We start from the raw sequence: 72,089 nt of genomic DNA, 5'->3' as shown, positions 1-72,089 counted from the left end.
ATTGGACATTGCCATTTGAACTAATGTGTGATGCCAGTGACCATGCCATTGGTGCAGTGTTGGGACAGAGGCATAACAAGCTTCTGCATCATTTACTATGCCAGCCGTGTTCTAAATGACGCACAGAAGAAATACACAACCACAGAAAAAGAGTACTTGCAGTGGTCTATGCCATTGACAAGTTTAGATCTTACCTAGTAGGATCCAAAGTGATTGTGTACACTGACCATGTGCTTAAATACTTACACAAAGCAGGATTCAAAACCCAAGCTTATAAGATGGGTGTTGCTTCTGCAAGAGTTTGATATAGAAATAAGAGACAGAAAAGGGACAGAGAACCAAGTAGCTGATCATCTGTCCCGAATAGAACCAGTAGCTGGGGCGTCCTCCCTTCTACTGAGTCTCTGAGACTTTCCCAGATGAGCAACTTTGCCATCAGGAAGCTCCATGGTTTGCAGATATGGCAAACTATAAAGCTGTGAGGTTCATACCCAAGGAGTACAGCAATTTGCAAAGAAAGAAATTAATTTCAGATGCCAATACTACCTCTGGGATGAACCATATCTAAGAGATGTGCTGACGGAGTGATCCGCAGATGTGTACCCAGAGAAGAAGCACAAAGGATCCTATGGCACTGCCATGGATCACAGTATGGAGGACATTTTGGAAGTGAGCGAACAGCCACTAAAGTCCTCCAGTGTGGCTTTATGGCCTACTCTATAAAGATTCCCGAGAGTTGTGCGTAACTGTGACAGTTCCAAAGAGCTGGTACTGCCTCGGATATGCCATGCCTCAAAGGATATTAGAGATAGAATTGTTTGATGTATGGGGAATTGACTTCATAGGTCCATTCCCACCATCATACTCAAACACTTACATTTGGTGGCGGTATGTATCTAAGTGGGTAGAAGCAATTGCTACCCCACTAATGATACCAAGACCGTGCTAAAATTCCTCCAGAAAACATCTTCAGCAGATTTGGTGTTCCCAGAGTACTAATCAGTGATGGGGGCTCTCATTTCTGCAACAAACAGTGCTATGGTTAGATATGGAATCAGCCATAAAGTGGCACTCCGTATCATCCACAGACAAATGGGCAAGCTGAAGTCTCTAACAGAGAGCTAAAAAGAATCAGAACGGACTGTGATAGCCCGGAGAAAGGATTGGGCAAAGAGCTTGGATGATGCTCTGTGGGCATCAGAACACAAGACTCCTATAGAACCTCTCCATACCAACTGGTGTATGGAAAGGCCTGTCATTTGCCTGTGGAACTGGAACATAAAGCCTACTGGCAACCAGATTCCTAAACATGGATGCCGTTAGCTGGTGAAAAAAGATTGCTCCAGTTAAATGAGCTAGAGGAGTTCAGACTCAATGCCTTTGAAAATACAAAATTATAAGGAAAAGGCAAGAGTGGCATGACAAGAAGTTGTCAACCAGAGTCTTTGAGCCAGGACAAAAAGTTCTGCTCTTCAACTCCAGGCTCAAATTGTTTCCAGGAAAACTCAAATCCCGGTGGAGCCAGGAAAACTCAAATCCCGGTGGAGGTGTCCGTATGTGATTACAGGAGTCTCACCATATGGGTATGTTGAGCTTCAGGATATTGATTCTGACAAAAAGTTCATTGTTAATGGACAGAGAATCAAGCATTATCTTGAAGGAAATTTTGAGCAGGAATGCTCAAAACTGAGACTTGAGTGATTCTCAGTGAAGGTCCAGCTAAAGACAGTAAAGAAGCGCTTGCTGGGAGGCAACCCAGTCATTAGGAGGTTATGAATTGTTCCTACAGAGGCAAGTATCAAAATGAAGGAATTCACAGAGTTACAGAAGGATTCAGCTCAAAAAGCAGAGAAAATGAGCTTACTGGCAAAAAAACGCCAGTAAAGGGCATTTTGGGCGTTAAACGCCAGAATGGGTACCATTCTGGGCGTTTAACGCCAGGAATGGTGCCATTTTGGCGTTAAACGCCAGAATGGGCACCATTCTGGGCGTTTAACGCCAGGTGTGCAGCATCCTGGGCGTTTTGGAAAAACGCCCAGTGATAAAGGATTTCTGGCATTTAACGCCAGCCAGGGCACCTGGCTGGGCGTTAAACGCCCAAAAGGGGCACCAAGTGGGCGTTAAACGCCAGAATGGGTGCCATTCTGGGCGTTTAACGCCAGAAAGGTGGGGGGACCACAATTTTGTTTTCAAACCAAATTTTTTCAAACTTTCCTTTTCTTACCCATACTTTTCTACAAAATCACACTTCAACCATTCATCATTCACTTTCAAATCTTCAAAAATCAAAACCATTCTTCAAATCTATTTCAAATCAATTCCAAATTATTCAAAAACTCACCCTTTTCTCAATTTCTTTCCATATCTTCTCAAATCTCCTTTCAAACCTCTCTTTTTTTTTCGAAAACTCCCCTCCCCACCTAATAAATTCACGTTTGTCCCCATCATTTCACCACACCATTCGAATTTCCTCTTCCCCTCTCTCTCTTCTTTCCTTTCTTTTGCTTGAGGACAAGCAAACCTCTAAGTTTGGTGTGCTTTTCCGTGATCACTAAGCCAGATTCATCAATCATGGCTCCTAAGGGAAAACAAACCAATTTAAGAGGCAAGAAAGAGAATAATCCAAAGAATCTTTGGAATCAAGAGAAGTTCTTAACCAAAGAACATGAAGACCATTATCACAAGATAATGAGTCTGAGGTCAGTGATCCCGGAAGTTAAATTTGATCTGAAAGAAGATGAATATCCGGGATCCAAGAGCAAATTCGAAACAGAGGATGGGAAGTTCTAACCAATCCTGAGACAAGGTTGGAAGGAACATGGTTCAGGAATTCTACTCAAATCTGTGGCTGACAGATAAACAGAGAATGACTGGAACCGCTTACCATACCTATAGAACCATGGTCAGAGGGAAAGTTATGTACTTCCATCTGGACAAAATAAGAGAAATCTTCAAATTACCTCAACTGCAAGATGATCCTGACTCCTTTAATAGGAGGATGGTGAGAGTAGATAAAGGGTTGGATCAAGTTCTAGAGGACATATGCCTCCCTGGAACTAAGTGGATAACCAATTCTAAGGGTGTCCCAAACCAACTCAAGAGGGAGACCTCAAACCAATTGCAAGAGGTTGGCTAGACTTTATTGGGCATTCCATACTACCCACTAGCAACCGTTCTGAGGTCACCATCAAGAGAGCAGTGATGATTCATTGCATTATGCTTGGAAAAGAAGTGGAGGTTCATCATGTGATTGCTTGTGAGATCTACACAATTGCAAATAAAAATTCCACTGAAGCCAACTGGCTTACCTAAGCTTGATCTCCTTGCTCTGTAAAGAGGCTGGGGTGAAGATGGGAGTAGATGATTCATACCCATTGAACATCCATCACCAAGAAGTCAATGGAAGGACAAGTGCAAGACAACTCTATCAAAAGGAGGGCGCAAGAGTTCTTCCCTGAATTTCCTAAAATTGGCTACTGGGCCAGCCTAGAAGCATCTATCACCAAGTTGCAAGAGACTATGGAGCAACTTAAGGAAGAACAGAATCAGAACTGCATGCTCTGCAAATTGCTGAAGGAACAAGAGAAGCAAGGGCGTGAACTCCAAGAGATGAAACGCCAAAAGCTCTCCTCTCAAGCTGAGGGAGCATCCACTTCTCAAAATCAAGGTTGTTGAGTCCTAACTCTGTGAAAATCTCTATCATTAAGAGCCTATTCTATTTCTAGTTTCATCTTATATTTATTTTCTGAGTCTTGTTCTTAATTTCATAATTATAAAATTTAAAGTTTATGCCTTAAAGCTATGAATGTCCTATGAATCCATCACCTCTCTTAAATGAAAAATGCTTTAATCACAAAAGAACAAGAAGTACAGGATTTCGAAATTTATCCTTGAAACTAGTTGAATTATTTTGATGTGGTGACAATACTTTTTGTTTTCTGAATGAATGCTTGAACAGTGCATATGTCTTTTGAATTTATTGTTTTGAGAATGTTAAAATTGTTGGCTCTTGAAAGAATGATGGAAAAAGAGAACTGTTATTGAGGATCTGAAAAATCATCAAAGTGATTCTTGAAGCAAGAAAAAGCAGTGAAAAAAAAAATTCGAAAAAAAAAGAAAAAAAGGGGAGAAAAGAAGAAAAAGAAAAGAAAGAAACAAAGTTGTGAACCAAGGCAAAAAGAGTGTGCTTAAGAACCTTGGACACCTCTAATTGGGACTCTAGCAAAGCTGAGTCACAATCTAAAAGGTTCACCCAATTATGTGTCTGTGGCATGTAGTATCCGGTGGTAATACTGGAAGACAGAGTGCTTTGGGCCACAGCCAAGACTCATACACTAGCTATGTTCAAGAATCATTATACTTAACTAGGAGATCAATAACACTATCTGAGTTCTGAGTTCTCATAGATGCCAATCATTCTGAACTTCAAAGGATAGAGAGATGCCAAAACTGTTTGGAGGCAAAAAGTTACTAGTCCCGCTCATCTAATTTGAAACTATGTTTCTTTGATATTTTGGAGTCTATAGTATATTCTCTTCTTTTTATCCTATTTTGATTTTCAGTTGCTTGGGGACAAGCAACAATTTAAGTTTGGTGTTGTGATGAGCGGATAATTTATACACTTTTTGGCATTGTTTTTAGTATGTTTTTAGTAGATTTTGTTAGTTTTTAGTATATTTTATTAGTTTTTAGTTAAAATTCACTTTTCTGGACTTTACTATGAGTTTGTGTGTTTTTCTGTGATTTCAGGTATTTCTGGCTGAAATTGAGGGTCCTGAGCAAAATCTGATTCAGAGACCAAAAAGGACTGCAGATGCTGTGGATTCTGACCTCCCTGCACTCGAAGTGGATTTTCTGGAGCTACAGAAGCCCAATTGGCGCGCTCTCAACGGCATTGGAAAGTAGACATCCTGGGCTTTCCAGCAATATATGATAGTCCATACTTTGCCCAAGATTTGATGGCCCAAACCGGCGTAGCAATTCGGCCTCAGAAATTCCAGCGTTAAACGCCGGAACTGGCATAAAACTTGGAGTTAAACGCCCAAACTGGCATGAAAGCTGGCGTTTAACTCCAGAAAAGGTCTCTACACGAAAATGCTTCATTGCTCAGCCCAAGCACACACCAAGTGGACCCAGAAGTGGATTTTTACGTCATTTACTCATTTCTGTACACCCTAGGTTACTAGTTTACTATTAATAGGATCTTTTGACATGGTACCTGTACCTCATGACACTTTACACGTTTTCTTTGTGTACCTTCCACAGCATGAGTCTCTAAACCCCATGGTTGGGGGTGAGGAGCTTTGCTGTGTCTTGATGGATTAATGCAATTACTACTGTTTCTCATTCAATCATGCTTGCTTCCATTCTAAGATAATACTTGTTCTTAATCCGGATGAATGTGATGATCCGTGACAATCATCATCATTCTCACCATGAACGTGTGCCTGACAACCACCTCCGTTCTACCTTAGATTGAGTAGTTATCTCTTGGATTCATTAATCGGAATCTTCGTATAAGCTAGAACTGATGGCGGCATTCAAGAGAATCCGGAAGGTCTAAACCTTGTCTGTGGTATTCTGAGTAGGATTCAATGACTGAATGACTGTGACATGCTTCAAACTCCTAGCAGGCGGGGCGTTAGTGACAGACGCAAAAGTATCGATGGATATTATTCCGGCCTGACGAGAACCAGCTGAATTCCGCTATGCTGTGACAGAGCATATGCAATCGCTTCACTGAGAGGATGGGAGGTAGCCACTGACAACGGTGAAACCCTACATACAGCTTGCCATAGAAGGAGCTTGCGTGTTTGATGAAGAAGACAGTAGGAAAGCGAGATTCAGAAGATGGAGCATCTCCAAAACCCAACCTATTCTCCATTACTGCAATACAAGTAACTATTTCATGTTCTTTTGCTATTTACAATCAATCCTGATAATTTCTGATATCCTGACTAAGATTTACAAGATAACCATAGCTTGCTTCAAGCCGACAATCTCCGTGGGATCGACCCTTGCTCACGCAAGGTATTACTTGGACGACCCAGTGCACTTGCTGGTTAGTTGTGCGGGATTGCAAAAGTGTGATTGCAATTTCGTGCACCAAGTTTTTGGCGCCGTTGCCGGGGATTGTTCGAGTTTGGACAACTGATGGCTTATCTTGTTGCTTAGATTAGGACTGTTTATTTTTGTTGGTTTAGAGTCTTTTAGTTGAGTCTAGTTTCATATTTTAAGTTTGGTGTCAATTGCATGCTTTTGTTTTTCTTTTAATTTTCGATTTTGCATGTTCTTAGTCCCTTTTGATTCATAAAAATTCTAAGTTTGGTGTCCTCTTTGTGTTTTTCTTTTAAAATTTTCGAAAATTAGTGTTTGATTTTCTAAAAATTTTAAGTTTGGTGTCTTTTGTTGTTTTTCTCTTCCTCTTTTCAAAAATCAAATCTTTTTCAAAAAAAATTTTCAATCATATCTTTTAATTGCTGTTTTGAAATCTTTTCAATTAACTAATTGATTCAGTTCTCAATTTGCTTTGATCTTATTTATTTTTAATTTTCGAATTTTATTTTAGTATTCTTTAGTTTTATTTTATTTTATTTTATTTTGGTTAATTCAAAAAAAAAAACAAGATTATCTCTTTGCAATCATTATCATTTCCCTCTTGTCCATTATGGACATAAGTGGGATTGATCAGTCCAAAAGGACTCTGGGGTCATATGCTAACCCATTACAGCTGCATATGGGAGTAGCATCTGTACACCTCCCATCAAAGCAAGCAGCTTTGAGCTAAACCCTCAACTCATTATCATAGTGCAGCAAAATTGCCAGTATTCCGGTCTTCCACAGGAAGAACCTACTGAGTTTCTGGCACAGTTCTTACAAATTGCTGACACAGTACATGATAAAGAGGTGGATCAGGATGTCTACAGACTATTACTGTTTCCATTTGCTGTAAAAGATCAAGCTAAAAGGTGGTTAAATAACCAACCTACAGCAAGCATAAAGACATGGAAACAGTTGTCAGACAAATTCCTGAATCATTTTTACCCTCCAAAGAGGATGACACAGCTAAGGCTGGACATCCAAGGCTTTAAACAAGAGGATAATGAATCCCTTTACAATGCCTGGGAGAGGTATAGAGGTATGCTAAGGAAATGTCCCTCTGAAATGTTTTCAGAGTGGGTACAGTTGGACATCTTCTACTATGGGCTTACAGAAAAAGCTCAGATGTCTTTAGACCATTCAGCTGGTGGATCCATACACATGAGGAAGACAATTGAAGAAGCTCAAGAGCTTATAGACACTGTTGCTAGAAACCAATATTATATTCTAGCAATGAGTTCGTTCCAAAGGAGGAAGTCATGGCATTAGTCACTGATCCTAATCCTCAAGAACAGATAATTGAGCTTAATCAACAATTGCTCCTGATGACAGAACAGTTAGCAGAATTTAAAGAAATGCTCCATGAAACTAAAGTTGCTAACAAGAGCATAGAACTACAGTTGAATCAGGCAAAATAACAAATATCTAAACAGATAACAGAGGAGTGTCAAGCAGTTCAACTAAGGAGTGGGAAGACACTGAATACCACTGCTCAAAAGAATAAAAAGCCAAACAGGGAACAATTGACAGAGGATAACCAAACCACTGTTCAAAATCCCTCTGAGGACAGTAAGAGCCCAGAGAGGAATGTTATTGGCGTTCAAACGCCAGAAAGGGAAGGAAAGTTGGCGTTAAACGCCCATTCCTTGCCCAGTTCTGGCGTTCAAACGCCAGAAAAGGGAGAGAAGTTGGCGTTTAACGCCCAAACTTCACCCATTCCTGGCGTTCAAACGCCAAGGGAAGACCAGACACCTGAGAGTGCTGACAGTAATCCCTCTAAACAGGCTTCTTCAACCACTTCTGTAAGGAATAAACCTGCAGCATCTAAGGTAGAAGAATATCAAGCCAAGATGCCTTATCCTCAGAAACTCCGCAAAGCGGAACAGGATAAGCAATTTGCCCGCTTTGCAGACTATTTAAGGACTCTTGAAATAAAGATTCCGTTTGCAGAGGCACTTGAGCAAATACCTTCTTATGCTAAGTTCATGAAAGAGATCTTAAGTCATAAGAAAGATTGGAGAGAAACTGAGAAAGTGTTTCTCACTGAAAAATGCAGTGCAGTCATTCTGAAAAGCTTACCAGAGAAGCTTCAAGATCCTGGAAGCTTTCTGATACCATGCACATTAGAAGGCGCTTGCACCAAGACAGCCCTATGTGATCTTGGAGCAAGCATCAATTTAATACCTGCATCCACTATCAAAAAGCTTGGGTTGACTGGAGAAGTCAAACCAACCAGGATATGCCTCCAACTTGCTGATGGCTCCATTAAACATCCATCAGGCATAATAGAGGACATGATTGTCAAGGTTGGGCCATTTGCCTTTCCAACTGACTTTGTGGTGCTGGAAATGAAGGAGCACAAGAATGCAACTCTCATTCTAGGAAGACCTTTCCTAGCAACTGGACGAACTCTCATTGATGTACAAAGAGGGGAAGTAACCATGAGAGTCAATGAGGATGAGTTCAAGTTGAATGCTGTAAAAGCTATGCAGCATCCAGACACAACAGAAGACTGCATGGGCGCTGACATTATTGACTCTCTGGTAGAAGAGATCAATATGGCTGAAAGCCTAGAATCAGAGCTTGAGGACATCTTCAAAGATGCTCAACCTGATCAAGAAGAACTAGAGGAAGCAAAGGAATTTTCGAAAATTCCTCAGGAGGAGGACAAACCTCCCAAACCTGAACTCAAACCTCTACCACCATCCCTGAAGTACGCATTTCTGGGAGAGGGTGACACTTTTCCAGTGATTATAAGCTCTGCTTTAAATTCACAGGAAGAGGAAGCACTGATTCAAGTGCTAAGGACACACAAGACAGCTCTTGGGTGGTCCATAAGTGATCTTAAGGGCATTAGCCCAGCTAGATGCATGCACAAGATCCTATTGGAGGATAATGCCAAACCAGTGGTCCAACCACAGAGGAGGCTAAATCCTGCCATGAAGGAGGTGGTGCAGAAAGAGGTCACTAAATTACTAGAGGCTGGGATTATTTATCCTATTTCTGATAACCCCTGGGTGAGCCCTGTCCAAGTTGTTCCCAAAAAGGGAGGCATGACAGTGGTTCATAATGAAAAAAATGAACTGGTTCCTACAAGGACAGTCACAGGGTGGCGCATGTGTATTGACTACAGAAGGCTCAACACAGCCACCAGAAAGGATCATTTTTCTTTACCATTCATAGACCAAATGCTAGAAAGACTAGCTGGCCATGATTATTACTGCTTTTTGGATGGCTATTCAGGCTACAACCAAATTGTAGTAGATCCTCAGGACCAAGAGAAAACAGCATTCACCTGCCCTTCTGGCGTGTTTGCCTACAGGAGGATGCCTTTTGGTCTGTGCAATGCACCTGCAACCTTTCAAAGGTGCATGCTCTCTATCTTCTCAGATATGGTAGAGAAATTTCTGGAAGTCTTCATGGATGACTTTTCAGTATATGGAGACTCATTTAGCTCCTGTCTTAATCACCTAGCACTTGTCTTGAAAAGGTGCCAAGAGACTAACCTGGTTTTAAACTGGGAGAAATGTCACTTTATGGTGACTGAAGGAATTGTCCTTGGGCACAAAATTTCAAGCAGGGGAATAGAGGTGGATAAGGCAAAGGTGGAGGTGATTGAAAAATTACCACCACCTGCCAATGTTAAGGCAATCAGAAGCTTTCTGGGGCATGCAGGATTCTACAGAAGGTTTATAAAGGATTTTTCGAAAATTGCAAAACCTTTGAGTAACCTGTTAGCTGCTGACACACCATTTGTGTTTGACACACAGTGTCTGCAGGCATTTGAGACCCTGAAAGCTAAGCTGGTCACAGCACCAGTTATCTCTGCACCAGATTGGACATTGCCATTTGAACTAATGTGTGATGCCAGTGACCATGCCATTGGTGCAGTGTTGGGACAGAGGCATAACAAGCTTCTGCACGTCATTTACTATGCCATCCGTGTTCTAAATGACGCACAGAAGAACTACACAACCACAGAAAAAGAGTTACTTGCAGTGGTCTATGCCATTGACAAGTTTAGATCTTACCTAGTAGGATCCAAAGTGATTGTGTACACTGACCATGCTGCTCTTAAATACTTACTCACAAAGCAGGATTCAAAACCCAAGCTTATAAGATGGGTGTTGCTTCTGCAAGAGTTTGATATAGAAATAAGAGACAGAAAAGGGACAGAGAACCAAGTAGCTGATCATCTGTCCCAAATAGAACTAGTAGCTGGGGCGTCCCTCCCTTCTACTGAGATCTCTGAGACTTTCCCAGATGAGCAACTCTTTGCCATTCAGGAAGCTCCATGGTTTGCAGATATGGCAAACTATAAAGCTGTGAGGTTCATACCCAAGGAGTACAGCAATGTGCAAAGAAAGAAATTAATTTCAGATGCCAAATACTACCTCTGGGATGAACCATATCTCTTTAAGAGATGTGCTGACGGAGTGATCCGCAGATGTGTACCCAGAGAAGAAGCACAAAGGATCCTATGGCACTGCCATGGATCACAGTATGGAGGACATTTTGGAAGTGAACGAACAGCCACTAAAGTCCTCCAGTGTGGCTTCTACTGGCCTACTCTCTATAAAGATTCCCGAGAGTTTGTGCGTAACTGTGACAGTTGCCAAAGAGCTGGTAACCTGCCTCACGGATATGCCATGCCTCAACAAGGGATATTAGAGATAGAATTGTTTGATGTATGGGGAATTGACTTCATAGGTCCATTCCCGCCATCATACTCAAACACTTACATTCTGGTGGCGGTGGACTATGTATCTAAGTGGGTAGAAGCAATTGCTACACCCACTAATGATACCAAGACCGTGCTAAAATTCCTCCAGAAACACATCTTCAGCAGATTTGGTGTTCCCAGAGTACTAATCAGTGATGGGGGCTCTCATTTCTGCAACAAACAGCTATACTCTGCTATGGTTAGATATGGAATCAGCCATAAAGTGGCAACTCCGTATCATCCACAGACAAATGGGCAAGCTGAAGTCTCTAACAGAGAGCTAAAAAGAATCCTAGAACGGACTGTGATAGCCCGGAGAAAGGATTGGGCAAAGAGCTTGGATGATGCTCTGTGGGCATACAGAACAGCATTCAAGACTCCTATAGGAACCTCTCCATACCAACTGGTGTATGGAAAGGCCTGTCATTTGCCTGTGGAACTGGAACATAAAGCCTACTGGGCAACCAGATTCCTAAACATGGATGCTCAGTTAGCTGGTGAAAAAAGATTGCTCCAGTTAAATGAGCTAGAGGAGTTCAGACTCAATGCCTTTGAAAATGCAAAAATTTATAAGGAAAAGGCAAAGAAGTGGCATGACAAGAAGTTGTCAACCAGAGTCTTTGAGCCAGGACAAAAAGTTCTGCTCTTCAACTCCAGGCTCAAATTGTTTCCAGGAAAACTCAAATCCCGGTGGAGGGGTCCGTATGTGATTACAGGAGTCTCACCATATGGGTATGTTGAGCTTCAGGATATTGATTCTGACAAAAAGTTCATTGTTAATGGACAGAGAATCAAGCATTATCTTGAAGGAAATTTTGAGCAGGAATGCTCAAAACTGAGACTTGAGTGATTCTCAGTGAAGGTCCAGCTAAAGACAGTAAAGAAGCGCTTGCTGGGAGGCAACCCAGTCATTAGGAGGTTGTATGAATTGTTCCTACAGAGGCAAGTATCAAAAATGAAGGAATTCACAGAGTTACAGAAGGATTCAGCTCAAAAAGCAGAGAAAATGAGCTTACTGGCGAAAAAATGCCAGTAAAGGGCATTTTGGGCGTTAAACGCCAGAATGGGTACCATTCTGGGCGTTTAACGCCAGGAATGGTGCCATTTTGGGCGTTAAACGCCAGAATGGGCACCATTCTGGGCGTTTAACGCCAGGTGTGCAGCATCCTGGGCGTTTTGGAAAAACGCCCAGTGATAAAGGATTTCTGGCATTTAACGCCAGCCAGGGCACCTGGCTGGGCGTTAAACGCCCAAAAGGGGCACCAAGTGGGCGTTAAACGCCAGAATGAGTGCCATTCTGGGCGTTTAACGCCAGAAAGGTGGGGGGACCACAATTTTGTTTTCAAACCAAATTTTTTCAAACTTTCCTTTTCTTACCCATACTTTTCTACAAAATCACACTTCAACCATTCATCATTCACTTTCAAATCTTCAAAAATCAAAACCATTCTTCAAATCTATTTCAAATCAATTCCAAATATTATTCAAAAAACTCACCCTTTTCTCAATTTCTTTCCATATCTTCTCAAATCTCCTTTCAAACCTCTCTTTTTTTTTCGAAAACTCCCCTCCCCACCTAATAAATTCACGTTTGTCCCCATCATTTCACCACACCATTCGAATTTCCTCTTCCCCTCTCTCTCTTCTTTCCTTTCTTTTGCTTGAGGACAAGCAAACCTCTAAGTTTGGTGTGCTTTTCCGTGATCACTAAGCCAAGATTCATCAATATCATGGCTCCTAAGGGAAAACAAACCAATTTAAGAGGCAAGAAAGAGAATAATCCAAAGAATCTTTGGAATCAAGAGAAGTTCTTAACCAAAGAACATGAAGACCATTATCATAAGATAATGAGTCTGAGGTCAGTGATCCCGGAAGTTAAATTTGATCTGAAAGAAGATGAATATCCGGGGATCCAAGAGCAAATTCGAAACAGAGGATGGGAAGTTCTAACCAATCCTGAGACAAAGGTTGGAAGGAACATGGTTCAGGAATTCTATTCAAATCTGTGGCTGACAGATAAACAGAGAATGACTGGAACCGCTTACCATACCTATAGAACCATGGTCAGAGGGAAAGTTATGTACTTCCATCTGGACAAAATAAGAGAAATCTTCAAATTACCTCAACTGCAAGATGATCCTGACTCCTTTAATAGGAGGATGGTGAGAGTAGATAAAGGGTTGGATCAAGTTCTAGAGGACATATGCCTCCCTGGAACTAAGTGGATAACCAATTCTAAGGGTGTCCCAAACCAACTCAAGAGGGGAGACCTCAAACCAATTGCAAGAGGTTGGCTAGACTTTATTGGGCATTCCATACTACCCACTAGCAACCGTTCTGAGGTCACCATCAAGAGAGCAGTGATGATTCATTGCATTATGCTTGGAAAAGAAGTGGAGGTTCATCATGTGATTGCTTGTGAGATCTACACAATTGCAAATAAAAATTCCACTGAAGCCAAACTGGCTTACCCAAGCTTGATCTCCTTGCTCTGTAAAGAGGCTGGGGTGAAGATGGGAGTAGATGAATTCATACCCATTGAACATCCAATCACCAAGAAGTCAATGGAAGGACAAGTGCAAGACAACTCTATCAAAAGGAGGGCGCAAGAGTTCTTCCCTGAATTTCCTGAAATTGGCTACTGGGCCAGCCTAGAAGCATCTATCACCAAGTTGCAAGAGACTATGGAGCAACTTAAGGAAGAACAGCAGAATCAGAACTGCATGCTCTGCAAATTGCTGAAGGAACAAGAGAAGCAAGGGCGTGAACTCCAAGAGATGAAACGCCAAAAGCTCTCCTCTCAAGCTGAGGGAGCATCCACTTCTCAAAATCAAGGTTGTTGAGTCCTAACTCTGTGAAAATCTCTATCATTAAGAGCCTATTTCTATTTCTAGTTTCATCTTATATTTATTTTCTGAGTCTTGTTCTTAATTCATAATTAATAAAATTTAAAGTTTATGCCTTAAAGCTATGAATGTCCTATGAATCCATCACCTCTCTTAAATGAAAAATGCTTTAATCACAAAAGAACAAGAAGTACAGGATTTTGAAATTTATCCTTGAAACTAGTTGAATTATTTTGATGTGGTGACAATACTTTTTGTTTTCTGAATGAATGCTTGAACAGTGCATATGTCTTTTGAATTTATTGTTTTGAGAATGTTAAAATTGTTGGCTCTTGAAAGAATGATGGAAAAAGAGAACTGTTATTGAGGATCTGAAAAATCATCAAAGTGATTCTTGAAGCAAGAAAAAGCAGTGAAAAAAAAAATTCGAAAAAAAAAAAGAAAAAAAAGGGGAGAAAAGAGAAGAAAAAGAAAAAGAAAGAAACAAAGTTGTGAACCAAGGCAAAAAGAGTGTGCTTAAGAACCTTGGACACCTCTAATTGGGGACTCTAGCAAAGCTGAGTCACAATCTAAAAAGGTTCACCCAATTATGTGTCTGTGGCATGTATGTATCCGGTGGTAATACTGGAAGACAGCGTGCTTTGGGCCACAGCCAAGACTCATACACTAGCTATGTTCAAGAATCATTATACTTAACTAGGAGAATCAATAACACTATCTGAGTTCTGAATTCTCATAGATGCCAATCATTCTGAACTTCAAAGGATAGAGTGAGATGCCAAAACTGTTTGGAGGCAAAAAGTTACTAGTCCCGCTCATCTAATTTGAAACTATGTTTCTTTGATATTTTGGAGTCTATAGTATATTCTCTTCTTTTTATCCTATTTTGATTTTCAGTTGCTTGGGGACAAGCAACAATTTAAGTTTGGTGTTGTGATGAGCGGATAATTTATACACTTTTTGGCATTGTTTTTAGTATGTTTTTAGTATGATTTAGTTAGTTTTTAGTATATTTTTATTAGTTTTTAGTTAAAATTCACTTTTCTGGACTTTACTATGAGTTTGTGTGTTTTTTTGTGATTTCAGGTATTTTCTGGCTGAAATTGAGGGTCCTGAGCAAAAATCTGATTCAGAGACCAAAAAGGACTGCAGATGCTGTTGGATTCTGACCTCCCTGCACTCGAAGTGGATTTTCTGGAGCTACAGAAGCCCAATTGGCGCGCTCTCAACGGCATTGGAAAGTAGACATCCTGGGCTTTCCAGCAATATATGATAGTCCATACTTTGCCCAAGATTTGATGGCCCAAACCGGCGTAGCAATTCGGCCTCAGAAATTCCAGCGTTAAACGCCGGAACTGGCATAAAACTTGGAGTTAAACGCCCAAACTGGCATGAAAGCTGGCGTTAACTCCAGAAAAGGTCTCTACACGAAAATGCTTCATTGCTCAGCCCAAGCACACACCAAGTGGACCCAGAAGTGGATTTTTACGTCATTTACTCATTTCTGTACACCCTAGGTTACTAGTTTACTATTAATAGGATCTTTTGACATGGTACCTGTACCTCATGACACTTTACACGTTTTCTTTGTGTACCTTCCACAGCATGAGTCTCTAAACCCCATGGTTGGGGGTGAGGAGCTCTGCTGTGTCTTGATAGATTAATGCAATTACTACTGTTTCTCATTCAATCATGCTTGCTTCCATTCTAAGATAATACTTGTTCTTAATCCGGATGAATGTGATGATCCGTGACAATCATCATCATTCTCAACCATGAACGTGTGCCTGACAACCACCTCCGTTCTACCTTAGATTGAGTAGTTATCTCTTGGATTCATTAATCGGAATCTTCGTGGTATAAGCTAGAACTGATGGCGGCATTCAAGAGAATCTGGAAGGTCTAAACCTTGTCTGTGGTATTCTGAGTAGGATTCAATGACTGAATGACTGTGACGTGCTTCAAACTCCTAGCAGGCGGGGCGTTAGTGACAGACGCAAAAGTATCGATGGATATTATTCCGGCCTGACCGAGAACCGACAGCTGAATTCCGCTATGCTGTGACAGAGCATATGCAATCGCTTTCACTGAGAGGATGGGAGGTAGCCACTGACAACGGTGAAACCCTACATACAGCTTGCCATGGAAGGAGCCTTGCGTGTTTGATGAAGAAGACAGTAGGAAAGCAGAGATTCAGAAGATGGAGCATCTCCAAAACCCCAACCTATTCTCCATTACTGCAATACAAGTAACTATTTCATGTTCTTTTGCTTTTTACAATCAATCCTGATAATTTCTGATATCCTGACTAAGATTTACAAGATAACCATAGCTTGCTTCAAGCCGACAATCTCCGTGGGATCGACCCTTGCTCACGCAAGGTATTACTTGGACGACCCAGTGCACTTGCTGGTTAGTTGTGCGGGATTGCAAAAGTGTGATTGCAATTTCGTGCACCAAAGGGGTACCACCGATACTACCTTATTCATTAAAGCATCTAATGATGATATTCTTCTTGTTCAAGTTTATGTGGATGATATAGTGTTTGGATCGGCCAATGAATCCTTGTGTGAAGAGTTTGGAAAACTCATGACTAGTGAGTTTGAAATGAGTCTAATGGGAGAGCTAACATTCTTTCTTGGCCTCCAAATTAACAAACTCCTAGTGGAACTTTTATTCACCAAGGAAAGTATGCAAAAGAATTAATAAAGAAATTTGGCCTAGAAAATTCCAAACCAATGGGAACTCCAATGCATCCAAACACTAAACTTGAAAAGGATGATGATGGCAAAGATGTGGATGAAATACGGTATAGAGGAATGATAGGTTCACTAATGTATCTTACCTCCTTTAGACTGGATATTGTGCAAAGTGTGGGTGTATGCTCAAGATTCCAATCTCACCCAAAAGAATCCCATCTTTCGGCCGTTAAACACATCATTAGATACATTAAGGGAACTAGTAATTATGGCTTATGGTATCCAAAATCTGATGATTTTTGTGCAGTAGATTTTGTGATGCAGATTATACGGGAACATGTGTTGCTTTTCTTTCTACTCTCTTTTCTCTCCTCAAACTCTGTCAATTCAATCAGAAGTATGGTGTGGCTGAGATCCTTCCACTAATGGTAAGAAGTGGTGAGGAAATTTCAAGCTTTCCATACCCGAAAATGGAAGAAGATCCATTCGGTCAGAGGAAGAAGATTCTTGGAGGCATGGCTTGTCTCTACTTTTGATCAACCACCACAGGAGGTAGCTACTGTAGCTACGTGGAGGAAGAGGCAGAAGTTAGAGCAGATAGATCTGTCATCATCAAGAACTTATCAAGGGCTAGAAATCCTTATTGGAGTGCAAGTCCAGATGGAAGGCCCGGATTGATGAAGAATGGTGACAAGGGAATACTCAGAGGTAATTGCATGTTGGGTTTTACATTCGGTTATCTCTCCTCTCTTTCTGGCCAAACCGGTTTTTACATGAAGAAGAAGAAGTTTAGCTTGGTTCAAGAGTTTCAACCTTGGAGGCTTCCCCTTCTATAAATAAGGGAGAACAGCCAGTGCTTGAGGCAAGGAAAAAAGAAAAAGAGTGAAAGCACAGTGTTCTCATAGCTACCTAAGCTAACAGAAGTTCTTCTCTTTCAAAGTTCTTCATTTTGTATTTTTCTGTTTAGTTTTGTCTGTCTTGAGTCTCATGGAAAAAAGGCAAACAGTGAAGTTTGTACGAAAAAGACATAGAGCAGAAAAAGGCAGAGTATACAAAATTAAAAGAAAAAGTCATAGATGTCCTTAGAGGTCCTTTGTACATCTGTGTTGTGTTTCATGATTCTGTGGAAATCTCCTTACAAGTTGGGTTAGCACTTAGCAGTTGAAAGCTTGGTAGGTGACCAAGTCAAGTTCAGGATTAGGTTAGATTCTGGACTTGTCCCAGATAGGAAGGGTAGTTCTTAGGGAGAATTGGTGTTTGTAATCAAGATGATTATAGTAAAATTTCATCATTGTTGTGATGGAGACTGGATGTAGGCTGCATGGCACTTGGCAGCTGAACCAGGATACTTCTTGGTGTGATTCTTTCTCTCTCTTCTACTCCATTTCTGTTTCTGCTGCATAGGAGATAAAACTGAAAAATATCTCTTTCCGGGTTACGAGACAAAAAGAAAAAATCTCGTGGCTAGGTACGAGACAAAAAGCAAAAAGTCTCCTGAAGTTATTTCAAAGGTCAGCAAGAGTTGTTAAGCAAAAAAGGGGGCTAAGATTCAACTCCCTCTTCTCTTAGCCACTGATAACCATCAACCCAGAATACCAAATTCAACAAAATCTCATTATAAAGACTCAAATTTTGAAAATCAAAAGGGGGTAGAGAATCTAAGGTGAGATTGTGGCTTACCTACAAAAATTGATCCAATAGAAACGTAGAGCTCGACGCGCTGGACGCGTGGCCGCAAACGATGCGGTGATCGGAGCTCGAACGAAGAAGTTATGGTGGATTAAGGTGGTGGTGAGGGTTAGGAAGCTCTCCTCTCCCCTCGGCTATTCAGCGTGTTTCTTTGCTGAATGCGGAAGGAAATGGGCTTCTGTCCATTTAAGTGATGGGTCCGGTTGGATTCACGGGTTCGGTTTGAGCCTGGTTCAACCGATTTGGTCTGTTCAGCCAAATCTTAGTCCAAATTTTTTGAAATTAGTGTCAAAATTCTTGTTTTGAAGAGATCTATCCTATTTTAATATTAGATTTACATTTTTAATTTTCTTAATTAGAATTCGATTTATTGACTAATTATTTACTAATTTTAGCGGAGTTTACAATTATAATAAACAAGTTATAATCCAGTTGTCATTAAATAAGTATATAAAATTATAGTTTCTTATAATAAAAATTTTTTAATTTTATTTTTATATTAAAATAACCATTTTTATTTTAATAACTAACTAATTATTTTATATTTATTATATTGTTATATACTATATATATTTATTGAAAAATAATATTAGTAAATATCATATAATCATAAAAATAAATGTATTATAATTAATAAAAATATTTAAATTTTTATTTAAACATATTTAATAATATTTATATTAATAATTATAAATAATAAAATATAATTACTTTAAATATAAGTGAATATAAAATTAAAATAATATCTAACAAAATTGTTATACATTTTTACTATATAATTAATATTATATTAATAATATAGTAAAAACATGCAGACTAATAATATATTTTATGTTACCAAAAACATAATTTATTCTACGCATGTATTGCAACAATAAATCTATAAAGTACCATAACTATAATTATATGGTTGTTTATTTAAAAGAAGAAAACGACAACTAATCTGAAAGTCGATTATTTTTGCGATGTGCTAAGTCGCATTCAAGCGGTTGATGTCATCGTCTCGTGCATCTGCGCGCACCATAATATCTAAGTATCTCAAGAATATCAAAAAAACGTTTGATATGTAAACAAAATAACAATGACTGTATACAAGATAAACTCTGTATATACAAAAGTTATACATGTAATGCATGGTGTGTCTTATCTCGTTTATACTTATATTGTAAATGAGATAAAACCATTGTTATTTTGTTTATACTGAGATATGTAAAACAATATAAATCGATAAAAACGCTACAAATCACCTATTTTTATAAATAAAATATTTATTTTATTTATTTAAAAAAAGATCCCTCTTTCTTGTGTTCTTTTGCACTTTTTTTGTAATCTTCCCTTCTGCTCCTTTTAGCATCATTTTCTCCGTTTTCTTCTCATTCTTTAGTTTTTAAGAGTACCTTGTCCTCTTTTATTTAAAATCTAAGCATAGTTAAGGTGAAACCAAATTATGTGAAACAAACACAAAAATTCTGTAAAATAAATGTAAAAATTTCTTGAAACCAATAAATATTTTTTGGAAAATAACACTGAAATACGCAAAGAAATAAAAAAAAAAGAAAAAAAAAACTGCACATAAAAAAAAAAGATAAAATGAAAGAAGAAAATAACGAAAACAAGAGGAGGTAAAAATAAAAATAAAAAAAGCAAGAGCAACATTTAAAAGAAAAGAAGATTCTTCCTTCGCGACAATTGATTATCATAATAGTTAAAAATGAGTGAAAAATATAATTTAAAAACGCATAAATAATTATAATTAAATATAGAATAAGAATGATGTAATCTATGAAAGATGATAGGCGCTCAAAATAACTATGATGTACTGGAGTGGCTAACTAACCCACATGAAAATTTTGAATGACAAGTTGACAACCAGTAAAATTGTCCTTTGACTCTCTTTCCACGGTCCAATAGATTATTCTTTATTGACGGTTAGTTTTAACTTGTTTTCCCTTTTTGGTGCATTTTTTTCCTTTTTTTATTTTTTGTATTTTTTTTTAGCTCTTGGAACCTGGAGGGTGCAATAGCTAAACCATAAACTATTTGAATTTCGAAATTCGAACATGTAATCTCCTTAAATTGGAATGAATTAGAACTTAGAAGCAATATATTCCAAGACGGTTTGGTTTCATTCCCATTTTAAATTGCATAGTGCCTCAACAGCACATCCAATGCTGAAATAAATTATTACTTGGAATGAACCATAAGCAACATTTGGGAATGAAAAAATAATTAAAAAAAATGTACTCTACTATCCAATGGCCACATGGACGATGCGTTTAGTATATTTAATCTAATGTACTCTACTATCCAAATGTATTTCAATACAATCTAATCTAGACCAAAATGAGGATTCTAACCCTTAAATTTGTCACTCATATCACAACTCAACGTCTTAAATTTGACATATATATGTATGTGACAAGGTAGATCCAATACTGAAATGCTAATCCAGGTTTGAAAGAAAATGTATTTACTTCAGAAGTTTCACTAGGACTCTTCCTTGATAAAGTAACTGGAAGGTAAGGAGAAATCTTCTTCATGATTAAGCAAGTCGATCTCTTCATCATCTGTTTTCTGATGAAAAATTAAAAAATAAAACAAATAAAACTTCTCTTTATTAGTTCAAATCTAAAATTAACATTGTTATTTGAGTATGTGGTAACCGAGAATAATCACAAACTGTCTGCATACTTACCAGCATTTCTAAGTTGTAGAACCGATCCAACAGTTGAAGGACCTCTTCAGCAGAGAAGTGTCTGTCAAAACTGAATGAAGCATATACAATTCTAAAGATATCTAACAGAAAATATAGATGGAAGACATTACGCTTGATAATCAAACAATCAAGACGAAAGGGGAAAATATCGGACTAACCTCCTCTTTAGAAATTCCATCAGACCATAAATGACAAAATGGCGATGTATTCCTTCAAGAGATGATAATCATCGTAAGCATAACCAAAACTGATGAATCGTTATCCAAAATAATAATAACAATAATAAAAAAATCTTGATCCCTGACAACTAGTGTCAACTACTAATGCTACTCACTCTGTTCCCTTTCATGTACTGTATCTAAATACATTGCTCTACAAATGTATTAGAAGATGACAATGATAAATAAAAAAGAATTGGGAGGAGTACATAGTGTAGAAATGCTTTCAAAGGATGATGTCAACATCCATCCAAACACAATTAATCCTTGATAAATAAAAAGCATCAGATAAGGAAAAGCAGCACTGTCACACGACAATTCAAAATGTTCATACATGAACATCAAAACTACTTTCTTGTAGTCGACAGAAATGCTTAATTGCTTGTTGTCTAGTTGACAGGTTCATACCCTTGCTTGATGTTAGCTTAATGGAAAAATAATTTAGGATAGTGTAATCAGAAACTATTTAGTAGTTATCTAGTGCCTCGCTAACCAAATAAAAGTTTACTTCAGCATTTTTTCTATCATAAATCCTGAAAGTAAATTATAACACATGCAAGAAAATGTAGTATGCATCACCCTTACCGTTCAAGATGGCAAATGCCATAATAAGGAAAACAAGCTCAGGTAGTTGCTCTCATTGTGTAATTTGAAATCCAGTATCATTTTATCCTAAATTCCTTCCATATTAATTGTAATTAATGAAATGAATCAATAGCTCTACCTAACAAATTTGGCGAATTTAATTGTATTTACATGATTCTTCTATCCTCGTATGAATTTTCTTTTAACACTAAAGAAATCCCTACAGTGCAGTATCAAAATCAAATGGAAATATTAAAAAACAAAAACCTTGTAATTTAATTGGAGGATAAATTTCGAGAGCTTCCAACACCCTGAGCTCCAATTCAACCTGCGCTGCTTGCTCCTATCACAAATTCGATCATTTTCCAAATCCAAAATTCAAAAACCAAAGAGAGTGAAGGAGGAATGAGGTACCTTGGGGAGAGAGGAAGCAGAGGAAGGAGGGGGTTTGCACGGAGAGTGTACGGACATACCGTCATGTTCCTCTTCTTTGGGTTTTCCACTACTCATTTATTCACTGATCACTATCACAAATAAAATTTCCTTCGCAGAAGAACTCAAGAAAGTGCAACTTTTTTTCGTTTATTATGCGTGTTCATTCCTGATTCTTGGATTGCTTAGGGTTTTGGATTTTGTTCCCTTGGTAGTGGTGCTGTACCAATGTGAGGTTTGCAGCTTGTGGGAATAGTTGAGCCAACAGTTATTATGTGAGCCCACTTGAGCCCATTTTAAATGTAATGTTTTTCTTAATATTATCTAAATCTTTTATACATGCTTCTTTTTTTTTTTGTTGACTTGAAATCTTTTATACACGCTTTAAACAAAAACAATAAACAACAAAACCTTTTAGGTATGTCTAAAACGAGCTCAACCATTATGTACTTATTGAATGAGGCATATTTATATAAGTCATTAGATTTTATTAGATAAAAATCAAAGGCTAATATAAAACAAGAGTATTGATGGACTCTAATAAATATAGAATATCCTAATACATAAATAAATACTTTAAATGGTAATACTTTAATACACAATACTTAAACGGCAACAAAATCTTTTATTCTTAAATAATTAAATATAAAATATATGAGTATTTTTTATTAAAATTAATTATTGAAAAAATTTTATAATATTAAAAAATTATATTAAAATAATATTTAAACTATAACTAACATAAAATATAAAATAATTAAAATTTTATTTTATATTACTTGGCAAATAATTAGATATTATATTTAAAATTTATTAACTAACTAAGTTTATTAAATATATTATTATATAATATAATTTTTATAAAAATATTTTAAAAATATAATTTATTTAAAATTTATATAATACATGAAAATATTAATTTTTTATTTTTTTCAATTTTTTTAGAAAAACATAATAAATAATATAATTTTAAATACATATCTAAATAAAAAAGTTAATATTTTCATGTATTTTATATAACTTTTTAAATAAATTTTACTTTTACAAATATTTTGATAAAAAATTATATGATATAATAATATATTTAATAAAATAATTAATTAATAAATTTTAAATATAATAATCTAATTATTTGTCAAGTAATATAAAATAAATTTTAATTATTTTATATTTTTATATTATAGCTTAAAATATCATTTTAATATTATAAAAAAAATTTTGCATAATAATTAATCTTAATGAATAAAAAAATTTATATTTTTTAGAACAAAAAGTTTCTACCTTTATTTATATAGTAAAATATGTGATAATCTTCTTAATATATATTAGGGGTGGTAAAACGGGTCGAATCCGTCGGGCCGACCCGCCAAACTCGCTAAAAAAAGTGGGTCGGACTAGGATTTGAAACCGGTCAAATTAAAAGAATTTGCCAAACCCACAAAATTTGTATGCAAATTCTTTTTTATAATATTAAAAGATTATATAAAAATGATATTTTAAATAGTTATACTGTAATAGATTTAATATGTTTTCTGATTTCAATGTTATTATATGATTATAATTATTTAATATATAAAAAATTACTAAATAGTATATATATAGGGGTAGCAAACGGGCCTAAATTGGCCGGGTCGGCCCGCGTAACCTGCCAAAAAAGGCGGGCTGGGTTGAAAAATTGGGACCGCCAAATAGCAAAAGCCCGCCTAACCCGCATCGCTTAAACCACGGGCTTTGGCGGGGCGGGGCGGGTTTCCCCGCCAGGCTTATTATTTTTAGCAAGGTGTATTTTTACAATTTTTTTTGCCAAAATCCAACTTCCCCCAATTTAACTTACAAGAGAATGAAGATGAAAATTGAGTGTTTTAGATTATATTTATTTTGTTTTAGAGACAATATTTATAATTATGTTTTAGATTATGCTTATTTTGCTTTGGGAACAATATTTATAATTATGTTTTGGATGAAAACTTGGTTTACATTTTATATTTATTAGATATTTATAATTACAAAGACTTTAATGTTTGTGAATATAAAAATTATAATTTGTTTATACTTTTAGAAATTATAATAGTTAAAAGTAAAAAATAGGAGAAATTTTTTTATGCATTTATATATATTATTTAATAGTTAAAAATAAAAAAAATAAAATATTTGACGGGCTATGCCCGCCGTTAGACGGAGAGGGCTAGAAATTTGGGACCGCCTCACTAGGCGAGGCGGGGCAGGTTTCCCCGCTTGCCACCCCTATATATATATATACTAGGGGTGGCAATGCGGGCCGGCTCGCCCCAACCCGCCCCGCCTCACCTAGGCCCGCACCTTAAGCAGGACGGGCCAACCCGTCCTGCCAACTAAAGTGGGTACAAAATGCTAGTCGTTTGACTTTGTTTTTTTTTTTTTGAAAAATAAAATTAATTAAAATTAACTAAAAAATAATAATTAAACAATTAATTACAAATAAAAAATAGTCAAATTATAATATAACTTTTTATTATTATTTTTAAAATTTTTTTTATCTTCAATAAATTTGTTTAAAATAATATTTATCAATAGAACCATCTTTATTTTAAAAAATAAGTAACATAATTTGAACATATATACGAAATTATAAAATAAAATAAATAAAGTCACATAATTAGAAGTTAGAACATATATACATAATTTAGTGAATTTTTTTAATTTGACAGGTTTCAAATTCTAACCCAACCCACATTTTTTAGCGAGTTCGGCGGGTCGGCCCGACGAATTCGACGCGTTTTACCACCCCTAATATATATAAGAAGATTATCACATATTTTATTATATAAAGATAAAAAAAATTTATTTGAAAAAATATAAAATATAAATATAAAAAATATAAGTTTTTTTATTCATTAAGATTAATTATTATATATAATTTTTTATAATATTAAAATGATGTTTTAAACTACAACATAAAAATATAAATAAATAAAGTTTATTTTATTACTTGACAAATAATTAGTTTATTATATTTAAAATTTATTAACTAATTACTTTGTTAAATATATTATTATATAATATAATTTTTATCAAAATATTTGTAAAAGTAAAATTTATTTAAAATGTTGTATATAATACATGAAAATATTAACTTTTTTATTTAGGTATGTATTTAGAATTATATTATTTATTTTATTTTTTTAATTAAAAAAAATAATATTTCTATGTATTATATATATATTTTAAATAAATTTTTTAAAATATTATAAAAAAATATTATATAATAATATCTTTAATAAAAGTAGTTAGTTAATAAATTTTGAATATAATAATCTAATTATTTATCAAGTAATATAAAATAAATTTTAATGATTTTATCGTTTTATGTTACTATTTAAAATATTATTTTAATATAATTTTTCAATATTATAAAAAAGTTTTGCATAATAATTAATTTTATTAAATAAAAAATATTCATATATTTTATATTTAGTTATTTAAGAATAAAAGATTTTGTTGCCGTTTAATGTATTGTGTATTAAAGTATTGCCATTTAAAGCATTTATTTATGTATTATGATATTCTATATTTATTAGAGTCCATCAATGCTCTTGTTTTATATTAGCCTTTGATTTTCATCTAATAAAATCACCTATATAAATGTGGCTCATTCAATAAGCACATAATGGTTAAACTCCTTTTAGACATACCCAACCTTTTAGACCATTTACAAAAAAAAATTTGTTGCTACGTGTCATCAAGCAGAATTGGCTTTTTTATATAAATGAAAAAAAATATTTATTCCCTAAATATGCAGGGATAAAAAAGTATTCTAAAAATAAGCATAACCATTTCAAGGAAGCCGCCCCTAAAATCAGTTTTGCCTCCAAATCAATAATGGCACTCATGAAATGGTGCTGACATGACAAAGTCATTTCTTTTTTGGCGAACACAAAATGGGTCCATGGAGCTAAGACGCTACTGGTGCCTACGAAATAGGCAATTAAAGGGGACATGCACAAAATGGGCACCAAATCATGCGAAATGAGTACCAAATTTCGCTATATAATTAGTTGTGGCTAGTGGCTATCAATATGCTAACATAGAGGTGGAAGAGAGACCGTGGAGGTGGAATAAACTTAATTTTATAAAACAAAAATTAACATCGTTAAACTTATAATTTTTATAAAACATATATTTTATTATTTTATTTTTAAAAATTAATTTTTTATTTTATTATTTTATCAATTTATTCAACTTAAAATATTTTAATCCAAGATTAAGTATTAAAATAAAATAAGAAAAAATATAGGTAGACAATGAAAATACTAAATAATGTGAACAATAGATATGTCAGATGTTTAATTTATTAGGTGTGCGGATGATTATCCTAATGTTAATGTTTAAGAGGTAAGTTAGGGGTGAAATGCTTTTTTACTTTATTGGACCAATTTTAGGAGTCTCTCCTTAATAAGCTCAACTCTTTTGAGTTTTTTAAATATGCACAATATATAATTTATGAATATGGCATATACGGGGGTGTAATAATAATTATCATTTTTTTATATTTACCACATATATTTTTAAGTTTCATGATGGAGAACCCTAATTTTTGTAACTTCTAACCTTCTCCCTATCCAATCACCACAAAGGCACAACCTACTCCACACTTATTTGCTTTCTGCCGTCACCGTGCATCAAGCATTCGTTGTTGGTCTCAGACACTCTCTTGGCGTCGTTCTCATCCTTTCTCTCTCTTCTCAGACCAGCACCTCATTGTCTTATTCATTCTCAATATCTCTCTTCTCTCTTCACGTCGTTCGTCTTCAGCCTCAGAGCGGTAGTGTGGGTCTCAGAGAGTTAACATTGTCGTCTGCGTCGTGGTGCTCCGTCTCCCCCTTCATTGCTCCACTTCCAGTGTTCCAATGGAGTCTCAGCCTCAAGTATGAATTTGTTTCATTGAGCTTTTATTTTTTATCCTTTTATTTTTTGCTATATGAATTTGTTTCGTTGATGTTATTCGATTATTTTTTTTTTGTTCTACTTATTTTTTTTAAGGTTTTTGTATGAATTTATTCCATGCATTTCATTCAATTAGTTGTTCTGTTCTGTTTATTTGGTTGTTTGAAAATTTTTGGGTTATATTTATATTATTCTTAAGAAATTAATTTTATATTTTTATTTTTAAAATTTTAAATCTAATAAAATTATTTAAATATTAAAAATAAAAAATTTTAAAACAAAAATATTTTTTAAAATTATTTAAATTTTAGAATATATAAAATTTATAAATTTAAATTAAATAAAAAATTAAAAGATTTTATTATATTATTATTATGTGTAAAAAAATCAAAATAAAGATTAAAAAATATTATTTACAAATGGATTATTTATAAATGTTATTAGGTTTATTTATTTATTTTTAATAGTATTTAATTTGAATTAGAGATAAAAAATTATATTTAAAGTATTCTTTATTTTTATGCATAATTCTAATTAATAAAAAATATTTTTTTAATTTATTATTCAATTTTTAAAATTATCTTTAATTTTATTATTTTTTTAAAATTATTAATTTATATTTTTATGATTGTCTCAAAGCCACTGTACATTATATGGTTCTCCTTTTTTGTCTTTTTTCTTCTTCTATTTTCTCTTCACTCTATGGTTATTAATTATCACCAAGTATCATTATCATGATTTTTTATTTTGTATGTCACTTTACTTTGTAACAAACTATTCTGTTAACTTTTTTGAATTGTTTTTTTGTCTTTTGAATATCTAAATATATAAAAATTATAATTTTTTTTATGTGCGTGTTAGTTGTCTTATTTTGTTCGATTAAGAATAAATTTAAGAAAAAAACATTCAAAATTTTTGCTATATTAGCAAAATTTGATATCGATAATTCTAAAAAACAATATGAAAATATATTATTTTTAACTAAATAATAAAAAAATAAAAATACATCATTGTAAGTTTTTTAATTAATAATTATAAATTGAAGTCGCAATTTAATATAGTACCTTGGACAAAAAGTAATCATTGTTATCGTATTTGACTACTACTATATAAGTTTTATGTTTATTTTATTATATGCATTAATTAAATATACTTTATTATTTTATTTGCATGTTTTCAATAATGTCATCGTATTATAAAGGTGAGAGAATTTATATTTGAATTATCGCTAAAAAATAGTTACTTAAAGTGAAACGATATATAAAGAGAAATAGAAAAACTTTGTAATTAGTTAGAAAATTTCATATCTCTCTTTCTCCAAACACAATTTTGTTATTAAATTTTTTGTAGGTAAAAATATTTTTAACTTTCTATATAATAAGTATCATTTAAATTATCTAATACATAAAATGTCACATCTTTTTATTTATCTTCAAAATTAAAGTTAATTTTTGTTATTTTTTTACTCTTTTTTTTATTTTCTAAATTAGCCTATATATTATCAACTTATTTCTGTTATTTATGCAATAATTTTTTTCTTCTAGTAGTTATTCATTAATAAATGTTAAATTACCCAAATTTAAATCTATTCTCTTAAACCACTTTTTATTCATATGGTTTAAATCGTTTGAACATGAGTTCTTTAGACTCTAAAATTTTTAAAGTAAAAAAATAGAATAAAATAAAATAATCCAAAAAATAAAAGATATATAAAAAACTAATAAATTAAAGCTTACATGCCCCATGAGATAAAAAAAGAAAATAATAATGAAGATTAAATTAATAAAAAATATATATTCAAATATTTATTGAATTGTCAAATTATTTAAAAAATCAAAATTAATTAACAAAGTTCTTATCTTATCCCATTTTAATGTTATATGGAGTTTGTTCACTTTATCATTGATATATGTATATTTTTTGTGTCCTCTGTATGACAAATACAATACTTTACATAATTAAATATCAATCCAGTACTCTAACTAATTAATTATTAGAAAATTATATACTAATATTTTAAGAAATATTTGATAGGTGTGATTTCTTGCATGCAAGTATTGTATATTAAAGTATTGTCATTTAAAGAATTTATTTATGTACTATGATATTCTGTATTTATTAGAATCCATTAATACTCTTCTTTTATATTAGCCTTTGATTTTAATTTAATAAAATCTAATGGTCTATATAAATGTGGTATATTCAATAAGCACATAAGTGTTGAGCTCATTTTAGACATACCCGTGGGAGGTGTGGTGTGAGAAAAAAATAAATGAATAAAAAAATTAAGGTCATAACTCATGACTCTAACAATAAAATTAGGACAATTTACATAGATAAAATAAATGGAAGAAAATGTTATGTAAATATAATATTCTGAAAAACTAGATACAAATACAACAAATTTAATTATATGTAATACGCGACATTCTAACATAGAATCTGAATACATCTAATTCGCTAAACCCTGTCGCGGATTACATTTAGAAGCTACAAACACATAAACCGCTACACCCTGTAGCGGTTTATGAACAGATGGGCCGAAAGTATATTCCGCGAGGCCCTATAGCGAATTATAAAGAGAGTGGCTCACTATAAAAACCACGTGAGGGTGTAGCGAATTTCATTTCATGAATGTTGATAGGGACTTAGAGAGAGAAAGTAGAGAGAAGGCAAAGGAAAAAGGATGGGTTAAGGGTGAGTTTCTTAGAGCAGTTCCATTAAGCGGAACCATGAAAGATGAAAGGCGGTTGTATCGGCTCAACGGCGTTGCTCACGTAGCAGAGGATGCTGTACTCAGAGGGTCGTCGCAGGCACCCATTAGAGTTCCATCATTGGATATGCCCGATAACAGACGTGTGGAGAGGAGACGATGCATTGGTACACGTGCCACTGATCGGGAGTGGCGTTGGCTTGACGACATGATGCATGAGGAGCAACTTGGTGGTGGTGATGACGGAGGCTAGGCAGATCATCGCCTGCGTCGATCTAGTGCTAGACGACGGACTACTTGTGCTGGACGAGCACCTCCTGTCCACCATGATGACGAGGCTGGATCGTCCCGTGGTTACCCTGCTGACACTTAGGTTGGTGGCACTGTGGAGGCTAGTATGGGTGGTACACCTTTTACTCACGTATCTAATTCCCAGGTATTGTATAACGAGAGCATGCAGATGTTTACTGATCTTGCTACCACTACTTTGACCATGGATTTTGACGATCAGCTGGTTGGGCCACAGTTCTATGCGGACTTTGCTAAGATCATATAGGGCGACGACGTTCAGCAGTACCAGAGTCCAATCCTAGGGGGTCCATCCGAGCCTCCGGAGTACAGGCCACAACCAACAGATGTGCCGTCCCAGGTTCCTGACTCCCAGCTGCCGGTCGACCTTAATGAGCCCGCAGGTAGTCCGTACGACACTTGGTTTGGCATGGGGGGATGCCGCCATCTGCATTTGGAGTGGGTCTACAGGATGCTCCACCCGGAGATCAGCGAGCGACTAGAGTTGGGCGTCCGACTCAATATGGCACAGGCTCGCAGCTACTTGGTCCATTTGGGGACGACCATGATGATGATGGTGACGAACAATAGCGCCCCTTGTGTTAGTTCCGACTGTTATATTTGTATGAATTATGACTTATTTATTTTTTGTTAGTGTTAATGACTTGTGACTATTATATTTGTATGACTTATGTAGTAATTTATTTTGTGGTAGTGTTAATGCCTGGTGGCTGTTATGTTTTCTAAAGCTTCATATATTTGTACGACTTATTGCTTATGACGAGTATATTTGTATGACTTCGTACATTTTGCATCATAGGTTGTTACTATTATACTGGTATTCATGAATTTGTTCTAAAGTTCCACTCTCTTCATAATCCGCTACAAGGTTTCGCGTAATACACTTTAGGCCCATTTGTTCATAAACCGCTACAGGGTGTAGCGGTTTATAATCCGCTACAAGGTCTCACGTAATACACTTTAGGCCCATTTGTTCATAAACCGCTACAGGGTGTAGCGGTTTATGTGTTTACAGCTTCTGAACGTAATCTGCGACAGGGTCTAGCAGATTATGTGTATTCAGATTCCGTGTTAGGATGTTACGGATCACATATAATTATGTTTCTTGCATTTGCGTTTGGTTTTTCAAAATGTTGTATTTACGTAACATTTTCTCCCATTTATTTTATTTATGTAAATTGCTCATAAAATTAATTGAATTTTATCTAATTAATTATTAATTGATTAATAGTATTTAAAAGATTTTATCATTGACAAAAAATATTTTTGAAAAATATATTATTGTCAAAACTGTCCTTGAATAATTTAAAAATACAAAAAAATAATAAATAATATATTTTTTGTAAGTAAAATTTTTTTTATATTTAACAAATGACTTAATTGTTTGATCTAAATTATTGTGACAATATTTAAATAAATATTTAAAAAATGCATAAAAATATTTAAAATAAAATTTAATCTCTATTTTTTTATTTTTTAAAAAATATAATCATTCACATAATTTTTTTAAAATTTACTTGACAAAAAATTACTAAATTTTAAAAATAAAAATATTTTATTTTTTAAATAATAATTATAAAAATTTATATCAAAATTTAATATTTAAAATTTTTTAAAATATATATTTAATATTTAATTTTTTGTCGTATTTTTTAAATATTATTTTAGCAGTTTACTTTTAATTTAGTTTATTATTTTTCTTTTTCAGAATGGGAATTGAATTCCAGGGTTTTCAAACACACTGGTTTGGGTTTGTTGTTCTTTTACACCATATGAAAGAAAGTTGAACAACACAGATGCATCGGGGAGATTTATATACCGGCCGCAAATTATAGTGGGTAAATTAAATCAGAAGAGCAATGAGCAGAATAAAAGTATCAAAATCACCATCTTCACCAGAAAAAATCGAAGAGAACGAGGATTTGTTGACTGAAATCCTCCTGCACCTTGGCGCCAAAACGTTAATCAGATTCAAATGCGTCTCCAAACGATGGTCCACAATCATCTCCTCCACTTATTTCTGCCACCGCCATGTCTTCCGCCACGCCAACATCACCAAGGTCTCTAGCATTTTCTTGGAATCCGGAGAAGATGATGATAACAAAAACCGTTACTTCAATAACCATAACGATATCAAGCCGTTATCCTTAGAGAACGGAAGTCACGGCTCATCATCTCCCTTCGACTCCATCGAAATCCACCCGAAGGACCTTGCCTACATTGTGCAATCATGCAATGGCCTCTTGCTTTGCAGAATATTACACCACCACAAAAATCGAGCATTCTTACCAATAGAATCGTTCTTTGTCTGTAACCCAACCACTGAATGCTTCAACTTCCTCCCCGATCCCTACAAGGCTCTTGACACCGATAGCCACGAATCATCGCCATGGTTGTATATGAACTTCGCTTTTGATCCCTCAACTTCGTCGTCTGCGTACGTTGCTATCTGCGTATGGAAATTTAAAGCAGTTAAAAATTCAAGCCGCTCGCGCTTTGAAACAATGGTATACTCTTCGACTGATGAAGCCGAGCCTGGTTCTTGGAGGCCGTGTGGGTCCCTCTCATGGCTCCAGCCAAGTTCGAAATTCATAACGGAGTTTACTTCAACGGTTCAGTGCACTGGATGGCTTCGTTGATCCGGCAAGCCGCTCGCGCTTTGAAAACAATGGTATACTCTTCGACTGATGAAGCCGAGCCTGGTTCTTGGAGGCCGTGTGGGTCCCCTCTCATGGCTCCAGCCAAGTTCGAACTTCATAACGGAGTTTACTTCAACGGTTCAGTGCACTGGATTGGCTTCGTTGATCCGGATTCGTATGCGAAGATGTCTGTGAGTTTGCGTTTTGACTTTAAAGAACTGCGGTTGAGGGATGACAACATGCCTCCCTTGCCGGATCTTGATTACTTTTACATTCCTGCAGCTGCATGTGGCCACTTGAATTTGGTTGGATTTAGTTCTCCTGAGAGAAGCAACATGATAAGAGTGTATCAGATGGCTATGGACTATTCTAGGTGGGTTCTTCTGCACACACTTGATCTTTCTCCAATGTATTGGCCGAATGATTTCATTGCCAGCGTCAAAGTGCTTCACCTTATTCAAGATAGTGAAGATGATTGCAGCGGCATGTCTTTGGTGTTGGTTGTAAACTATAATGTTGTTGTTTTCCGGTTAAAAGACTACACCTTTAAACGGATTTATTCTCGCTACGTGCCCTGGAACGAATCAGCTGAAAGTCCTCCTATATCATTTGAGCATATTGAGAGCTTGGTACAACTTTAGATTTAAAGTTCAAAGTACTAATTAGTGATAGGATTATTACTTATTTTAGGGATTACAAGACATGTAAATTTTCATTATAATAATTACATTATTGTTATTATTATTGCTACCTAATTTTGGATTTGATGGCATGCAAGATTGAAGAAGGCACCTCTCTTGTGCCTAAGTTGAGCATAGGTTCCTTGCTCAAGAACCTTACCCTCTGAGACATATGCAATCGAGTCAAGTTCTTTGATGGTGTTGAGCCTATGTGCTACAACAATGGTGGTTCTTCCCACCATGATCCTGTCTAATGCTTCTTGCACAACTTGTTCTGATTGAACATCAAGTGCACTTGTTGCTTCGTCAAGCAGCAATATTGTTGGGTTCCTTATTATGGCCCTTGCTATTGCTATTCTCTGCTTTTGCCCTCCAGATAGTTGCACTCCCCTTTCTCCACATTCTGTTTCATATCCATCTTTCAATGATCTGCATTGCAAATAGAATGCAATTCTACTATAAGTACTTGGTAACTTGGTATAGCTAACATTAATTATAAGCTTATAGGTAAAATGAGAACTTACGATATGAACTCATGAGCATTTGCGGCTTTTGCAGCCTCAACAACTTCATTCTCAGTTGCATCTTGCTTCCCAAACAAGATGTTATCCCTTACAGTGCCAGAATATATGACAGGTTCTTGGCTAACAAGTGCAGTGTGCTGCCTATACCATTGAATATCTAGTTCCCTTATGTCCACATTGTCCATTTTCACAAACCCTCTCTCAACATCATAGAATCTTTGGATCAATGCAATCACTGTTGATTTTCCACAACCACTCTTCCCAACTAACCCAATACTCTTCCCTGCCTTCACCTCCAAGCAAAACTTGCGCAATATCGGTGTCCCTGCCCTACTTGGGTAGGCGAAATCAACGTTCTTTAGTTCTATCTTCCCACTCATATTTTCCAACTTTCTTCCATTGTTGCAATCACCAGCCTATTCAAAATAATAAAACCAAAGTTAGTTGATAACTAGAGTTAAGAATTTAGACTCAGTAACATGCACTGCTGCATATACCTTGGGAATAAGTGATTTCCTGTCAAGAATCTCAAAAACAGATTTGACAGCAGTTGAGGACTTTGCAAGATCAGAAGTCATGCTTCCAGCTTCAGCAATGACCTTCCCAGTGCTAACCAAAACAAAGAATGTCTTAAACACATCCCCTGCAGAAATATCCTTCTTCTCCACCAATGTCCCTCCATACCAGAAATCCAAAGCCCATGTCATGAATGTTAGGCATTGAGCAGACCCCATTCCAATCCCTGCCAGCCACGACTTCTTCCTCGCCTCCTTCCTTGGCGCCTCCTGCGCTTCATCGAATAATGTCAAAACCTTTTGTATGCTTCCAAATGAAGTCACAATTCTGTGGTTGTACACTGCTTCAACTGCAATCTGTGTGCTATGATTCTGTGCCTTGATGAATTTTGATGAGAGTGTAGAGAGAAGAACTTTTCTTGTGTAGAAGCAGAGGATTGTGAGTGGCTGCACTGCTATCATCACAAGAGCGAGCTTCCACGCCACGGCGAGTCCTATGATCATTGCAATGCTGACAGCAGAAGCTGTTTGAACCAGCAATGAAACGCGATCCGCGACAAGGGACTTAACCATGGAAGCCTCATTGCTTAGCCTCGAGCACAATGCTCCACTGGAATTATTTTCTTCATCAAACCAAGCCGTTTCGAATGTTAAGATATTCTCAAGCATTCTCTGCCGTATCCTTTTTGTTAATCTTGCTCCCATGTATGCGAAATTGTAGTGCTGCAAGAGGTTGAGTGTGATGGAAGCAAGAGAAAGAGAAGTGAAAATCAAAGAGTAAGTCCTGATTCTGTGAATCATTTCACTATGGCTTTCGGCGAAAAATGCAGAAATCATGCCACCAATTGTTAAGGCATATATGGGCTGCACTGAGCCGAAAGCTATTGCGGAAAAAGTACCAATTAAACATTGTTTCCATTCAGGTGCATTCAGAGATAGAAGCCTTGGAAAAGAAGGTGAAGGGTGAGAAACAAGAGATGATTCCGGGTTTATGGTGTTATCATCAATAGGGATTGGTGATTTTTGGAAAATTGCAGGGCTTGTTGATCTTGCTGTGCTGGTTCTACCATCACTGCTTCTTGCTGCAGAAGAAAGAGCATTGGATATTTCTTGTTGATCTCAAGCTGAGTTGTTTGGAGTTTGCTAGCTTTGCATATTGGCCGTTTGGATGGGTTATGAGCTCGTTGTGCGTGCCGATTTCGATGATGGAACCGGCGTTGACAACGGCTATGACATCGCATTTCGGACAGTTGATAGCTTGTGTGCAACAACCTGATCAAAGTGAGTTGTTGTCAACCAAAGGTTAGTCACTTAACATTCTGTTATCAACAAGGCTAAGATATCAAACATTAAAAGCATGTATAATGTCTAATGCCTTATGTTATGCCAAACAAAATTGATGTGTGAACTAATCAACTAGTTTCAGCATAGTTTTGATGAGTGTTAATAATTGTGTCTTTTGACTAAGTATTAAATGGATTATTGAACTTACCATGTAGTCCTGCCCAATGAGGCATGATCAAGGGCATTTTGGACAAGTAATTCAGATTCAGAGTCAAGAGCACTGGTTGCTTCATCAAGAAGAAGAATCACTGGATTCTTATGATGGCTCTTGCAATTGCTATTCGCTGCTTTTGTCCTCCTGAAAGAAGTGCTCCCCTTTCTCCAATCTACTTTGCCATCATCAATTAGGTTAGTATCTGCATGTTACTCAATGATACAGATCAACAATAAATTGTGTATAGCTAAAGCATCCAAGTGAGCTAGTTTGAACCATTGAGTAATGCACACGAATTTATTTCTCTTCAAGGATTGCACTATTTGGGAGCATTAATTCTTTGATAAAATAGAGAAATATATCTGTTTAATTTTGTTGCCTAGAAATTTAGGCCTTTAGAATATAGAAAAATACTAAATGTTGCTAGGCCTTTTTTTTTTTAATTCTTGTGTCCCTAAAATCAAAAGTTAAGTACCTAAACTATAAATAATTTTTAAAAAGTTGATCATGAGAATAAAATGAGTGATATTCATGTCTCAGTTTTTTTCTGAACCAAAAATAGATAGAAATTTTTTGTTAAATTATAAGATCTCTATTCCTTTAGTAGTTTTAAGTTAAACAAAAGTTGTGCTAAAGTGACAATCACAGTTTTTAAAATCACATTAGTCTATTACTGATAAATTAAAGATTCTAAACACAATAACCTTAAACAAATTCAAAATGTTTTGTCTTAAGCCACAATTGTTAATTGTTCTGTTAAATGCAAGTTAAATATCAATATAAAACATCTTTTTTATTTTACCTTGGTTTCATAACCCTGAGGGAGCTGCCTAACAAAGTTATGAGCATTAGCAGCAGTAGCAGCAGCAACAACCTCATCCATGGTAGCATCAAGCTTTCCAAACATAATATTCTCCTTAATAGATGTCCCAAACAATGCATGTTCTTGACTCACAAGCCCCATTTTACCCCTATTGCCGTTGACTTTCCACTCCCACTTGCACCAACAAGTGCAACCGTTTTGCCTGATTCAACCCTCAGATTGAAGTCATTGAGTACGAGGTTGTCTGGTCTTGAACGGTATGTGAATTTCACATGTTCAAAGTCTAGGTTCCCGTTAATTTGGTCTAGCACTATTCCCTTTGTTGTGTCTTCACCATCAATTACTGCTTTTCTGTCAATCATGTTAAAGATTCTTGTGGATGCTACTGATGCTTCTGTCAAGTACTTCAAATCTGGAAGTACCACTCCAAGGGATCTACATTGTATTGTTTTTGTCACAATAATAATTAGCATTAATTCATGTGTTTTCTAGAATTAGTCAACAAAATTGCGAGAAAAAATGTGGTACAAAATTATCCATTAAAATTATTAGAGATATAACTATTCATATATTATTTTATATTGGCTTAAATTTTTTAAAAATTGATTTCATGATATGATAATAAAACTTCTATAATCGAAAAATTTATAATTCAATATTTTTATGAAACCTAATATTCATATGCCATCACAGTAGTTTCGTGATAAAAATAACTTCATTCAATCATAAATTCTTATTTTTCATCAAATACTTCATTGTAGATTTTCCATTACAAACCCTTGCAACAAAATATGGCTCTTGCTAGATTCATATCAACGTTAATTCGTCATTTGAAGTTACTGATGAAAAATAAGTTGAAGAGATTATTAGATGAAACAATATGAATATTTAATTAATTAATATATATTAGTATTATTCGCAGATAAAATCAATTAGTTTCGCGTGAAGTTTTTATAGTATACAGTGACAATTTTATCAATAATTCATAATAAAGCACTTTAATTTGAAGCTATGGTTGCGCTTAGTAGAAAGTTTACTAAGCCGAAAGAGATTAAACTAAGACATCTAATCTAAATTATAACTCTAGAACAGAAAAACCACTATGCACTAATTAATTAAAATGATATTTTTTTTTTTAGAAAAAAAAAAGAAAATCTAGTGCACTAAAGTAACCTTTCCTTTTAAATACGTACTCTTGCTTTTAATCATAATGCTTTAAGAGATCACTTTTTTGAAAGGAGCATTATTAGAACACCGCACATTTCACTATTTCAACTACTCTTCTTTTAATTGAGACAATGCAATAATACTAAACCTTTTTCCTCAAATGCAATTGTAAACGAGTAAAATAATTGACACACTGGTGAAAGATGTTATACATCAACACTACTTTCCTAGAATGACATGATTAGTGGTCAATCTTATCATCCGATTCAAATTAATCATGCAACTAAACTAGTAACTTTAATACCATCATTTCTCTAATAAAGGAAAATTGCATTGCTTCAGTGTGTATAAAACTGTGACAAGCTGGCAACTACATGTTAGATTCTTTACACCATTAGCTAGATTTCATGAACTTTTAGCTGTCCCATTATTTGATAATTATTTGATTATTAAGATTCATTGATATGATACCAATTTGCATCTATCTTCACTAAATCTACTAATATTATGTTTGAATCAAACATATTATTGGAAGTTTGAAAATAAATATATTATCATTTTTGGTAAGTACTTGACCAGCAATAATTTGTACCCATATTTACAGATATTTTACATATAAAAATATATAATTTATACTTATATTTACCAAAATTTTGCATATATGAATTAATGTAATTTATACTCATATTTTTTTTAAAATTTATACACATAAATTAGTAAAATTTATTTGTTAATAATAATTTATTAAAAATTTCTGGGCGCAAGAGTTTCTCATCTCTTTAAATCAAAATAATAAATAAAAAATTATTTTATGTATCAAAATATCCTTAAATTACCAGAAAATATACTTAGAAGACATATTAATTAGGTATCAGTATTGAATAGTAGCTGCGTATTAGCTAAGTTAATATTGCACATGACATACACTTAATTACATGATTATTACATGTAATTCGCACTTATATATAATTTATCAATTACTATTCATAATTAGTATATATTTTTAAGAATTTAATTTTAATATATTGTTAAAATAGTTTTACACGTACATTTAATTATGTATGGTCACATAAATAAAAATAACTATTTTTTATATTAACCGTATAGATAGTTATTTAAAAAATAAATGTAATTATACCAGTGTGCTTTATATTGTCTCAGTTCATCAAAATTAAACTCGTATTTTCAAAAGTAATTTCTTATATGTAAGAAAAGTATACGTACTGTCCACTCATAATGAAGCAAATTCCAGCTGCATAGATCCTTCCACCACTTTCAGCTTTGTACATAACCAAATGGCTTCCATACCAAGCAAGAAAAGCCCAAATTGCAAAGCATAAACCTGTGCTTCCAACAGCTAAACCCTTTGCTATCCCTTGCTTGATTCCAAGCCTTGAGGTTCTCTCTAAGATCTCTGAATACCTCACAAGGATTCTCCTCTCCGCCGTGAACGAATAAATGGTTTTGATGGAGCTTAACGCCTGCTCCACGATGGCGTTTGCCTTCCCGTACTCCTTGGCAGATGACTTTGACAGATAGATTAGGTATTTGCCATAGATCATGCCAGGGATTATGAGAAGTACAAGTGTTGGGAATGCTACTAAGGCCAGCCTCCATGAGAAGTAGGTGGCAAAAGCAATCCCAGAGATGAATGATGATGAGTGCATTAAGAATAGTGGCACCTGAAAAACCAAACTCATCGTCATCATATCTATCAAATTACAAGCATACATAGTTTTAAATGTTAATAGTAAAAATTGACTAGTGTTCTTAAAATAAAGATAAATGTTGCTCAATTAATATTTCCATTTTGAATTGCAGTTATGGTTGCAATTTCAATTCCAAATTGTGATGATAGCTTGTAAAAGTATATTATTTTTTTATATTCATGCATTAATAATTATCTCAATTTATTGTCAATTTAGTAAATTATTTGATCTATTTCATTAAACTTTATTTATGAAAGAAATAAAGAAATAATCATGGTAGGTGTATATAAAAAATTAGTTATAACTAAATTAATTATTTGTATAAAATTATATTAAAATATAAAATATATATTAAAAATTAGTTAAATAACCTATGCATTTATTATCAATACATGGTGATTAAGTTTAATTTTTTGTGTACTTAGTACTTTTGATAAAGAAGAGTGTTAAAATGAAATTGAACCTTTTCACTTAGGACTTCTTGGACGAGAGAAGTGTCTTTTGATATGGAATTGATGATTTCAGAAGTAGTTGCTTCTTGTGATTCAAAAAACCCCACTTCTTGTCTTAGAACAGCTTCCAAATACTTGTACCGAATTCTCAACACCTGCCTCTCACTTGTTTTACTCCAACAGTACCCTTCTGCAAATTAAATGCATAATCAATTCTTCACTTAGCTTCCTTAATAGTATATATATATTTTTATTTGTTCTTAATATATAAAGATTTACATAATAAGGTTATTATCAATAAAAATTTTAAATTTTTTTAATAAATGCATAATAAATATATTATTAAAGATTTAAACTTTGTATATATTTAAAAAAAAAAGCATATATATTAGCTAACCTTTATGTCTAAAAGTCTAGATTTTAGGGTTTCAATAACTCATGTTTCATATGTACTAAAAAAAATAATGATGATGAAATTAGTTAAACATATATATGCCCTTCAAACATGTGGAAGTTCATGAGGGTAATTAATGGACAATGAATAAAACGGGTGTTGACTATGCCTTGACCCCAAAAAGTAATTAAAGCAAGCATGGAATTTGGCAATGAATGTTACCCATGAAGGCCAACACCATCACTGCTAGTCCCAAGTACACAAAATACAAGCTGCACTGTAAACCATAAAAAAGAAATGGAATGAAGTTGGTTAATTAGAACATGTGGTGTATTAGAGAAAGTGAACAAATGAAATTAAGAAACAAATTAAAAATATAGTAGTACCTTTTCAACCTGGGACATGTAATTGTTGGCAGTGCCACTACTTTGTTGTTGTTGTTGTTGGTTGCCATATCCTAAGCTGTTCATGATGCGGCTAGCGAAGATGAGAAGAATGTTTGTGGACATGCCATCTCCAACTGCTCCAACAGCACCCATTAACATAAGCAAAACATCAACACAATCTGCATATCTCAAGATTATAGTTATGGAACCTCTCTCTATTTTCCTCTCTCCCTTATTCTTTGGGGGTGAACCCATTTTTGTGTATTAATTAAGGACCTTTCTTATAACAAGAGATCAGAGAAAAATTATAGATGAATTATGAAGTAGATTTGTTCCTAAACTACTTAATACTACTTATATATATATAATACATATTTGTGTGTGAGGTGTGAAGTGTGAAGTGTGAACATGTTGATGCATCTCCTTGTCACCAAGGACACAAAAAGAGTGAGTAGTGGCATATTCTATATGTGAGGAGAAGCACATCATGAAATACCATAAGCTCTAATAATATTATTCTTGTGGGTTGTTAAAGATGTGTTTTGTGTTTTGTTTTTTTTTTTTAATTAAAAAGAGTTTAATTTTAATATATAGCCAGCGTAAAACGTTTAATCATATTCGTTCTTTTGGATTATCATTAACGTGGTTAATATAAAAAGTAGTAATTTTTGCGTAACATTACGTAATTAAATATACGTATAAAATTATTTTATACTGACTATACATCAAAATTAAATTCATTAAAATATTGTATCTGAACCCGAAATATGAGATCTGAGATAACCCTTTTGTCCAGTTTGGGAAAGAAAGAAGATTATTACCAATAGGTCCAATTTATTTAGCCATGATATGTCACTATTCATTCCTTTTCTATTAGTTTAGTGCTCTAATTTGATGTCACTAGGCCATTATGTTTCCTTCCTTTATTATTTTATAAATTAAGTATCTATCACCCCAAGTTTGAATGCTGCTTTTCTCTCAATATAGATTAATATATAATATATATTACTACGGGGTTTACAACCGGAATATAATGGATATCAACATTTTTGTTTCTTGGATTTATATATCTAAAGTTAATACTAACTTATGAAGTTAATTAAAAAGAAAATTTTGAAAAACAAAAAAATCCGTTCTATTCGATCATTTCACAATATTCTTTCAAGTGAAAAAACTTCAGCTTTGGTATGGAAAAGAAATTTTAAATAAAAAAAATGTAAAATAATAAAATAAAATTAATATAATTGAATTTATAATTTTTATCATGTATACACTGTGTACACTAAAAACAAGCGTAATAGTTAAAACCGTCGGATTTTATCTATCGATAATGCTCAACCAAAAAGGTTATGATTTTTGAGGCCGGCTATAAATACAAGTCTTTTTGACTTACAAGTCTTACAAGTTACTTCATATACGGGCCTTTTAATGCGTTATTCAGTTTCTAAAACGCTACACTCACCATGTATAATGAACGACTCTTCTTCTTCTTCTTCTTCTTCCTTTTTCTTCCTCTTCCTCTTCTTCCTCTTCTTCTTCTTCCTCTTTCTCCATGTATTTCTTCGTTATTCTCTTCGCCTTTTCATTAGTTGTTTTACTTGCATTTATCACTGGTATTCTTGCTTCGTTTTTTTTTCGATTTTCATGGTTTCTGAAATCAAGCTTTGAAATCGTTTTGAAGATAATGGAATTTCAGAAATACACCCAAACGATTACAGAAATACACCCAAACGATTGCAGAAATACGCCTAAAAGATTGCAGAAATATACCCAAACGGTTACAGGAATTCACCCAAACGATTATAGAAATACACCCAAAAAATTACAGAAATACACCCAAAGGATTACAAAACTACACCCAAAGGATTTAAGAAATACACCTAAAATTCGTTGAAGTACACCTTATGCATAATTCAGAACTCTTTCTCTTTCTCCTCCTCATCTTCTACTGCTTCTTCTTCTTCAAAAACGATTTTAGAGTTTGATATCAAAAAACAATGGAAATCGAGAAAAGAAAACAGAGAGAAAAGCACGTAAATAAAGAAGGAGAAAGAGAAGGCAAAAAATGAAAAAAAAAAGAAGAAGAAGAAGAGGAAGAGGAAGAGGAAGAAGAACGTGCAGCAAGAAGAAGAAGAATAAGGTGCAATGAAATTGTGCAGTAACGGTTGAAGAAGGAGAAAAAGAAGGGAAGAAACGAAAGAGAAAAAGAAGAAGAGAAAGAAGAAGAAGAACGTGCAGTAACGGTTTAAGCGCGTTAATATAATGATTTGTAAAAACTTGTATAAAAAAATGCTTGTATGTGGAGAATTTCTCAAGATTTTTATTGTTGGATAAAAATTTCCGACACATAATCCAACACTAAATTTCGCATGAAAACTATTTAAAATGATGAGTATTTTTGTCAGATTTATTGTTGAAAAATTCAACGAAAATCTGAGAACAATAAATATTTAATTCGAAAGTGATTAAATTTTGACTCTCTCACTTTATTAACTTTTTTATTTTAAATAGCTTGATTCTTTGATTAGAATATGTATATATTAGTAAAGTGTTGAGTGTTAGAGGACAACAAATTTTATAACTTATAATTATTAATTAGTCATTAATAATATTTTTAATGGTGTAAAATTTTATTTAATAATAAAAAATTATTTATTTTTTTTATTAATTAAATAATGACCAAATTTTGATAAAACTACTATCCTCTAAACTTTTTCATTATATCGTATTATATTCTATAGGAATATATACTAGGTACGTAGCATGATAAAATATGATATGCTTATTCAGTTTTTAATTGTTTTTAGAAGGCAATTAACATATTTTCATGAAATTTATCAACATTGCCAAATAGAGTCCTAGGAGAAATAAATGCATTCTTACAACAACAACAACAACAATAATAATAATAATAATAATAATAATAATAATAATAATAGGGATAAATTTGGAAATTTAATTAAGGTGGTGTTTGTGGACTTGTGGTACTCCGATCATTTACTTGGACTAACTTACTAGAGAGAATTATATCCAGCCCACAAATCTGATAGCAATAGGAATATAATTTGATTTTTATGTAAGGTGAGTGTAAAATAATTTTATGTATCTTCAATTACATTTTATTATTAATAAAAATAATTATATTTTATAGTAATTACTTGAATTATTAATTAAAAAATAAATATAATTAGATAATTAAATAAAATATTTTATATTATTCAGTGCATAAAAAATAAGCCGATAAGTATAAATTTTTTATAATATACTAAAGTGTACCTTAGATGGGTTTTAAACATTGGCCGGCTAAAAGTTAAATTAGTCTCCACTAATGAAAAGAAACTAGCTAAGGAAGAAAACTAACTAACCCAAAACAAATTTATATATTGTAAAAAATAATAGTAATAAACTAATAATTTCATTTGCAACAACTGTACTGAATCAATTATAAAGGTGCTAATATATATGAGACAAGCAACTTTGTCAGATAAACATTTCACGGGTTAAGAAAGTCTGAAAAGGATCCAAATGAAGATGAAATAAGATGCGTTTTGTTAATAATAGTTTTTGTAAGGAAGTAAATCAAGTAATTAATCTTTTAAAATTTTCAATGTATTCAATATATCTAAATTTTGCAAATTTATCATTTTTATAACCTTAATAATAAATATATTCCATTTAAAAAAAAATAATACAATGAACCAAGAAAATTGAAATCCCAAAAGCCTACGTCAGGGGTATCTTTTCTTGGTGATAAGTAATGAATCTGCGAGGCTAAACTTGCATGCATGAACCAATTAATTTAAAAATAATATTCTGTTTCTTAAAATAAAATAAAATAAAATAAATTCATAGCTGTTATGTTTTGGATTTCTCTCTTTGGTACACTCACATACAACCTCTCCCTCCCCCTCCTCCTCCACCTAAAAAAAAAATCTTACTGAATTGGTATGATATGATTCATTATCATACATTATCTTCTAATATAAGGGATATTCATATTATTATTGCATACTCTTTTTATTAGAAAACTGAACCTTACTACATTTGTCATCAAAGCTCTAGATGTGTCTGTCTATATTTAGAATCTGGAGAGATTATTATTTTTGTGATGAGTTGTGATTTTTTTAGTGACAATTTATTTTACATTTAAAAAAAGAAAAATAATCATTAGTATATTTATTAATAATTAAATATTTTGTCATTTTAGTGACAATATAATAATCGCCGATAAAAAATATTAATGATAAAAAATATATAATTTATTATTATAACATATAATAATAACATCAAATTAAATATATAGTTATAAAAAAAAACTTAAAACAAAGTAATCATAATGCTATTTTTATTAAATATTTGTTACTAAAACTAATTTTCTTGTAATGTCTCGAATGTATTTCTCAGCTTAATTTATGTTAATTATTATGATTCTCCATACTTATATTTTCTTTTTTTTTACTAAATTATATATTACTATTCTTTTTATTTTTCCAAATCAAATCTCATTCATCTCTTCTGATGCTTAATGACCAGTAAATATCGCGGGCCTCTTTTTTTTCTTCTTTTATTGAATTTTACTGATACGGTTCTTGTTTTTTTTTTTTTCAAAGGTAATATGATATTTATTTATTAAAATAAAATAAATAAATGATGTGGGTTCACCTTGGACAACCATACAGCAATGTAATAGAGGAAATTTCAAGCAATTAACATTTCTTTAACTAAAGCATTACTAAACACAACTAAGACCACATATTATGATTCATATTATGACACATATTAATTATGACTCATTTGTCTTCTGCACCTCCTCCATGGCTTCATGCGCTTAAGTGATAATTGAATCTGGTGAAGTACTTTTATTTTCAAAGACAAAAAGGTTTTTCGCGATCCAAATCTTCCATAGAATAACAGCTGTCAGTACTGAGCTCTTCCTCCAATGATGTCTTCGTCTTGCTCCTTCCATGAACTGGCTCCATCGCTCCCAAAATTCTTCTGAACTGTTTTGCATCAGGTAAGCTCCTAAATCTGACTTCTGCCAAACTTCTTGTGACTTTGGACAATCAATTAAGCAGTGATTTACATTTTTCCCCAAATTGTTGCATCTAGGACAGATTTCTGAGACTGTTGGTATCCTTTTGTGAAGTCGAGTACGAACTGGAATGCCGTCATGCAGGACTTTCCACAGGAATACCTTAATCTTCGGCGGACATTGAAGTTCCCACAACGAATTCCAGAGTCTCTTTTTCCTGCACAAATCAGGTAATTGGCTGATTGGAGAATGCACCATTTGAAAAGCTGTATTATAGCATGAAGCCACGGTGAACTTGTCGTCCCTCTCATTTTTCCAGGCAATCCGATCTTCTCCAACTTCCATAATAGAAGTTTGTAAGATTTCTGATGCAATTTTTGGATTGAAATTATTTCTAATTAAATCCTCCTTCCATTGTCTATTATGAATGAGTTGATTAACCCAAATTAAATTAGGGTCTGTAACTGTTTGCTGTTGTTCGAATATTGACTTTACATTTTTAAGCCACCAATCTTCCATAATTTTAATCTGACTGTCTCGTCCCACTTGCCAACGAGTCCCTTGTTTGATAATTTTCCTTCCTTCTAGTAAGCTTCTCCAGGCCCAAGAAGGATTTCGCCCTGTATCCGCCCGTAGGAAAGAAGAAAATTTAAAATATTTGCTTTTGTAATTCTGCTGATTAGAGAATTAGGTTTTGTGATGATTCTCTAGTCTTGTTTAGCCAACATGGCTAGATTAAATGCTTTCAGGTCTTTAAAGCCTAATCCTCCATATTTCTTTTCTCTGCAAATTATATCCCACCTGATCCATTGTAATCTTCTTTCTGATCCCCTTTGCCCCCACCAAAAATTTATCATCTTTCTCTGAATCTCATCCAATAATGTGTCCGGGAGCTTGAAACAGCTCAAAGTATAGATCGGAACAGCCGTAGCTACTGCTTTAATTAAAATCTCTCTCCCACTGACCGACAATAATGATCGCTTCCAAGCTTGTAGTTTCTTATCAACTTTCTCCTTAATAAAGTTAAAGGTCTAAGTTTTTGATTTATTAATCACTGCCGGCAGTCCCAAATACTTATTTTGTCTGCCTACGTGTGGAATCTGAAGTAGTTGAGATAAGAGTTCTCTGTTCGGACTAGGGGTGTGCTTGCTATAGAAAATAGATGACTTAGAGAAATTAATTGTCTGTCCACTAATATCACCATAGCACTCTAGTATCTCCATCAGTTTGTTGCATTCTACCTCGTTTGCCATGCAAAAGAGAATGGAATCATCTGCAAAGAATAGGTGGCTGATTATAGGGCATCTACCATTGAGTCTTAAACCTGAGATTTCTCTCATCTGTTCTCCTCTGTGGAGCAGATGGGAAAGTCCTTATGCACAAAGTAGAAAAAGGTAGGGAGAGAGGGGATCACCTTATCGCAATCCCCTACATGGTTTAAAAAAACCATGTGGTCGTCCATCCACAGTAACAGAGTAGGAAACTGTGGTAACACACTCCTTAATCCAGTCCACCCATTTATTGCAAAAACTAAACTTCTTCATAATCTCCCAAACAAAAGACCATTCAACTCTGTCGTAAGCCTTACACATATCGAGTTTTACTACCATCTCATTGATAAACCCCATTTGTAGGGTTTATCTTGTATTGATTTTAAGAGATTTTAATACCTTTTACCCACATTTATTCAATGAAATAGCATGGTTTTAGTTATTCTCCTTTAATTGTGCTTGAATGTGAAAACATGCTTTTTAGGACTTAAAATAGCTAAATCTAATTCTCCTTGATTCCATTAGATGCCTTGATATGTTTGCTAAGTGATTTCAGATTTAGGAGGCAAGGATTGGACCAAGGGAATGAAGGAAAAGCATGTAGAAATGGAGAACTCATGGAGAAATAAAGGAAACGCAAAAGCTGTCAAGCCGACCTCTTCGCACTTAATCGACCATAACTTGAGCTACAGAGGTCCAAATGATGCGGTTCTAGTTGGGTTGGAAAGCTAACATCCGGGGCTTCGAAACAATATAAGATTTGCTATGGTTGAACCGCGCATGGTGATGCGTACGCGCATAGTACGCGCATGCGCTGTTGCTGCCACCTGGTTCACTTAAAGCAAAACGTGGCCAGCGAATTCTAAAGCCTTGTGGGCCCAATCCAACTCATTTTTAATGCTATTTAACCCAAGGACTGAAGGGGAAACACAAGTATTGAATAAGTTAGTTACCATTAGTTTAGTTTAGCTTAGTTTAGTAGTTAGAGTTAGTTTCTAGAGAGAGAAGCTCTCACTTCTCTCTAGGATTAGGATTAGGATTAGTTCTTAGATCTAGGTTTTAATCTTTGCTTTCTTCTACTTCTACTCTTCAATTCCTTGTAGTTACATTCATCTTTCTCTATTCTTTTGTTGTAATTTCCTTTATGTTGTTCTTATACTTTGTTGTAGATCTACTATTGTTCCTTCCATTTTCTCTCCATTCAATTCAAGGTAATTCATAATAAATGTGTTTCTTTCAATTGTTGTTGTTAATTCTTTTCAATAATTGTTGTTAGATTTCATTCTTGTTGTCAATTTACTATGCTTTTCTTTTGTGCCTTCCAAGTGTTTGATGAAATGCTTGGTTGGATTTTAGTGTAGGTTTTGTTCCTCTTGGCCTAGGTAGAGTAATTAGTGACTCTTGAGTTATCTAATTTCTTTGTTGATTGATAATTAGAAGTTGCTAATTGATTTGAATGCCTCTAAAGCTAGTCTTTCCTTTAGGAGTTGATTAGGAAGGAATCAAATTGATTTATCCACTTGACTTTCCTCCATGGTTAGATGTTAACTAAGTGGGACCAATGGACAATTTGTTATCACAATTGAGGAGGATAACTAGGATAGGACTTCTAGTTCTCATATCTTGCCAAGAGCTTTGTTAGTTGTTAGTTTATTTTCTTTGCCATTTATATTTCTTGTCTAAAATCTCAAAAACCCCAAAATAACTCACAATCAATAACAAGACACTTTATTGTAATTCCTAGGGAGAACGACCCGAGGTTCAATACTTCGGTTTATAAATTTAGGGGTTTGTTTTAGTGACAAACAACTTTTTGTATGAAAGGATTATTGATTGGTTTAGAAACTATACTTGCAACGAGAATTCAATTGTAAATTTTAAACCATCGAAAATCCAATCATCACTCATAGTCTCCATAATTTTTATTTTTCAGAAAATGTATAAATTCATGTGCAATTAAGATGTTATCACTAATCATGCGCCCTTTAATAAAGGCACTCTGATTATTACTAATAATTTTATCCAACATACCCTGCATTCTATGAACAAGAATCTTGGAGATAATCTTGTAGAAGACACTGCTAAGGCTAATCGGACGAACCTGGGTCATGGATTCTGTATTTGGCACCTTTGGGATTAGACATATATGAGTATGATTCATTGCTCGCAGCATCCTTCCCCCTGCAAAGAAACTCCTTATGGCAGCATTTAGATCCTCTTTAATTATCTCCCAGAAGTGTTGGTAGAATTTAACAGTGAATCCATCATCACCTGGGGCGGAGAATGCATTGATAGAAAATGTTACTTTTTTTATTTCTTCTTCTGTTACTCGTCTAGTAAGTCTTCGATTTGTTTCTTCATCCACCTTAGCCTCCAAGTCCTCTAGTTCACCCGTGGCTGGTCTGGGGTTTGAAGATGTGAACAATTTTTGGAAATACTCAGTAGCAATTTGAGCTATACCCACCGTGTCTGATATGAAATTTCCATTACCGTCTTGCAGCCTATAAATTTTATTTTTCCGGTTCCGAGTTTGAGCCTTGGCATGAAAAAATTTGGTATTTTGATCACCCCATTTCAACCATTGAATTCTGGATTTTTTTCTCCAATATCTCTCCTCTTTTAAATAGGCCTCGGATAACTCTCCTCTAATTGAAGAATCTTTATTCTGTCTGCTTCTGTGCCTTTGAGTTTTTCTTGTTCTATTTTGATTCTTAATTCTGAAATTTCCTTTTGAGAGTTGTTTGAACTTGATTTTTGCCATTCTACTAGTCCATGTCTACAATTCTTCAGTTTGGAAAATAACTTGAACATTGGAGAGCCTTCAAATTGTGAGTGCCAAGCTTCTTCCACAATATGCCGAACCTCATCACTATCACACCACCTTTCTTGGAACCAAAACCTTCTCTGAGTTTTATGTACCTCTCTATCTGTCATTAATAAAAGCGGACGGTGGTCAGAACCCAAGTCTTCTAAGTGAAGAATTGCTGCTCTCGAATAATCTGTTCGAATCTGGAGAGAAGAAAGGCATCTGTCTATCCTTTCCTGGATAAGATTTTTTCCGTATTGTCGATTACTCCAGGTGAACTTCCTTCCTTCATATCCCAAATCCACTAACTCTCCATCATTAATAAAATTATTAAACACCTCAATTGATGCAGCTGATTTCCTGCGTCCCCCTTCCTTTTCATGAGAAGCGGATATGACATTAAAATCTCCTATCACAAGAAAGTAGGGACTTGCTGACCTCTTAATATCCAGGATTCGTTGATACTGGGCTGAACGAATGCTCTCATCACAATGTAAATGAACTGCCATTACTTCCCATCGTTTTTGATTGGCAATGTCTATCCATTCGGAGTGGATGAAAAAGTCATCATTGGATCGTACTGAAATTCTACTATCCTCCTTTCAAGCTAGTGCCAAACCTCCAGAACCCCCTCTTGGATCGATACAATAAACCTGCTGATATCCAACTTTGTTGCAGTGGCTATTTACATTTAAGGTAATATTTTTTGTTTCGCATAAAAACATTACCTCGGGGGAATGGGATCTACAGATTCCTTGTATGTTGTGAACTGTCAGGGGATTCCCCATACCCCGACAGTTCCACATCATCATCTTCATGGATCCTTGGGTGCCAAATGTGGGGTGGCACCCTCTCCCTCTTCAGCAATGCTAGCTTCATCCTCTCTGCTGAGCATATCTTCTTTTTTCTGGCAGTCATGCTTTCTCCCTGGGGCCCTCTTTTGCTTCCGGTCACCTTCAAAAATTTTCTTCGAGCTAGTTGTTTCAGGTTTTGTCCCTTCTCCCCATTCATGGTGCTTCCGAACACAAATCCTTCCTCTTCTCTCCCCATTCCCAAGTCTCCACTTTCTTCTCCGTAATTTTCCAACATTTGTTTTTCTTTCGTTGCCTGCATCCTTTGAAATAGTTGGAGTTCTGGTAAGTGTTCATTCTGTAATGTTCGGTCTTTACTCATTACTTCTTCTCTTTCGTTTTCTTTCTGCTGTTGCTGTGACTGCATTGACAAACTAGCCAAACTCCTTATCAGATTTACTGGAATAGGCTTTGTAATCTTGTTCTGTCTGCTCTTCTCATTTATCGGCACCTTAGAATCAAAATTGTCTTCTGTGTGATTCTCTCTTTTACCGGATTAAACCATTTTATATTCTTATTATTTTTATGAATAAGTTATCATTTTTATTTAAGATTCTAAAAATTGGAGTCGTCATTGAACTACTCAAATTATTGATTTATTAATTTAATCGATTTAATTATGGTTGAATCGAAATAATCGTATAATAAAATAATAAATAAAATATAAATAGACATATTAAAACATAATTATAGTTTAATATAAATTTTAAAATATTATTTAAATTTAAAATACTATATAAAATATTATCAACCAAAATCTTAACTTCTTCTATTATAAATTTAAAACAAGGCCTATTGTTACTTTAGGTAAGAACACTCTACATCAAACAAAAAATAAAGTGTTAACTTCTTCAATTATAAGTTTAAGTGCTTTGTAATATAATAAGAATATTAACCACCAACTTATAACAATATGTACTATCAAATAATACATACACTCATGTTTTGTGTGTTTGTTGCCACTTTATGTGGCTAATTAAATTTAGTTTTAAAGTATAAAATCCCAAAGATTTTAGACGGTAATTTCTTAACCAATAAAGTAAAATTAACAATATTCAAATTTGACACACAATTGCTTTTAAATTTCAAGTTGACATAATAGTAATTATTTACATATTATTTTAGTACTTTTCTGTATATATTCAACAGTATTAATACAGACAAAAATAATAATTACTTAATTTTTGATAGCTAAAACAATAAAATATAGTTGCTAAAATATTATTAAAATCAGATGATAATTATTCGAATTCATTTTAATACACAATTTATTATATTTTGTGATTAAATTACAAATATTTTTTTTAGGAGATATAGATATATAATGAAGGGCAAAAAACAGAAATAAGTCAAGGAAAGCCATAATTTACGTGAATCAGCCAAGTTAAAAATTGCTTCATCAATCAACCAAAGCACATCTCTATGCAATTCAAACCAGTTTAGTTCGAATTACATTTGTATATAATTCGAACCTATTCAACTCGAATTGTTTCAGAGTGAAATGCACACTAATTCGAACCAACCTGGTTCGAATTACATAGGCGCAAGCTTCCCAAATTAATTCGAACCAAGCTGGTTCGAATTACACAAATCGTATTTCGTACTAGGCTGATTCAAATTAGTGATGATCAGACCTGTATATATATGGTGTAAACGTGAGTTGCTCTCATTAGAGGGGGTAAGATGGCTAGTGAGGAGAGTTTTGTAGTGTTGGTTCACCGCAGAGGATCGATTAAGAGGAAAACTCGTTCCGGTGTGAAGTTCACTGATAAGAATCCTCTCTGTATTATCGTGAGGCCTACAACGAGCTATGATGACCTTGTTAGCTCTGTACTGCTGAAACTTGGTCTGGAAGGTGTGAAGCGGGTTAAGAAGTTTTTCTATCGCATTCCAATCACGATGCTCCAGGAAACCGTGAAGTATGATTGTTTCACGATCGGGAGTGATGAGGACTTGTAGGTCATGTTTCATTGTCGCCGGCAGTTTCCAGAAGTGAGGACAACATAACTGTTGGCAAAGTTGGTTGATGTGGTATCTAGCTCGGGGGGTTCGAATCGGAATACCACCACTTTAGCCACGGTAGCCAGTTCTAGCTCCAGACCTGCCGTTGCTTCTTCCTCCGTCCCTGCGTACGAGCCACCCGTCCAACCTGTCGCCTCCCCTTCGTTCGCTGTTGATCTCAACGGCAGTGTAGGCGACGAGGTCAGAACAGGGGAATTTCTGCCGACCTCTTTACAATGTGCTGCACCGCCTGGAGTTAGAGAGGGATTGTTAGATGATCCAGATGACGATGATGTCGAGCCGGATATGATTGCTGATGACAGTGGCGATGATATTGGAGCGAGTGAGCCTGCCGGGGCGGGAGGTGGTTCTACCTCTGGCACACAGCAGTACCCACCACATTTTTTCTCTTTGGACTTGGATGCCATGGGGCAGGAGGGAGTTCCTGGGCAGCCTGCTGGATTTGGAGCTAGACGTGCGAAAGGGACTGCTGGTCTGACAGAGTTCCAGGTTGGTCAGCAATTTCAGGATAAAGATGAGGCCCTGTTAAGTGTGAAGACTTATAGCATCCACCGAGGGGTATAGTACAAGGTAGTGGAGTCTGACTATCGCCGGTATGTGGGCAAGTGTTCTGAGTTCGGGAATGGGTGCACATGGTTGATTCGGCTGAGTTTCCGGCAGCGCAAGGACATTTGGGAGGTCAAACGGTACAATGGACCTCATACCTGTCTCGCCACCACCATCTCCAGTGACTACAGGAGTTTGGATTATCATGTGATATCGGCATTCATTATGTCAATGGTTAGGGCTGATGCATCCGTCAGCATCAAGGTGCTCCTAAATGCCATGGCCGTACACTTTGGGTTTAGGCCGACGTACAGGAGGGTCTGGTTGGCGAAGCAGAAGGCTGTTGCCCTCATCTACGGTGACTGGGATGAGTCGTACAACGAGCTCCCTAGGTGGGTGCTGGGAGTCCAGCTGACGATGCCTGGCACACACTGGCATGCTGTGTCTATTCACGGCTTACCTGGCACCCTTACGTCCACCAGGTGTATCGTCTTAGTTCGGTGTTCAGTGTGTATCGGATGGGATTCACACCTCCCATTCCGGAGGGTTTCTGGCCACCATATGACGGGCCGACTGTGATCCCAGACCCTAACAAGAGGCGTGCGAGAGAGGGCCGTCCGAGGTCCACTAGGATACGGACCAATATAGACGAAGTAGGTCTGAACCGACCAAAGAGCTATGGCCTCTGTCAGCAACCCGGACACACACGTCGGAGTTGCCTACAGGTCGGAGGCGCAGATCACACAGGGGTACATGAGTAGGTGTATTTTTAGGTTTGGTGCTTTGTTTATTTCACTTTGCTGCTTAGATTCCACTGTTATAGGTTTCCTTACTTGTAGTTGATAAGTGATAAAATTTGTTAATGTTAATGCGATGTACTGTGCATGGTGTCTTAACTAATGAATATGTTCTGTTTTCGGAGTTTTGAACGAAATGTCTGTTGAATGCACACGGTAATAAATAAATCTACAAATTAAATTGAGACATGATGTGGAGACTATGCTAGTAACTGAAATAAACACTAAACAGCCATTTTCAAAGTACAATATCATGATTTGGAACAACATACTGAAACATAAATAACCAAGATACAAGTAAGATCGCCAAAGTACATCAACAACAATAGTAAACCTGGCTAACATACAACACTGAACATGAACAAACAATATACATGATACATGAATCATCTAAACAGATGCGAGCCGGTGAAGCAACGACGGGGTACCCGTGTCCTGTGGCCTCTCCGGATAAGCGGCTCCGTCCTCGATCTCATCCTCGTCCTCGATCTCATGCTCCAAATTAATAAACTATAGTTATCTAAATAAACTTAGCCAGTAGTATACTCACATCCCTGTCCTGTAACATGTCTATCCTCAGTCTCCACATCTGCACTCTAGGTCCCTTCTCGCTACCGGAAGGGTTGTAACCTGACCACCTGCATTTCACATGGGTGTTATGGCTAATGAAAAGTGTGACATATTTGTAATACATTACAAGCGTACATGAACATTAACTATTTTAACTTGAAATAGAAAAGTCTGAGTGGGTACCTCGAGGCCAACGGCCAGCTGCACGTATCATACCCAGCAGGCCTAAACCTAGGAAAGCGTCAGAAGATCCAGGACTGAAGTAGCTGAAGTGGGCCCGCTAACTTCACCACATGTCTGTTCGCCACTCGACATATGCACCGGTACAACCATGCCAGTGCTGCCGACCCCCAGCTGTAGGTACCCATCTCCTCAAGCCTAGCTACGTAGGGGAGCCATCTGATGTGAATGCGGTTGCCAGACTCGTCGGCAAACAGCTGATTGCCCAACAACATCATGATGTAGGCACAAGCAAAGCGCCGCATAGTCTCCTCATCGGCTCCCTCGGGACACTCTCCAAAAGTCTCCTGGAACCGGTGCAGTTTACTGCGAACTTCTGAACCTGGCTCGGAGGATGAATCACTTCAAGCAACTCCTGGAACCACACCCAAGCTGGACGGCCACCCTGGATGTATATCTCAAAATCTGTAAGGCAACCGCTGATATAACGCCCGTCCACTGGCAACCCCAACTGGTACGCCACGTCCTAAAGTGTGATCGTACACTCTCCGAATGGCATATGGAAGGTGTGCGTCTTCGAATGCCACCGCTCGACGAAGGCACTGACAAGGGGCTCATCTAACCGGAACCATCTATCGTTCAGCCTCGCAAGATGGTATAATCCGACCATCTGCAAGTACGGAACATACCGCTCATCGAGTCGTATGCCCTGCTGTCGTCGCATGCTCTTGATGCATTGCTGTGGCTGCGCATTACATGCACCGCATTATTAGAACCACGTAGAAAACCAGTGACAAAAATAACCAACACCAGAAACCACTAATGGAAACCACTAACAGAATCTACATGCAAAACCAATATAACAAACCAACTGCAAAATCACATGCTTAAACTGCTAACATAAACCACATAGAATTCCACTTATGAAAAACAAATGCAAAACCACTATCATAAACCGCTTACAAAAGCACACGGTCAACCACTTCCAAAACCACCAAAATAAACCGCTAAAATAAATCATCAATAAAACCGCATACAAAAGTACTAACAAAACCACTACTAAAAACTCCTAACCTAAACCGCCAACAAAACCACATGCTTAAACCGTTAACATAAACCGCATACAAATCCACTTACGAAAACCACATGCAAAACCACTATCATAAACCGCACACAAAATCACATAATAAACCACTTTCAATACCACCAAAATAAACCGTCAACATAAACCATCAACAAAACCGCATACAAAACTACTAACAAAAACCACTAACATAAACCCTAACTAAACCCGCATGCAAAACCACTAACAAAAATCACTAACATAAACCACCAACTAAAACCGCATGCAAAACCACTAACAAAAACTACTAACATAAACCACCAACTAAACCACATGCAAAACCTCTCAAATAAACCACTTGCAATACCACTAGGATAAATCGCTAACATAAACCGCCACTAAAACAGCATGCAAAACCACTAACTCAGATAAACCGCTAGCACAAAGTTTTCTATCTACTAACCTTGTCGTTGATGACCCCGGCTATATGAGCAACTCTGTCCAACCGATATAGCATTTCCAGATTGTCCCCCATCGGCTGAGTATTCTGTTCGAGTCTTTGTCGGATCGAATCTGGGTCGTTTTTTCTGGGATTTGGTGGGGTATGAGAATGGAAAAGTGATTCGAATGAGGCTGATTCGAACTCCTTATATAGCCGAGACCTATGTAATTCGAACTAGCCCAATTTGAATTACTATTTGAGGCGAAATTTGACTAATTCGAACCAGCTAGGTTCGAATTACTTGGTGAAGCGTCCAAGTGTGTAATTCGAACTCACCTAGTTCGAATTATGCTCAATTGTAGTTCGAACCATATAGATTCGAATTAACTTCATCACGTGTTCCTTCATAAATCGAGCTAAGTTGGTTCAAATTATATGTTAATGTAGTTCGAATCCAGCTAGTTCGAATTACATAGTAATGTGCTTTGGCTGATTCGTGAAGCTATTTTGAGTTTGGCTGATTCATGTAATTTGTTTCCTCCCTTGGCTTAATTGTGTTTTTTGCCCTATTTGTTTTGTTGTCGTTTGATTTTTAAGTAGTTCATAGCAACTCAACTTGACAAAGCAGGAACAATCCATTACAACCAAAACATCAACACATATCAAGAACCTGCCATAACTTGCGAGTTCATTATTTCAATACCCATTTTTTGTTTTATTATGTTGTTGTTATTAGTGATTTCTAATTTTAACACAAAAGTTAACATGATTTAACAAAGATTAATAAAATTTTCAATGCAGCTCAATTTCTAACAAATTTAGCATAATGATTAACAACAAAAAGAGAAAACATTGAATGAGACCATGAGCACAAAATTTATCATAAAAAATTTTTAACAAAATTTAACAACAGAAAAAAAGAACAAAATAGTAACAATTTATTAGCATCAATTTATCATGAATATAACAAAGTTAACCAACTTAGAACAAGCAAAAACAAGCTAGTAAGCCATTAACAGAGTTAAAATTTATCAAGAAACAGCGAGCAAAGTCAATCAACCAAGCTAATCAACCCAGAAAAAGCTCCAAGCATCACAAGCATCCGAGGCAATACTTTCGACGAGGACAATGACTAGAGATTTGCAAGAGAGCGACGGACGATGAGAAGCTGGCGACGAACACTGGCGAGCTGGAGACAGACGATGGGGAGCTAGCCACAAACGCTCATGAGCTGGCGATGAACACGACGGACAGAAGATGGCGTAGCAGAACCTGGAGACGCTGGCGTTGGACAAACGGGAGGGCCTTCGAGAACGACGAACCTGGAGGAACGGCAAATGACCACAATAAACCAGCAGTGACGGAAAGACCAACGGCGGCGTGATGAAGGCTAGGGTTTTCAGGGAAGAATGGAAAGAACTTTGTGACCTCTGCCACTCTACAGGAAACTTGAACGGGAAAAGAGACTCGTTTAGTGATTTTTCAATTCAGAAAACCTTTTTTTTGTTTTTTTAGTATCAAACAGTGTCTGTCGTTCAGAATAAATTGGTCAAGTTCTAGTTCAGCTTGATCTGCTAGTTTTTTTCCAATTCAGCAATTTTGAAATGGTTTTTTCATAGATAATTTTTTACGATTTGTTGTAAATTTCTTTAACTTATCCTAATTGTGCTTCCAATTGAATTAAATTTGTGATTTTTAAGAGCTTAATGTAGACATTTCTGACTGTGCTTCAATTGCACTAAAATATTTTTTTGCCTTTGAGCCTTTAAATCCTTCCCAATTCTTCTAACAATTACAATAAAATGAAACAAGGTCTTTATGTTTCCTCACTCCTGCAATGATAATGAAATGAAATAAAGGAATTATAAATTAATTACAATTAAAATTATTTAATGAATATTATTATTTTAGCTTTTTATTATTATTAATCTTTATTACATTGTTAAATATGAAATTTAAAATGTAAAAGAAAACATTAAATGGTAATTAATAGAACGAGAATGCTACACATCCATGTAACCATGTAAGTAAGTTAGCCCAACACCAAAAAAACCTAATACCATTAAATGAAATGTGAAATACATGCGCCCAATACACACGAAACCGCCCGAACGTTTCTTCTCCCCCACGCTTCTTCTTCTTCTTCTTCTTCTTCTTCTTCTTCTTCTTCTTCTTCTTCTTTTCACGCTCGTTTATGCATGGAGCGTCTTCTTCTTCTTCGCCTTCTTTTTCGTGTTCCTCCTTCTCCTCCTTCTCCTCCTTCTTCTCCTTTTTCGCGTTCCTTCTTTTTCACGTGTTTTCTCCTTATCGTCATTCTTTTGTTGTTGTTGGTACTGTATTATTTTGTCTTTTCCTCCTTCTCTTTGGTGAAGAAGCAGTAGAAGGTGAGGAAGAAGAGTTTTGAATAGTGCAGAATGAATCAAACACAGTACTCATGGTGAACCAAAATCTTAGTTATGGTGAACCGAAATCTTAATTACGGTGAAACAATTATATAGTGCTTAGGGAAGAAAACAGAACATATTGGTCTAATTTTTGTTAGACTCCTTTCTGCGGACCGAACCGAAAACATGAAAGTGATGAACCACCTATTTAGTACTTACCGAACCGAAAAGTTACTCACATTTACTCAGAGTTACTTACAATTACTGACACTCACAATTATTCACAGTTACATATTATCAATTCAATTGAATTCAATTCAGATGTAGATCACTCCAGTCCATTCAATTCACTTCAAATAAAATTAGAAATTTCATTTCATTAAATTCGATTCAAAATTCAATAATCCAAACCTCATCAAATTGATGCATTTGAGAAGAATCATCGAAATCGCACTCATTCAACTGATTTGAAGTTGATTCATTCATTGTTTTAATTCAAAAGTGCAGATCGAAGAAGAAAACGAAGAAGAAGATGAACAACGAAGATAATTGCGTTGAATCAATCCAGATTCATAATGCAGAGAAGAAAAACACGAAAGAGGAGAACAACGAATTTAATTAAGTTGAAGACGCGAAAGAGGTTTACGTTGAGAAATGTTGATAACGCAAAATAACGATTCGTTATCTAGGTTATAAGAGGCGTGTGTAAAATAAGCGGGAGTGTAGGGCATGGAGTGAAAGTTACATGGATACCATCCATGTAATTTTTATATGGATCTAGAGTTTTTTCTTTAAAAGAATACCTAATAATTAAAGATATATTATTATAATTAATATAATTAATATATAAGACTGTTAGGAATATGATAAGTAAATTAATAGGAGAATAAGATAAAAAAAATTAAAATATTATTAAATTATATAAATAAAATAATTTTAAAATTTTTTTTAACTAATTATAACTGAAAATATTTGGCTCTGTTCTGAGTTCGGTTGCCGGACAGGTCGGGTGGTTATGGGATGGGGTGAGGACGCCTCACTCGCGGTCGTGCTAAGCCCGGATTCGCCACGTAGCCGAGCTCCCGTTGTGAAGGAAAAAAAGGGGGGGTGCCACCTGCAAAGACACTCCGATGCTCTAGTCAGCTAGTGTGCAGGCGGGGGAAAATGATAGGAGAAAAGGTGACGTACCTCGGGGGAAGAGCCAATCTTCCCTTTATATACATGTCAGTAGTGGGCCCCTCATGGGGACAGGCCCATATTCTCAAGGACGTTGTCCTGTAGCCGCGTGTGAGCCGTACAGGACGCGTGTCCGGGTCGATTGGAGGGCGCGTAACCAGGCCGGGTGGAGCTTGGGCCGGGTTGACCCGTGGGAATCCTGGGCCAGGCCGTAACAGTGCCCCCACGCGCCAATGGTAGTCGTGGGAGCTATCAATGGCGTGTCGTCTCACATCTCACCTGTTCTCGTCTGGTCGGCCGCTCGTGGGAAGGATAAGCCCCCAACGCGCGTGTCCTTTGGTTGCACAAGCAACCGTTTCATCACATCGTTCCTAGTGCCGAGCATTGAATGCTCATAATGGAGTGGAAAACCCTGTTTGCAAAGACTATTCTGCCCCCAGATTTTTCACGCTTCCTGGGAGGCAGTTTTTAAACAGCCAGTTCTGGTACTCTTTCTTTCCTTCATATATCCCTTTTCTGCCTTCTTCTTGCTCCCAAACCTCAGAACATTTCTTTGTGGTGCCCTCACGTGTCTCTCCTCTCGCATCTTTTCTTATCTGTTGCTTCATCTCCCTTCCGCTAATTCAGGTAATTTTTGAACTCTTTTCCTTTTATGCTTTGTTCTTGCATGCTTGTTGCCTGGTTTTTTTGTTGTTGCTGCGTAGCCTTTCAATTGTGGTTAGACGTGTTAGGGGGGAAAGTACCATTCCAGGGTAGGTTTTTCCTTGTTCTTTTCGCGTTTTAATTCTGTTTGGCCTTAGTTGGGGAGTAGTGGGGGGTAGTGTCTGTATTCGGCCTGAGCAACCGATCTCCTAGACTGACTGGATGGTCCCCCCATGTAGGTATGGCTCGCACGGTCTCCCGGGCTTCCCCTTCTCCCGCGGCGTACGATCCCTATGCTTGGGTCGTTTCCGACGTGAAGGATTCGCCTAACCAAATGGGCGAGGAGGAGCTCACCGAGTTCCGACAAGCCGAGTACTTGTGTGGAGGAACCGATGAGGAGGCCAATTATGACGTTTTTGTCCCGGCTCCTCACGAACGATTGTATGAGATCAACTTCCATCATCCCCGAGTTGCCGACTGGATTTGGTTCTACAAATCCATGTTTACCCAAGTTGGAGTTCGTATTCCGTTTTCAGCCTTCCAAATGGCGCTTTTAGGTCGGATTTCCATGGCGCCGTCGCAGTTGCATCCGAACAGTTGGGCCTCGATCCGCTGTTTCGAGATGGTTTGTGAATATCTTGAGCTGCCGGTGTCCATAGATGTTTTCCTTTTCTTCTTCAATCTTACAAACCCTTCAAAGGAGGGGAAACACAAAAAGGGGTTCATGTCTTTCCGGTTTGCCCAAGGTCGGAGGATTTTTGGTTTGTTTGAGGACTCCTACCACGGGTTTAAGGACAAATATTTCAAGGTCCGTCCTGTCAAAGGTCGTCATCCCTTTTGGTTGTCGTTGGAGGGGGTACGGCTTATCCCGACCTATTGGAGTTTCGGAGCGGGATCCAATGCCTTCGTCAAGATAACCTATAAGGGCATGTCGGCGGTGGATAGGAAGATCGCCGACGTGTTGATGGCGGTCTTTGGGAGGAATCATGTGAATCCTCACCTCCTTATGGGTGATCGGGAGGCTGGTCGTAATTATATTTGTGAGAAGCCTCTGCTCATTTCGCCTCTTATCTTCTTGCTTTTATTAATAATTTGTTGCGACTAACCGATTTCACCTCCTCTCTCTCTCTCTTTTTTTACAGTGGGGATGTCTGCCGAGGTAACAGGTCTTTCTGACTTGTTCCAAACCTTCCTGTGTGGAAGTGATGAGGAGGAGGGTAACGAGAAATCTGCTGATGGGAAGCCTGCTGCTCCTCCGGAGGACAAGGCCGCTTCCGAGCAAGGAGCTGTGGCCGACGACACCAGCACCTCGGCTCAAGGTGCCGTGGTCGAAGGCGACCAGGCGGTTCATGCTTCCCCCTTTCGTGAGGTTATCGGCACTGGGGGTTCTATGCCTAACCCGGATGCCGATGACGAGGTGGAGGAGGTTCCTAGCTTCAAGAGGAAGAGGAAGGCGTCGTCTAGTCCTGAGGGGGTCCTTACTGTCATGGAGAGGAATTTTGACGCCGGGACCTTTATAGACTCCCAGCTGATTCCCGGTACTGAAGAGTATTTTCATGAGTCATCCCTTGCCGGGGCAGGCGAGGTGGATGTACCGTACCCTCCTACGCGGCGCAGTGATAGCTCGGAAAGCCGAGTTCGAACTGTCTGGGATGGAGTCCCTCCGCAGGAGGTTGGAGTCTACTGGGAAGGCTAATAACGGGCTAAAAAGTGAAGTTGAGACTCTTCGGGAGCAGTTGATCCAATCTGAGGAGAAGCTTGACGCCGCCGAGAAGAAAGCTACTGCTGCCGAACAGAAGGCCACTACTGCTGAGAAAAAGTTGGAGGAGTCGGACGCCACGGTTTCACGTCTTGTCGAGCGCGAAATGGCTTTGGAGAGTCAGGTCGGCGCGGCGCAGAAACGGGTGGCCGAAATCGAGAAAGAGAAGCAGGTCGTGGAGGCCGAACTGGCAACATGGAAAGCAAAGTATAAAGACGTCGTCAAGCAAGGGAAGGGTGCGATTTTGGCGACCGAGGAGGCCCTCAAAGCTCAAGTTAAAATTGTTGCCCCCGAGTTCGACACGTCGGCGATCAGTGTTTTCAAGGTCATTAAGGACGGCAAGATCGTTGACGTCCCTAAGTAATGAACCCTCTGTTTAAAACTTTGTAGTTTGGCCGTTTTATTTTGGCTTTTGTGAACAATTTGACTATTTCGTCGTTTGTCCGTTTTAACGTAGTTAACTCTTTCTTATTCGCCTGGCCGTGCTATCATTTCTATTAACCGTTATTGGTTTATAGTTGCTGTTTATATTAACGAGCCGTGGCCTTTTGCGTAGTCATTTGTTATGACGGTATTTGACGGGCTCCCGGGGTGATCAGTCCCGAGGCCGCGCATCGTTGTCGGGTTGTGATAGAGCGTGTTATCTGAAAAAGAGAAATTACAAAAGAGAAAATTTGCGCAAGTATATCTTATTCGGCAATTGCATAAGGGACCCATAGGTCATAATGGAAAGTTTAAATTTGCATCTTAACCACTTAGCTTGATTAGTCGGTTAGTCGCCCCGCGTTTTAGGAGTAGAACCTTCTCAGATTGTTTGCGTTCCATGTTCTCGGGACTTCCTTACCATTTAGCCTTTCTAACTTGAAGGCGCCTTTACCCATTGCTTCTTTGATTCTATAGGGGCCTTCCCAGTTTGCCGCCAGCTTGCCTGCTCCAGGGGTCGGTGGGCCGATGTCGTTTCGCCTCAGGACGAGGTCGTTTGGCTCAAATTCCCTTTTGAGCACTTTGGTGTTGTAGCGTAGGGCCATTCTTTGCTTTAGCGCTGTCTCTGTCAAATGGGACATTTCTCTGACTTCGTCTATCAAGTCCTTTTCCACGGCTTCCTCCACTCCTTTCAAAAGTAACCGGGGGCTTGGTTCCCCGATCTCTACGGGTATTACCGCATCTAACCCGTATGTTAGTCGGAAAGGAGTCTCCTTAGTGGAGGATTGTTCGGTTGTTCGGTAAGACCAGAGTACCGAGGCTAGTTCGTCGGCCCAAGCACCCTTTTTATTATCCAATCGCTTATTCAGCCCTAAAAGGATGATCTTGTTCGCGGACTCCACCTGTCCGTTTGTCTGGGGGTGTTCTACCGAGGAGAACCTCTGTTTTATACCCAGGCCGGTGAGGAATTCCGTGAACTTCTTGTCAGTAAATTTCGTGCCGTTGTCCGAGATGACGACTTCCGGGACCCCGAATCGCGTTATCACCTGCCTCCACAAGAATTTCCTGCAATTGGATGAGGATATGCTAGCTAGTGGTTCAGCTTCTATCCATTTGGTGTAGTAATCAATGGCAACTATGAGGTACTTGACCTGCCCAGGACCGACAGGGAAGGGTCCCAAGAGGTCGACTCCCCATTGAGAGAATGGCCGGGAGGACGTTAACAAGCTTAACTCGGAGGCCGGTGCCCTGTGGAAATTGGCGTTCTCTTGGCACTTCACGCATTTTTTGACGAACTCTTTGGAGTCTGCCATCATTGACGGCCAATAATATCCGGCTCGAATTAATTTTCTTGCTAGGGCCTTGCCTCCTATGTGGTGTCCGCAGCAGCCTTCATGGACTTCCCTGAGGACGTAGTCCGTTTGGTCGGGGTGTAAGCACTTCAATAGGGGCTGGTTGAGCCCTTTCTTGAATAGCTGTCCTTGGATGACGGCGTATTTGGCTGCTTTCCTTCTCAGTTTCGCCGCGTCCTTTTCGTCGTCAGGGAGTTTGCCATTTTCCAGGAAGCTAGTGATGGGGTCTAGCCAGGAAGGGCCCAGTCTTGTCACGTGCAAGGTGACTGCCGGCTCTCTCGTCATACCTTAGATGAGAGACCGGTTGCCTTCTCCCGGTTTAGTGCTGGCCAACTTTGATAGGAGGTCTGCCCGTGTGTTCCTTTCTCTAGGCACGTGGTGGACCGTGACCTCCTCAAATTTTTGGCTTAAGCTTTTGACTTTTTCCAAGTACTTTTGTAATAACGAGTCTTTGGCTTGGTAGCTCCCGTTTACCTGGGAGGTGACGACCTGAGAATCGCTGCATACTTCCAGCCTCGTTGCCCCGACTTCTGCTGCTAGGGTCAAGCCCCCTATAAGGGCTTCGTATTCCGCCTGATTGTTCAAAACGGGGAACTCGAACCTGATCGACTGCTCGTATACGACTCCAACCAGGCTTTCCAAGATGATCCCGACACCTCCAGACGTCTGGTTGGAAACTCCGTCCACGTGGAGCTTCCACCGTGCGCTCGCTTCTTCGGTTGGGTCCCCAGTTACTTCTACCAGAAAATCTGCCATCGCCTGCGCCTTGATGGCTTGCCGGGGTTCATACCGTATGTCGTATTGGGAGAGTTCGATGGACCAAGTCATCATTCTCCCCGCTAAGTCGGGTTTTTGAAGTACTTGCCGGATCCCTTGGTCCGTTCTTACGACAACCTGGTGACTTTGGAAGTATTGCTTTAACCTTCGTGAGGAGGTCAAGAGCACCAAAGCTAGCTTTTCTAGTTTGCTGTATCTTAATTCTGCCCCTTGCAGGGCTCTTCTTATGAAATAGACCGGCTGTTGAGCCCTCCTTTCTTCCCGCACCAGTACTGCGGCTAGGGCTTCTCCTGTTATGGCGAGGTACAGGTATAACGGCTCCCCGTCCTTTGGCTTCCCGAGTACAGGTGGTGCCGCCAGGATTTCCTTGAAGTGCTGAAAGGCTTCCTCACATGCGGGTGTCAACTCGAACGCCATCCCTTTCTTCATGAGATCAAAGAATGGTAGGGCCTTTGCTGCCGATGCTCCGAGAAACCGGGATAACGAGGTCAGCCGCCCCGCCAATCTTTGGACGTCCTTGATACAACCTGGGCTCTTCATCTGGAGTACTGCCTGGCACTTCTCCGGGTTGGCTTCTACCTCTCTCTGAGTTATCATAAATCCTAAGAACTTGCCAGCTTCCATGGCGAAGGCACATTTGAGGGGGTTCAACCTCATGCCGTGTTGCCGGAGAGATGCGAATACGTTTTTCAGATCCTTTAAGAGGTCGTCTGGTCGGTTGTTTTCGCGAGGACATCGTCGACGTAGACTTCCACTGTTTTGCCTATAAGACCATGGAATATCTTGCTCATCAGCCTTTGGTATGTCGCTCCTGCGTTTTTTAGGCCGAACGGCATCACCTTGTAGCAGAAGGTTCCCCCTGGCGTTATGAACGCCGTTTTGTCTTCATCTGGACGGTGCATCGATATCTGGTTATAACCGGAGTAGGCGTCCATGAAGCTCAGGTAACGGTAGCCCGCCGCAGCGTCGACGAGCGCGTCTATGTTGGGGAGGGGGAAACAATCCTTTGGGCATGCCTTGTTAAGGTCAGAGTAGTCTACACACATTCTCCATTTGCCGTTGTGCTTTTTCACTAGAACAACATTTGAGAGCCACGTCGAGTAGTCTACTTCTCGTATGAAACCTGCTTCTAGGAGGCTGGCTGTCTGCCTGGCCACTTCCTCCGCCCTTTCTGTCGACATCTTTCTTCTGCGTTGTGTTACCGGGCGTGCTCCCGACCTGACGGCCAGATGGTGTGCCATGATTTTCGGGTCTATACCCGGCATGTCGGCAGGTGTCCAGGCAAACAAATCCCTATTGGCCCTTATCATCTCGATCAAGGGCTCCTTTAACTCTTGTGGGAGGTTCTTGTTGATGAATGTGAATTTCTCCTCCGTGTCGCCGATTATGAATTTTTCCAGGTCCCCTTCTGGTTCTGGTCTAGGTTTGTCGTCCACCCTGGCGTCCAGGTCAGCCAGGAACACACCGGACGCCTCCTTTGATTTCTTTCTCAGGGAGAGGCTGGCGTTGTCGCAGGCGACCGCCGTCTCGAGATCCCCTCTTATGGACCCTATAGATCCATCATCAGTAACGAACTTCATGACTAGCAGCTTCGTGTTGATTATCGCTTCAACATCGTTTATCGTCTTCCTTCCCATGATGAAGTTATAGGCGGTGGAGTCTCGGAGGATCACGAACTCGGCCATCGTCGACCTTCGACCTTGGGTTTGTCCTACCGAGATCGGTAGGGATATTACTCCGTCAGGTTTAATGAAGTTGTCGCCCAATCCGATGACCCCGTGTTGGTGGGTCGTCAGATCGGCGTCCCTCAGCCCCAGTGCGTCGAATACGTTGCGGAACATGATGTTTGAATCAGCCCCTGTGTCGACAAGGATGCGTTTGACGAGGCCGGTTCCCACTCTGGCCGTGATGACCATGGGAGGGTTTTCCGGGGCGTCGTCGAACCATTTGTCTTCCGGGCCGAAAGAAATGGACGGAGGCTTCTTAGAGTTTCGCGCCAACGAGGAGGAGACCGCCAAGACCTTAGCATCTTTCTTGTGCGCCGATCGGGATTTTGGCGCGGTGTTTTTGGCTGTTACCACGTTTATCACCGTGAGGCCGTGGTCTCTATCTTCTGGCTCTTGTCGTCGCTTTGCCGAACGGGTTTTGGCTTCTTCGTCATGGTCGCGATAGCGTCTCCTCGGCTCTCTGATAAGATGGGAGAATGCTGCTAGCTTGCCTTCTCTTATCGCTTGCTCCAGTGCATCTTTCAGGTCAAAGCAGTCCTGCGTTTGGTGGCCGTAACCCTTGTGGTAGTCGCAATAGAGGTTCTTGTTCCCTCCCGTACGGTCCTTGAGTGGTCGGGGCTTCGGCAGGATCCCCTTCTCGGCTATTTGTTGATAAACTTCCATGATGGGAAGAGTGAGTGGTGTGTAGTTGGCGAATTTCCCGACCCGGGGGAACGACCTGGGAGCCTTGTTTGGCGCCTTCTCCTTGGTTTGTTCTTTCAGTCTTTCTCCGTTACCGGGTTGCCGAGATTGGGTGTAGTCGGACTGCCGTTTATTGGCAGCCACGACTCGGCTTACTTCCTCATCGTTTATATATTCTTTAGCTACCATCTGGATCTCGTGCATCGTCCAAACCGGTTTCGTGGTAAGGTGTTTGCGAAAGTTTTCGTTGAGGAGGCCGTTCGTCAAACAAAGGCTGGCCACCGAATCGGTTAGGCCGTCGATTTCCAAGCACTCGTCGTTGAACCGATCCAGGTATTTTCTGATCGACTCTCCCTGTCTCTGGGTTACCCCCAGAAGGTTTATCGGGTGCTTTGCCTTTGCTATTCGTGTTGTGAATTGGGCGAGGAATGCACGACTGATGTCTGAGAACCCGTGGATGGATCCCTGGGGTAAGCCGTTGAACTATCTGATCGCGGGTCCCGCGAGGGTTACCGGGAAAGCTCGGCACCTCACCTCGTCCCCTACTCCCTCTAGATTCATCCTTGCTTCAAAGGCCGTGAGGTGTTCTAGGGGGTCTTGAGTTCCATCGTACCTCATGTCCGTTGGTTTGTCGAAGTGCTTCGGCAACCCGACTTCGAGGATGGAATGGTGGAACGGGGTGGTGCCCATTATTACGGGTTGTCGTGTCCTGTTGGACCTCCCGTCTTCGCGACCTCGTGCTGTGCGGCGCGTCTCCCTGCCTCGGGAGTATATTATCGTGTCATTCCGTCTCCTCGGAATCGGAGATTCTTCCCGGGTGCTCTCCACTTCCGTCCGGGATGCGGAGGTGCGTGGCAGACGGCTTCGGGAGGAGTCTCTTTCTTGGCTTTCGGAGGACGGGGTGTAACTGGGATCGGTAGTTCGTCCGTCACGCTCCTGGTCGGCCAATTGCCGCTCCAAGTTCTGGACCCTGTGACGTAGCTCTTGCATTATTATGGCGCTGTCGCCGCCCGTTCCTCCGAAGGGTCGCGCCCTCGTGTGTTGTTCAGTGTGTTGTCGGGGGGACCTTCGTCGTCCTCTTAGTGAGGCGACAGAGGCCGCCCCTTCCGCTCCGGCTCCTCGGCCTTGGTCTCCGGGACCCGGCACAACATCCATTGAGGCGATCCCCACAGACGGCGCCAATGTTCTGAGTTCGGTTGCCGGACAGGTCGGGTGGTTATGGGATGGGGTGAGGACGTCTCACTCGCGGTCGTGCTAAGCCCGGATTCGCCACGTAGCCGAGCTCCCGTTGTGAAGGGAAAAAAGGGGGGGTGCCACTTGCAAAGACACTCCGACGCTCTAGTCAGCTAGTGTGCAGGCGGGGGAAAATGATAGGAGAAAAGGTGACGTACCTCGGGGGAAGAGCCAATCTTCCCTTTATATACATGTCAGTAGTGGGCCCCTCATGGGGACAGGCCCATATTCTCAAGGACGTTGTCCTGTAGCCGCGTGTGAGCCGTACAGGACGCGTGTCCGGGTCGATTGGAGGGCACGTAACCGGGCCGGGTGGAGCTTGGGCCGGGTTGATCCGTGGGAATCCTAGGCCAGGCCGTAACAGGTTCCAAACTTTTTTCTTTTGTTTGTAATTTAGACATACTTTTCAGTTTTGATATGATGAGCTGAGGTACGTAATTACATTCCAAGGATAAATTGCCCTTCATAAAGTTTCATTTAAAGCAAAAATAAAGGAAATAAATTAGTAGAGACCTAGTGATCTTTTCTACTTTGATGATAATCATCATTACATGAACCAATCAACGACAATTTTAATTTTAAGTATAGATCATCATCTCGTTTTACTAATATTTATTTAGGTGCTGGTTTCTCTAAGTGGCGTATTCCATTATTATTATTATTATTATTATTATTATTATTATTATTTTTTAATCATGAGTGTTAGTTGATAGTTATGAAAAAAACACCCCAAATAAATGGTTATTATTGTCTGTATACAATGACTATTGACACAATGTTTAAAAAAAAAAAACAATGAAAATCTGGGAAGCGTGAAAGCAGATGGATTTCCAAATTTTATCTGATATAATAATTTTATAATGTGAAATGGCTCAAATGCTTACACTTTTATATTATATTATATTATCATCATCATCATATTAATTATGTATCTTTACATCATTATCAAACATTGACAGTCGATCACTTTGGTCTCTTTGGCCACGAGCCACCCATTAATTATTATTAATTCTGGTATTAATTGTTGAACTTTCATCATCGCCACAATGCTATGATTAACAACGTTAACAACCATTATCTATTTAAATATATATAATATAATATCCTAGCTTTTCACAAAAAATTGTACTAATGTCTCTTACAAATTGCACTATGAGGCTTGTGTCCCCTGATTTCTCGTTTTAAAGAAAAATTCAAATTAAATTATTCCCAGCCAAAACAAAAATATTAACAACGTTATTTTTAAAATATTATTGCCAGTAAAAGTTGTTATATACATATTGCGGATAACATGTTTGATGGATCTGTTTAATAATACACTCATTTGATTGTATGAAGAAATAAATAATATGAATCGTATATAATTATTTTTTGCATAATAAAAATGAGACATCATTAAATCTCAATTTTACTTCACTAAAAAGTTCCAATGTAACACTGTGTTACAAAAAGAGAGTTAAACTATAAAGGTGAGATATATCACTTAGAAATAGATTTATTTATGAAATTGATTGGATGTGTTAATATAGTTCTTTAGCTTTTTAAAATGGCAACTAAACTTTTGAGTCTTTCAATTTTAGAAATGTGAATTTTGTTAGTTTTTCAAAAAACTTGCATCTATATCTTACATAATTGTTAGTATAGTACTGATGTGAAGGTCACCCTAATACTATAACAATTGAGTAATGCTACATGGTTAGTTATTTCTACACTTAATTAATAATAATAATTTGTATTTATATTTATAAAAACTTTGCACATAAAAAATTTACACTTATATTTTTTATAATTTTACATACATAAATTAATACAAATTATATTCACATTTTTCAGAGTTTATACATATAAATTAATAAATTTTATTTATCAAAGATAATTTAATATTTATATTAATCAAATAATAATAAAAATTACTAATTTCCAAAACTTCTCATAACAATTAGTTGAAGTTGACTTCTTTTAAGTTTTAATAGTAGTCAATATACATGGTATTTGAAGTTGGTTAATGTTACTTAATTGATACCTGGAAATTTTTTGATTTAATTAATAATAAGTAGTCATATGAACAAATTTTGGAGAATATATTGACCACAATTAATTAAAAGACATTTACATCTAATAATATGCATTACAACATTAGGGTAATATTTAATTGACCACACAGTGCAACATATTAGACGACGAAAATTAATTCAGAACTAATAAAATCGCGTTTCTAAAGGTAGAGAGCTTAAGTGATCATTTTAACAATTTAAGAATTTAAAAATTAAAAAATTATATTAACTTAAATTACACAACCAATTTCATGAATCAAAAAGAAGATTACCCCCCTATAAATAGATAAGATTGATTAGCTACTATAAAAATAATTAAAAAAATTATCGATAATTTGATATAAATATAATTTATGACAGATTAATTATTGTTTAATAATCAATACTATTTTTTATTAATTTTAAATTATAAATCAATGAGATAAACACAATAATCACAATTTATTTTTACTACTACTCTTTTCAATCTAAGAATGGCAAAAATATTTGCGACGGAAATTAACAGAAATTCACAAAATTTTTATAGGGTCGGAGATCTGCTTTTACAAATAAATTGGAATAGAAACGAAAATAGGATTAAAGATTGTGAAAAAAAAAAGCAAAAATGCTTCCTTTTGGTTTGAAATTAATTAATAAAAATGGTTAGAAGTTATAAGTGGAGCAAGTTGAAGTTTTAAGAAAATTAAAAAATATTATAGAACTTAAATTTCATCTAGAATCAAATATGATACAAATGGTTCTTATGAAGTTAGAAGACTCGTAAAACTACTTGATAAATTTTAACTTGTATAGTCAAAAATTGTAGTAAAAAATTATAACTTGATAAAGATAAATATAAAATAAAATTCTAGTACATTGTACAATTTATACAAGTGATTCATAATGTACAATTTGTACACAATTTGATCAATTTATAAATCAAATACATGCACTACTTCTACAAAATAATATATAGGTGGTTAGAGTATTTACTAACACATAAATATCTAAAAATACCCATAAATATCCGTCTATCCCGCCGGGGCAAAATGATCGAAGTCGTTGGACCAGTAGATACCCGCTTTACCCTGGTAGGTACAATATAAAAATAATATATACAATTATAATAATTATTTTTGTATATAAAAATATATAATATTTTGATATTTTACACTAAATTTTATTTATTTAAATGGAAATAATGACTAAAATATATTTAGAAAAGGCGAATAAGAGTAATACGGCGGGCACCCAGTGAATAGGATTAGGATATAGATTTTTAATAGCTGTGGATAAGAGGAGTGAGTTTTAAGTAAGATAAAGCAGAAAAAATCGAAATCAAATAATGTCAAAAATGATCTCATTATCGTCCTAGCTAATCAATAATTTGTAGGTCATTTAACAAAATTTCATTCTAAATAATTACAAAATTGAGAAATCTGAACTAAACGTCGATGAGGGTATAGAATAAAAGTCATTAAAAAAGGTTAAAATTAATTATTTTGGTAATATTAATTTTTTTCTTTTTGAAAAATCTGAAAAAATGAAAAGACATTTTGTTTTCTTTTTTGAATGAAAAAGTA

The 72,089-nt window shown here is 36.9% G+C and overlaps 4 protein-coding genes across 5 annotated transcripts; 2 read left to right on the top strand and 2 right to left on the bottom strand.

Annotated features, from left to right (window-relative positions):
- Positions 1–19,847: 19,847 nt before the first annotated feature.
- LOC130979781 (uncharacterized) lies at positions 19,848–22,283 on the bottom strand. 2 transcript variants are annotated; one of them, XM_057903325.1, is made up of 5 exons: positions 21,990–22,283; positions 21,843–21,903; positions 20,931–20,982; positions 20,752–20,821; positions 19,848–20,630 (listed from the first exon to the last, which is right to left on the bottom strand). In XM_057903325.1, exons 1-5 carry the CDS (start codon positions 22,083–22,085, stop codon positions 20,544–20,546), a joined length of 366 nt encoding a protein of 121 aa, XP_057759308.1. In that variant the 5' UTR covers positions 22,086–22,283; the 3' UTR covers positions 19,848–20,543. The 2 variants fall into 2 exon arrangements, with proteins under 2 accessions (XP_057759308.1, XP_057759307.1); XM_057903324.1 differs by having other exon boundaries at positions 19,860–20,630; positions 21,843–21,918.
- A 9,528-nt stretch (positions 22,284–31,811) lies between these two features.
- On the top strand, positions 31,812–32,591 carry LOC130981286 (F-box protein At5g07610-like). Its single transcript, XM_057904886.1, has one exon. It carries the CDS (start codon positions 31,812–31,814, stop codon positions 32,589–32,591), a length of 780 nt encoding a protein of 259 aa, XP_057760869.1.
- Positions 32,592–33,233: 642 nt separating this feature from the next.
- Positions 33,234–41,212, bottom strand: LOC130982067 (putative ABC transporter B family member 8). Its single transcript, XM_057905920.1, is given in 13 exon segments — positions 33,234–33,700; positions 33,796–34,211; positions 34,293–35,427; positions 35,429–35,549; positions 35,552–35,582; positions 35,799–35,914; positions 35,917–35,980; positions 36,611–36,783; positions 36,786–37,066; positions 39,023–39,480; positions 39,971–40,149; positions 40,576–40,630; positions 40,740–41,212. Coding segments are annotated over 13 exon segments (3,642 nt in total). The 5' UTR covers positions 40,995–41,212; the 3' UTR covers positions 33,234–33,342.
- Positions 41,213–52,382: 11,170 nt separating this feature from the next.
- Positions 52,383–54,117, top strand: LOC130981285 (uncharacterized). The gene is made up of 4 exons (XM_057904885.1): positions 52,383–52,654; positions 52,739–53,279; positions 53,328–53,774; positions 54,091–54,117. Exons 1-4 carry the CDS (start codon positions 52,383–52,385, stop codon positions 54,115–54,117), a joined length of 1,287 nt encoding a protein of 428 aa, XP_057760868.1.
- Positions 54,118–72,089: the final 17,972 nt, after the last annotated feature.

The sequence above is a fragment of the Arachis stenosperma genome, chromosome 5 (assembly GCF_014773155.1).
Source record: "Arachis stenosperma cultivar V10309 chromosome 5, arast.V10309.gnm1.PFL2, whole genome shotgun sequence".
In the NCBI taxonomy this organism is placed as follows: domain Eukaryota; kingdom Viridiplantae; phylum Streptophyta; class Magnoliopsida; order Fabales; family Fabaceae; genus Arachis; species Arachis stenosperma.
This window is presented reverse-complemented; position numbering and strand designations above follow the sequence as displayed.

Coding starts and splice junctions, on each gene's coding strand:
- LOC130979781 (XM_057903324.1), bottom strand. CDS start 22,085: ATGAGTAGTGGAAAACCCAAAGAAGAGGAACATGACGGTATGTCCGTA. Junction 20,983..21,842: donor TCCTCCAATTAAATTACAAG/GTTTTTGTTTTT, acceptor CATCTCTTGAAG/GAATACATCGCCATTTTGTC. Junction 20,822..20,930: donor ATGGAATTTCTAAAGAGGAG/GTTAGTCCGATA, acceptor TGCTTCATTCAG/TTTTGACAGACACTTCTCTG.
- LOC130981286 (XM_057904886.1), top strand. CDS start 31,812: ATGAGCAGAATAAAAGTATCAAAATCACCATCTTCACCAGAAAAAATC.
- LOC130981285 (XM_057904885.1), top strand. CDS start 52,383: ATGGCTAGTGAGGAGAGTTTTGTAGTGTTGGTTCACCGCAGAGGATCG. Junction 52,655..52,738: donor ATCGGGAGTGATGAGGACTT/GTAGGTCATGTT, acceptor TGTGGTATCTAG/CTCGGGGGGTTCGAATCGGA. Junction 53,775..54,090: donor TCGTCTTAGTTCGGTGTTCA/GTGTGTATCGGA, acceptor CCACTGTTATAG/GTTTCCTTACTTGTAGTTGA.